The following is a 60948-nucleotide window of genomic DNA, read 5'->3' on the forward strand; positions in this document are numbered from 1 at the left end:
AGCTAGATTTACCTGCTTCTATGGAAAGGATCCATCTGGTTTTCCATGTTTCTATGCTACAGAAGTTTGTGTCAGATCCGGGTAAGGTTTTCAGTGAGCCTGATGTAGAGATCCTAGGAGATCTCACCTATGTAGAGCAGCCAGTGCGGATCATTGACACTCAGATCAGAAAGTTGAGAAACAAGGAGATTCCGATGGTGAAAGTCCTGTGGAACCACCACAATCTAGAGGAGTGCACCTGGGAGACACGGGAGTCTATGCTCCAGCAATACCCATATCTGTTTTAAGGTTAGTTTTCCCCTTTGCTATGTGTTTATGTGTTTTAGTTGTGTTGGGAACATTTGGGGACGAATGTTCTTAAGGGGGGAGAATGTAATACCCGGCTAGAGTCCGGCATCGGAATTCCTGTAGTCCGGTAGAATCTCGGGTGTCGGAACCTTCTGGAAGGGTAGTACATATGTTTTCTAAAAGTGTTTTAGCTTGTTTTAATGTTTTTAAGTGTTAAAAGGATTGAGTTTTGATACAAAAGCAACAAGGGAGAAATGCCAATGTTCGGCCGCCGAAGGTCACTTTCGGCCGCCGAACTTGCATGGCATTCGGGTTCGGATGCACGTTTGGCCGCAGAAGGCGGTCTGGCCAGCCACCTATAAAAGGCCCCAAGTCGGTGGAAGGATGGTATTTTGCTTCCATCTTCAGCCAGAGGTGACTCCAAACCTTCTCCAAGTTGACTTTCATGATTTCCATGTTTTTCACCAAATCCTTCAAAGTTTTTAAGAGTTTTGAAGCTGTTTTGAAGATTTGAGCAAGAATAGCAAGTTTGGAAACTTGGAGCTTAGAGAGCTAAGATCTTCATACCTCCACGTTAGGATCACTCATCCTCAAGATTTTCAAGAGGTAAGAGTAGATCCAAAGCTTCTAGCATGTTTTCTAAAGGTTTTATGGGAGTTTTATGGGTAGAATGCATGATTAGGTTTAGGAGAGGTTTTGGTGGATTTTTTAGTATAAGCATGTTTAAGTGTTGTTTGATATGGTTGTTTGAGGTTTTAGGAGAGTTTTGGACCTCTTTATGCATGCTATATGGTATATGCTAGTTGGGAGTAGTTGATATGCATGTTGGGTAAGTTTTGGGTGAGTTTTTCATGAAACAGAGGAGGTTCTGCCCAAGAGGGCAAAGCCAGGTTCGACCGCCGAAAGAGAGTTTCGGCCGCCGAACCCCTTGTGGAGGCAGTTTCGGCTGCCAAAGCTTGCCCCCGAAAGCTAGGCTTTCGGTTTAAGAAGTGACTTTCAGCCGCCGAAAGTAGAGGTTCGGCCGCCGAAAGTGCATGAGTTTCGTCTCTGGACGAGACTTTCGGCCGCCGAAGGTGCCGCCGAACATGCTTGAGTTTCGTCTCTGGAGGGGGGTTTCGGCCGCCGAACCAGCCGCCGAAAGTGCCCTGTCCAGCCTTCTTTTGCATGCTTTATGTGATTGTTTTAGGATCTTTTAGAGGGGTTTTGGGGAGTTTCTTAGAGATGTTCTTGTGTTAGTTTGGTCCCTCATTTGAGTCCACCAGTGTAGGTACGGACCAGAGGAATCAGGGAGGTCAGCAGTGAGCACAGTTTCAGAACCTGCAGAGTTAGTACAGAGTCAGCCAGAGGTGAGTGGAACTAAACTTAATGTTTTAATATGAGAAACTTAAATGTTTTAGCATGTGCCATGCATCATGATATGTGATAGGGTGTTTGCATTAGTACTCACAAAGATGTGCATTGCATAATTGATTGTATGTGCGGACGGACACAGAGTTGATTCATTAGCCCACGCTCTTAATAAAGACCTGAGGAGCCTCTTTGAAGGCCGGGCATTAATAAAGACCTGAGGAGCCCCTTGAGGGCCGGGCATTGCATGTTTATCAAGTCCTGAGGAGCCCGAAGGGCCGGGCAACTGCATGATTAATAAAGACCTGAGGAGCTCCTTTGCGGGCCGGGCACAGAGAAGGGTGTTTTGTTTCAGTCCGTCCGGAAGGTGATTACTTGTGATGTGATGCATTTCATGAGATCATGTTTTCTCACCTATTTTACATGTTATACTCACTGGGCTATAGAGCTCATCCCTCTCCCTTAACCCCAGTTTTGCAGGTTCAGAGTTCAGAGGGAAGTCAACAGGGTACAGAGAAAGAGAAGAGTTATGTAATAGTTAGTGTGGACATGTATTTGCAAAGAGATAGAGTGTATATGTATAGTGTATAGAATGGTGCTTGATTATAAGAGTTGTAATCCTTTTGTGTACATGATCTTTTTATGAAAATGATTTATATTTTATTGTATATGTTTGAAAAACCAGGCTTAACATAGTAAGAGTTTGACCCGCCTAGAGCAGATGTGAGAACTCTGGCAGGGGTTTTACAGTACAGAGTTAGCATATGCACAGGTTGAGCCTTGGAACAGAGGAAAGTTTTAAATTTTTACAGAAACTGTATGATCATGTATGGGATTGCACAGGTACACAGACAGTATAGCAGGCTTACTACGGGTCCCGGCGACCTTAAGTCGATCTGGATCCTAGTGCCGGTAGCAGTTCGATTTCCGGGCTGTTACAGCCTTGGTACAGAGAAAAGTTTCAAATTTTTACAGAAAATGTATGATCATGTATGGGATTTCACAGGTACACAGACAGTATAGCAGGCTTACTACGGGTCCCGGCGACCTTAAGTCGATCTGGATCCTAGTGCCGGTAGCAGTTCGGTTTCCGGGCTGTTACACCGCTGAACGCGAACCCCCTGACACGGGCACCAAAACCAGAGAAGGTTCAAGAGTAGGAGTAGAGCGATGAGCCGACGGTGAGGGAGTGACAACTTGAAAAATCTCCCTAGTCATATCAGCAACAGACTTGTAGGCCTTAAAAGCAGCCAGAGTCTCCTTCATGCTCTCCGTAAATAGAATGAAGTTCTTGGGAAGCTTGATGGAATTCATTGACACGTCAGAAACTGAAAAAGAAGTATCAATGCAATTAGAGCTTGAAATAACAAAAGGAGAATGTAAAGAAGAAGAATTCAAAAAAATACTAGCCTCCCGGTAGTCCTGTAGGTTAGACATGAACATTCACTTCTCGACATCATATTTCTTCCTTACAGAGGTTAGTCGGAGAAAGCAAATTTGGTCTACTAGGGTTAGCCTGGGGAGGTCATTACAACCCTGAGGGATCTTCCCCTAGGAGAGGTCAATGTCCTAGTTGATTCTTAAGCCCTCCTTCAGCTCGATAACAACAAACTATTCTGCCTAACCCTTTATGGAATCCTTATACTCAATGAATATTGACAATCCACCTCGGGAGCCAAAATAGTAGAACGCGTGGTTAGACCTAACTAGATAAAAGAAGGTGCAGAACAACCCAAGGGAGGGAGCAAAACCCCAGCACAAGCAGATTGACTCAAAACAACACATAAATAGGATAGAATTAAGTGATAGCATCCAAGGGGTCACTTTGAAGTGACGGAAGACCTCGATAAAGAAGGGGGGTAAATAGAAAAGTAAGACCGAACTCGTGTTGTTTCACGAAAAAGATCAAGTTACGCCTTTGCAGAGCATCCACCAAGCCTTTCAGCAAAGAGTTAGGAAGAATGATTCGCTCGTTAGGCAAAAGAGCTCTAATTTTAAAAATGGTGGTATCAGTGAGGTAACAGGAGAAATAGTGAGAGAAAGAAGAAGGGGTAATACCGTAATAGAAGATACTAGACCAACCACCTCCAGAATTCTAATAGAAGTCATGAGAGGATCAGGATGTACCTCGGATTGGAAAATCAAGAATTACAGAGGAGAGAAGGAGCAAGATAGCAGAAGCAGCACAAGAGGCAGAGCAATGAGCAACGTGCAAAAGCAAGAGCACAAGTTTAATGGGAGAAAACAGAGAAATGACGTTTTGACAAAACTCTCCTAGAGCTGCGCGGTAATAATTGGGTCTCGAAGTTTACCCTTTCATAAATCATGTAATAATTAATGAGGCGGGTAAATGGACACTTGATTATAGCTGGACTTCAGAAGTCCAGGCCTTGGTGAAGCCCATATTAGAATTAGTGGGCCTGAGTTCAATTAGGACTCAAGGTGCAGCTCTATGTCTTATGAAAGTATGGACTTGGTCCAGATAGGCCAAATTGGGCTGAAATACATTTGAGAGGGCTTTAGCTCCACATATCCGTCAGTGTACGTGGAACAACGACTCCATAACGCCCGAGATTATGTCTCAGAGACGCTGCATGGAATTAAATGACCGACTGACGAAAGAAAAGGACATAGTAACTCTATACGTACAGCTAGCGTGAATATAACAAAAAAGTACTAGCGTCAGACGACGATTACACATCACTAAAAAATAAAAGAATATGTGAGAAAAATAGAATCCAAACTTATCAAAATATACTCTAAGCCTGACTCTTGATCTCCGACATTATTAGCCATTCTTTGTAAAGTAGGCTTGATTAGTAATGTACGCCTGTTCAACTCTCTAATGCTTCATTGTTAAAAAATATATATATTTAATTATTTTAATATTTTTAAGAATATTTAAAAAAAATTAGTTAATAAAAATATTTTTTAAAAAATAATCTTTTCAAAATAAAAAACATTTAATTAATTTTGAGAATTTTATTAATAATATTGCATAAGAATTTATAACTAATTTTTTTTTTACAAATTATTTTCCAGAAATAAGCAAGCATTAATAATACCAAATATTCTAATCCTACCCAAATCAACAAAATAATACACCATTAGATTGAATAAAGCAAAAGGAAAACAGAAAATAAAATTCCATGAGGACTTTATAATGCATCCTCCCTCAAATTCTATCGAGGGTACAGCTCAGAGATTGAAGCATCATTCTTAGAAGATTGTTCCTGCTCCTGCCCATAGTACTCCGATGCAGCCTCTGCCAACACCGCACTTTGAACACAAAATGCAGGTTTTCGAGGCACTGGAAGACTCAGTGAGCTGCTACTCAGCATAATAACAACTGACGCCATGGTTGGTCTATCTGCTAAATTTTCTTGAACACATAGCAACCCAATGTGGATGCACCTAATCATCTGGTTTCTTGAGCCACCACTCAAACTGGTATCTATCAGATTTAAAGCTCTTCCCTGGTTCCAATTCTCCCAAGCCTGCAAAATTTTAACAAGGATCATAGTTCATTAACCAATAGAAAGACAAATAAAACGGCAGTTCCTAGCACAGTATTACACACTCACATAATTTATAAGGTCCTCGAAGCCCTCCCCATTCCGAAAACTTCTAGTCCGACCACTCACAATTTCCAATACTAGGACACCAAAGCTGAAGACATCTGATCTGATTGAAAACTTTCCATGCTTTATGTATATGCATGTATACAACCTTTGCCAATTAGATTTTAATGATAAAGACCAAATCTTTCCCAATGTTCCTAGTTATGATTCTAACACTTACAATGTTCCAACGACTCGTTTAGTATTGTCCTGAGTTTGATCTGCAGCAAACAACCTTGCCATGCCAAAGTCTGAAATTTTTGGATTCATATGTTCATCTAATAAAATGTTACTGGTTTTGAGATCGCGATGAATGATTCGAAAACGAGAATCTTCATGGAGATAAAGAAGTCCTCGAGCAATTCCTTCTATGATCATGTAACGTTTTTCCCAATCCAATTGCAAGCGCTGGACTGGATCTGCAAATTCAGTAATTTAACGCAGTTAAGCCAATTGTAAGGTTTATTTTCTTTTAATATAATACAGGGAAGGAAGTGCAGTCAACAGACATACCATGTAAGAGTTTGTCGAGGCTCGAATTAGGCACGAATTCATAGACAAGAAGCCTCTCCTGTTGTTCAAAGCAGAAACCTCGAAGCCTAACTAAATTCTTGTGCTGAAGCTTAGCTAATAACAGGATTTCATTAATGAATTCAAGTTCACCTTGTCCAGAGTCCTTAGATAATCTCTTCACTGCTATATCCTGTCCATTGGGAAATGTTCCCTGAAAATAAAATCAAGCTATATTAACTCCTTGGAACAGATTTTAGCAGGTGATTAGAATGCTTGTTTCATATGTCTCAGTATTGTTACCTTGTATACTTTACCAAAACCACCTTTTCCAAGCTCATTAGCTTCAGAGAAGTTATTCGTCGCAAGTCTAATGGTTTCCAGATCATATCTCAAGGATTCTACGTCTCTGATGCCATTGCCATCCACATCTTCTTTTAATCAAAAACAGAGAAAAAAGAAACGGGAATTACTGGAACAGCCCGAAATTATTGAACAACAAGAAATACAAAGAATTAAGTATAGGAAAAATAGTATTGATCTAATTAGCATAGAGTACAACACTTATATAGATAGGTTACAGCTAAGAATGCGTAAAATATAGAATACAAATTACAGCTATACAAATTACAGCTAAGCTAGATAGGTTAGAGATAAGTAGTTAGAGCTAGGCTTTATCCTTAATACGCCCCCGCAAGATGAAGGTTCCATCGGAAACGCTAATCTTGGATCGAAAATACTGAAACTGTAATCGTCCAAGAGACTTTGTTAACATATCAGCATACTGGTCCTTTGAGCTAATGTGTTGTACTCGAAGCTGTCCAGCTTGTATACGTTCCCTGACAAAGTGGTAGTCCAATGCAAGGTGTTTCATCTTGGTGTGATATATTGGATTGGCACAAAAGTATGTTGCTCCAATATTATCACAATGAAGAACTGGAGATTTATTAATAGGCAAATGCAAATCTTGTAACAAATTCTGAACCCAAATCATTTCGGCGGTAGCATTGGCCAAGGCCTTGTATTCGGCCTCAGTTGAAGATCGAGAAACAGTCTTCTGTTTGGTAGATTTCCATGAGATAACATTAGACCCAAGATACAAGACATATGCAGTAGTGGACCGACCTTGCTCAAGAGTACCACCCCAGTCAGAATCGGAAAACGCAGTTAATGTATGTGAAGAGTCCGAACGAAGATATAATCCATAATAAATTGTACCTTTCAAATATCGCAGGACACGCTTCAATGCTTGGAAATGCCTCTGTGTTGGGGCATGCATGAACTGCGAAAGTCTATTAACTGCAAAGGAAACATCAGGACGAGTGATGGCTAAATATTGCAAGGCACCAACTAGTTGCCGATAAACTGTAGAGTCTGCCGATGGTGATCCATCACATAGTTCAAGTTTCTCACTAGATAAAGGTGTACTAGCCTCCTTAGCACCAGCCATAGCAAACTTAATGAGTAAATCATGAATATGCCGATGTTGAGAAAGAAACAGCCCTGTAGAGGTCGGAATAACCTCAACACCTAAAAAATGATGTAAAGAGCCCAAGTCTTTAATAGAAAACCGAGCAGCCAACTTGGACACACATTCATCCAAAAACCTCGTGGTATTGCCAGTTAACACAATGTCATCAACATATATAAGAAAATAAGCAAGAACATCTTTGGAGTGATAAATAAAAAGAGAAGCATCTGCATGCGATTTTCGAAAGCCTTGAGAAAGCAGGAATGTGGTAAGTTCAATATACCAGGCTCGAGGAGCCTGTTTAAGACCATAGATCGACTTACGTAATCGACAAATATAATTTGGAAAATTAGAATCAATATAACCTGGAGGCTGTTGCATGTATACTTCTTCATGAAGAGTGCCTTGAAGGAAGGCATTATTAACATCAAGTTGCCGTAAAGGCCATCCTCTTGATACAGCAAGACTTAGAACCACACGAATTGTGACTGGTTTGGTCACTGGACTAAAAGTCTCAAAATAATCACGACCAGCCTGTTGAAGAAAACCTTTAGCAACTAAGCGGGCCTTGTATCTGTCGATAGTACCGTCTGGTTTTCTCTTTATACGAAATACCCACTTACAACCAATGGGTGTATGTTGAGCCTTTGGTACTAACTCCCAAGTGTTATTGTTCAATAAGGCATGGAATTCAGAATCCATAGCTTGACGCCAATGACCAATCTGTAGAGCTTGCTTAACACTTCGAGGCTCCAAAGACTCTTGCAAAGGATATTTAGTGGTCATATTAATAAAAGCATCATTATAATACCGAGAATTTAATTTCCGCTGATGCTGAAGACGCTGATCAGAGACACCAGTGGGCACAACAGAACTGCTAGAATCAGAACCAGGAACAGGTTGGATTGCTGAAGAAGATAATAAATCAGTGACTGGCAAAATGCTTTGTAAAGTAATTACTGAACCATCCTCAGGCGAAGCCACCGAAGTATGTCGCTGTCCAGAATTGAGAGGTACTACCGAGGCTGCCACAACAGTATCAGATAAGTCTACTGATTCTTGGAGAATAGAACCCACTGGCTGTGGCGAAATAAAAGAAGAAACCTCTTGAAACCCAGCAGAAGTACCTGTGCAGGGGGCAGCAGAAAATAATGTAGAAAATTGAGTAACATTAGTGCAATCTTTGGACGGAAAAACATGCTCAACGAATCGAACATGACGGGAAAGATATAGCTTCTTAGTGATGGGATCGTAACACCGATAAGCAGATTGAGTAGTAGAATATCCAAGAAAAATGCATGGCTGAGATCGAGACTGCATTTTAGAAGAAACATAAGGACACAACCAAGGGAAACAGAGACACCCAAAAGATTTTAGACGAGTGAAATTTGGAGATCGGCCAAACAATTTAAAATACGGTGTAGTAAATGAAATAGCAGAAGAAGGCAAACGATTTATCAAATAGACAGCTGTAAGAAAAGCATAGGACCAAAATTCAATTGGCAGAGAAGAAAAATGTAATAATGAAAGACCTGTTTGAACAATGAAACAATGTCTTCTTTCTGCTGTTCCATTATGTTCCGGGGTGTGTGGTGGAGAAGTATAATGAGATATTCCACAGGAAAGAAAATGAGGCTTTAATTTTTGATATTCCCCTCCATTGTCTGTAAAAACAGAGAGTATTTTTGTTTGGAAATAATTCTCAACAAGTTTCTGAAAATGAATAAAAAGATCATGAGCATCAGACTTTTTCTTCATTGGATATAGCCATGTGTATTTGGTATAATGATCAATGAATGTAATATAATAAATATAGCCATCAATGGATGATTTCGTTGGTCCCCATACATCAGAATATACTAGTTGTAAAGGCTTAGAACTAGTAAGAGAATTAACAGCAAATGGCAACTTATGACTTTTATTCATTAAACAAGAAACACAATGAAAATTTGACACAGACTTAGACAATGACTCATGACCCATATTGTGAAGAGCTAAGCGAAAAAACTTGTTGGAGGGATGGCCAAGCCTGTGATGCAAAGCCGAAAGAGAAGACACACTAGCAGTATTCAATTGTAACTTAGAACGACTTTGAGAAAAATTTGCACTGTAAATGTCATCAATGTTCTCGCCCCGTAGAAGAACCGCCCCCGTGCACAGATCCTTCACAAGAAAATACAGTGGAAAGAATTCCACAGAAACATGATTAGTCCGGCAAAGTTTAGCAATTGAAATTAAATTCTTGCGCAAATTCGGCACACAAAGCACATTTGAAAGAGACAAATAGTGATTTTTAGCTGACAGAGCAGTGTAACCAGTATGAGTAACAGGCAAGAGTTTACCATCACCAAGTTGAATTTCATCTGGCCCACCATAATCCGTATAACCCTGCAAGGAAGACGGATTAGAAACAATATGGTGAGAAGCTCCACTATCAAACAACCATTGTTGAGGTGATGTGGTAGACATAGCAGTCGTAGCATTCACCGACGGAACAGCATTGGAAGCTATGGAGGAATTTGTGGAATCTGTTCGCACCACAATATTGTTTTCCCGAAGAAAACGTGCTAGCTTACGGCATTCAGCAGCAACATGCCCAACATTCTCACAAAACTGACAAACAGTAGGAGATTGATAAGAACCTCGTGTATTGTTCTGAAATTGATAAGAACGACCTCCACGATTTCTGCGTGAGGACTGATTGGAACGACCTCCACCATTCTGTTGCAGTGAACGATTTCCAGTCCTAGCAGTATAATTAACAGTAGCAATAGAAGGAGATGAAACAGGTGGATCTTTGTCTTTTAAAGATCGTTCATGATCAGTAAGCTTTTCAAACAAATCAGAAAAGGAGATCGCCAATTCTCTAACCTTTAAGGCCGCAACAATGGAGCTATAATCATCACCAAGCTGTGTAATAATATGAACAATCAAGTCTTCATCACTAACAGGATTCTGAGTGAGAGCCAATTCATCAGCAATGGCACGCATCTCATTCATAAATACTGCAATAGATTTCGAACCCTTGGGATTTTGAGCAAGCTTTGTCTTGAGTGAAAGAATACGAGATCGTGAGACATTAGCAAAGCTCTGGTGAAGCCGATCCCATGCCTCTTTTGCTGTGTTCGCTGAGGAAATTAGAGGCCGAATAACCTCAGAACAGCTACCAAGAAGAGCACTAACAAGGATGTGATCTTGTCGAAACCAGAGAGAATATTCTGGGTTTATAGTTTTGTCTTTATCAGTAAGAAATTCAGATGGCGATGTTTTAGATCCATCAATAAAACCAAGCAAATCGAGCCCAATCAATGTTGATTGAACTTGTTTTCGCCAAACAGGAAAGTTTTCCTGAGTGAGTTTGATAGGGAAGTGTGTAGGAGCATTGAGTTGAATAACAGAAGAAAGAGATGAAGAAGCCATAGGAAAAGAGAAACAACTGGATCTAGAAAAACCTCGTTAGAGTATTGTTAATGGCTTTGATACCATATAGGAAAATTAGTATTGATCTAATTAGCATAGAGTACAACACTTATATAGATAGGTTATAGCTAAGAATGCGTAAAATATGGAATACAAATTACAGCTATACAAATTACAGCTAAGCTAGATAGGTTAGAGATAAGTAGTTAGAGCTAGGCTTTATCCTTAATATTAAGACACGAATTTATGACTCACCTTCAGCATCCTCTCTTGGTTTCTTCCGTTTCACAATAACGCTAATGCAGACAATAAGAATCACAGAAATAACAGCAGAAACAATTATAATGATGACCACCCTCTGTTTTCCTGCAAGGTCCAGAGGTTTCTCAGTTGTATCGGGCAGAAATTGTAAGAAACTGAGATGGGCTAATATTCAAGAGGAAAAAGTTATCAAGGGTACCTTTTGAAGATGGAACTTCACCAACAGGATCATCATAGAATTGGTTAATCTCGTATCTAAGGTTACAGCTCGGGAGAACAATTGTTCGAGCATTTTTTCAAATCATGCAAAAATAGATAATTATTTTCTAAAACATGCAGGATTCGAAAATATTTTCGGATCCTGTGTGTCAACGCAGCGTGTTCGCCAGTCATACTGGCGAACACGCTTGTTCGCCACAATGAGTGTCGAAGAAGGAAAAGTTCGCCACCCATGGTGGCGAAGTGTGCCTTGTCGAGCTTGTTCGCCACTATGAATGGCGAACAAGCTCGTCCGGGCCACGGGACCACGCCAGCATGGCGGAAAGAGGCATGTTCGCCACTCATGCATGCTCAAATATCACTTTTGATCAAAAGAAAAGTGTTCGCCACTTACAGTGGCGAACACTTTCATACCACATGCATGCAAATTCTTGTAGAGGTGAGGGGAGATCTACAAGCAAGAAATGATTGATATAATATAAAAAATATCAAATAATCTTTTTTTTTATTTTTTTAATATTTGATTTATAAAATAAAAGATTAAAAATAATTTAAATAAAAGAATAATATAATAAAATATTTTAATATATTAAAAATGAAATTTACTAAATAATAGATTAGATAATTTAAATTTAAATATTATAACAATAATATTATTAAAAATTAATTTTATAATAAAATTAGAAATAAGTTATTAATTGATTGATGATTAAAAAATATATAATTTTAAGTATAAAAATAAATTTAATATTAATATATTTTATTTAATATCAATAAATATATTTTAATTTAGTATAAAATTTTATTATATTTTATACTAAATTAAAATATATTTATTGATATTAATTAAAATATATTAATATTAAATTTATTTTTTATACTTAAAATTATATATTTTTTAATCATCAATCAATTAATAACTTATTTTTAATTTTATTATAAAATTAATTTTTAATAATATTATTGTTATAATATTTAAATTTAAATTATCTAATCTATTATTTAGTAAATTTCATTTTTAATATATTAAAATATTTTATTATATTATTCTTTTATTTAAATTATTTTTAATTTTTTATTTTATAAATCAAATATTAAAAAATAAAAAAAAAGATTATTTGATATTTTTTATATTATATCAATCCTTTCTTGCTTGTAGATCTCCCCTCACCTCTACAAGAATTTGCATGCATGCATGTGGTATCACATGCATGCAGTTGCATGCATGTGGTAGTATAAAAAGAAAAGTGTTCGCCACTGTAAGTGGCGAACACTTTTCTTTTGATCAAAAGTGATATTTGAGCATGCATGTTCGCCACCCAAAGTGGCGAACATGCCTCTTTCCGCCAGGTTGGCGTGCTCCCGTGGCCTGGACGAGCTTGTTCGCCACTATGAGTGGCGAACAAACTAGCCAAGGCAGAGTTTGCCACCCATGGTGTCGAACTCTCCCTTCTTCGATACCCATGATGGCGAACAAGCGTGTTCGCCAGTATGACTGGCGAACACGCTGCGTTGACACACAGGATCCGAAAATATTTTCAGATCCTGCATGTTTTAGAAAATAATTCTCCATTTTTGCATGATTTGAAAAAATGCTCCAATTGTTCCGCCTCGCCTGGCTCTGCAACACTGTGGAATAACTGCAGAAGCATTATAAAGGCAATAACTGCAGTCTGATTGGGACAAATCAGGAGTGCACTGTGTCAATGCATATATAGTCTGAGAATCTGGAGCACTTATTTCTCCAGTAGCATATTTGAGCCGAGAATCGCCTGCTGCTGCTTGGTCTCGCAGTTTATCCAATAAGGAGAACAGAGACTTATTAAACCCATCAACGTCTGAAACATTATTCAAGTTATAAACTGAAGAGGAAGGCTCAACTTCCACGAGGCCAAAGATGGATCGGCCAGAGTAGCGCAACATGCATTTTTCAAAACCTACAATAGCTCCCTTTTGATTGGGACAAAGCGTAGTTATAGCGGAGCTTGAATAGTTAATACAATCACGGCAGGCATCTGGCCTTGTATCTCCTCTGCAAAGTGCAATTGCATAAACCTTGTTAGTGTTTTCTCCATAGGAGAAATTGTAGAATCCATAATCAATTTGGGTGTTGCTGTAGATAGAGTTGAGCAGGTGATTGAGGTTAGCCTGGTAAGTGCTGTTTGCAGTGTAATTGCCCAGGTTGTCCAAACAATGGTGATAGAGAAGTTCCGGTTGAGAAGTAGAAAGAGCAATGAAATGCAGGAAAATGGGACAAAGGATGTAAACCATTTGAAAGGAGCCCATGTTCTTAATTTGTCTCATCTCCTTCCTTGTCCAAATTTAGAAAGAGAAAATTAAGGATATAAAATAAATGAAAATTTAAATGAGTTTCAAATCCTTGGGAGTGTTCATTGTACAATCACATGGCGGGACTATGAGAGATCTCATCTCCGTTTGCTTATTGTTGATGCGCCTGTCCCATAATTCCAACATTTAAATTTTATTAGTGGGATTAAAATTAAAATTTTAAAATCATAAAATTAATTAATCTTCAATACAATGCATGCACCCAAACCTTTTTCTTTTTCTTTTTCTTTGCACATTTTCTCGTTTTCAGACTGACCATCTCTATCACTTGACTCAATTGTAACATCTTTCCATTACATGAAATTAATCACCCTGCCGAATTTTTTTTTTCTTTTTTAAATGTTATTACTTTTCGAGCTGATTTAATTTATCTACGCAGTTGACTCAACTCGATTCCTTTATACCTATGAAGAATAGATTTGTTGATTAATGAACGATCAGTTTACAAGAGTTATATAACTAAGAGTCCTACAATAGAATGACTAAAGATAGGTATTAGCAGAATACAAATGGTAAAATATAGATAAGACAACTAATACAGTTACAGTTTAGTCTTATCCTCAATACGCCCCCGCAAGATGAAGGATCCATTTGAGACTCCAATCTTGGATCGAAACTTAACAAATGCAGGTCTGCCAAGAGGCTTAGTCAACATGTATGCAATCTGATCTTTGTGACTGATGTGTAACACACGTAGCTGACCAGCGGCTTGTCGCTCTCGTACAAAATGATAATCTAAAGCCAAGTGCTTCATTTTTGTATGATAGAGTGGATTCGAACAGAAATATGTAGCACCTATATTATCACAATATAGTGTTGGCACAGAAGAAATAGGCATACCAAGATCAGATAACAAATTTTGCACCCAAATTACTTCAGCTGCCGCGTTTGCCAAAGCTTTATATTCTGCTTCTGTCGACGATCGTGACACTGTTTTCTGTCGAGCAGACTTCCAAGAAATAATGTTCGAACCAAGATACAATACATAAGCTGTTGTGGATCGTCCCTTATCCAAAACTCCTCCCCAATCAGAATCAGAGAAAGCAGACAAAACATGCTTGGATTGCCGATTAAGATAAAGACCATAATGGATCCCATGCTTCTTTCGCTGAACCAACAGACGAGATTAATGGTTGAATAGCTTCTGAACAACTACTTAAAAGGGCACTAACAAGCATATGGTCTTGTCGAAACCAAGTTGCATAGGCCGGATTTGGAGTTTTCTCTTTGTCATTGAGAAATCGCAATGGATTGAGAATAAGACAACTAATACAGTTACAGTTTAGTCTTATCCTCAATAATACCTAATTCAAATCCCAATATTTATTCTATGCAGTAAATTAGGAACTATACATTATGATATATAAGTTTTATTAGTCCATCCATTCACTTTAATTTTTCGTTTAAAGTTTTTATGTGGTGATCAATAAATTAAGTAATTAAACGATTAAATTATATTAAATTACTCCTTAATTTAATTAAATTATTTTTTATTTTATTTAATTATTTTAATTTTATTGAAAAATATTCAAACATCTATTATAATTCACATCTATATCTAATACTTTAAAATTTTGAATAATAAAAGTAAAATTTTTTAAATTTATTATAATTATAATTAAAAGGACTAAATTAAATTTATATAAACTAATGATAAATAAATTACAATATAGTTTTTAAAATTCTATTTAAATAATAAAATAATCTTTAAATAAATATTTTTATTACAACAATATCATTTTTTATTAATCTCATTATTCACTCTTTATTTCTACTTTTAAATAATATTATAGATATTAATTAAAATTTAAAATATAAAAAAATAAAAATTCACAATTTAAAATATATAATATTTTATTTTATTTAAAATATTATTACTAAAAGTTTTCATGGCCTAGATTAATAAAATAAGGGTTCTATCTTTTTTTTTTAAAAAAAATATTATTACTAAAAATAAAGTTTTTTAAATATAAAAAATATATACATAATTTAAAATACGTTACGATTTTAGTTAATATATTAAATTAAAAGCAAATTACTATATATTTTTTTAAATTTTATTTGATTATTAAAATATTACTTTAAAATAAATACTTTTATTTTAACTATATTTATTAAATTCAACTATCTTTTATCAATTATATTATTTTCTCTTCTTAATAATTAAAAAATTTTAAAAATTAATTTTAAATTAAATTTCATATATTTTATTTTTTATTAACATATATTAAATAAAAAAATATTATTTTTAAATATTTAAAACTTTTTTAGCACTTAGAATTTATTAAATAATACTGAATATTATTGAGCATGGAATATTCAGTATAAATATTTAATGAAATTTTTTGCGAATTATCTTATTGATAATAACATTGAAAATCACTTATATAAATTTCAAGAGATAAGAAAGATTTTAAAATTAAAAATAAAAATATGTTTTTTTTTGTTATTTTAGTATTTGTTATTAAAAAAATTAAAATATGTGAAATTTAATTTAAATGATTATTTTATTAATGAAAAAACTTCAAATAACATATTATAATTTTTTCGATGATTTTTCAAAATTATTTTGATTTATTAGCTAAAATCATGGTTAATATAATAATTTTAGCTTTATTGTCAAGAAAAAAAAAAAAAAGAGTAAATCCGCAACATTTATACCAACCAATTTATACCTGGTAAATTAAATTTTATTTTTAATCATTTTAAGAAAGTATTTCAATTACATAAAGCAAAAAAATTCAATCTTCTTAATTATGTAATTTTCTAAGTAAATGGTAAAGAGCACAATTACATTTCCTCACTTTCTGGTAATGGAGAATATATTTAAAAATGGAATCACACAATCACATAGGTTCAGCCGTCCCCTCCTCTTAGCTTGCAGGGTCTTGTTCAAAAGCATATAATCCTAATCCTAATGGAGATGCCAAGCTACAGAGAGCATCACAAAAACAGCATGGGCATAGATCCCATGATGAGAGTTGCAGCTACATTGCTTGCCTTTCCTGCAAAAACCATGTGTAATTATAATTAGACTTTTCGTTGAATCTTTAATTTCAGACTAAAATGACACTTTCTAGTTACTTGTAACTTAGGATACATACCAATTCTTGCAGCATTGCTTGGTGGTGGAGACGGTATTGATGCTGGCGAAGTTGGCGACAGCTCAGGTTTCTTAGTTGCAGCATGGTCGTAGAAAAGGTCAATCTCATACCGAAAATTACAGCTGGGTGTAATGATTCTCCCTCCTTGCCTCTCATCGCAACACTTTGGAAGCAATTCAATGGCCTGAGTTAAGCATTTGCTACAATCCTGTGTAGACAAGTCAGGAGTACACTGTGCAAGTGCGTAGATTTTCTGAGAGTTAGGTGCAGCAATGTCCCCAACTGCATACTTGTAGCGAGAATCGCCAGCTGCAGCTTCATCTCTCAGCTTATCTAACAATGTCTTTCGAGAAATATTGAACCCATTTACATCTGAGACATTGTTCATGCTGTACACAAAAAAGTAAGGTCCTTCTTCCATCACACCAAATATGGAGCGATTTGTGTAGCGTAATATGCAATTATCAAGCCCTCCAATAGCTTCCTTAGAGTTTGGACAAAGTGTAGTGAGCGATTCACTAGCACTTTTTAGACAGTCACGGCAGGATTCAGGCGTAATGTCGGGCCTACAAAGACCGTTTGCATAAACTTTGTCAGGATCATTTCCGTAAGAGAAATTGTAGAATCCATAATCTATTTGGGTGTTAGTGTAGATGGAAGTGAGGAGGCGATTCAGGTTTTCATGGTAGGAACCATTGGTGGTGTTTTCAACAGTGCAGTCATGGTACGACATTTGAGGCTGGGCTAGAGTGATCAGAGGGAGAACTTGTAAGGAAAGGAGACAGCATAGAAAGAAGAGAAACCTTGAAGAGGTCATCTTTCTTTTGTTTTGTTGCAGTTGCTGCCTCTCAGGATCTTGTGGAATACTTTTATAGGCCAAAAGGAGTTTGTGAGTCTATGCCCTGCACAACACGCAGAGGAGAGGTTTGGAAAACAATGACGAAGACTCGTTGACGATTGACTTGAAGGATTGTTAGGAAGTTTCTCCGCTTTGCTGCTTTTTGATCGTTTCCAACATAAGAAAATGGGAATACTAAAGAAATATAATTTTGCTAGAATATTAATTAGAAATATAAAGAATAAGTTTAAATTGTATGATTGTTAAGTCTTTGCTGGGAAGGCCCATATCAAATAAAAAATGGCATAATTGAACTCAAATCACATTAATTTCTACGTATAAAGGCAATGAATTTATAATATCTCATTAGGCTGCCACGGACACAGTCCTCCACTCTTCCTTTCACTCTTCTTCACTTTCCTCATCGGTCTAGACACACGTGAAGTAACGTCCACCGCCGATGGACCGGACAATCGCATAATTCCCACGGTGGAAGGTGGGCCACCTGCGAGGTGACAATTAATGGCAGCAACTTGTCCGAATGAGAATTCAGCCACCACAAGCAAGCGCTGGTCTTTGCTCTTCGAGAAATAAAGCATTCAGTTTAGCAGAGTTTTTGGTTTGTGGGTTTTTGAATAATTTTTAATTACGAAACCACTCGATTTTATTCTGTTTTAGAAAAATAAATGAGATATTATCACATCCATGAAAGAAGTTATTTCGTTTTTTTTATAATTAAGATATTCAAATTTTAAATTGATAAAAAATATGTTTTAAATTGAATTTATAAATCGTACTAATTAAATGCAAATTAATGTTATCAAAGTTTGTTAAGAAAAGATATTATATGAAATTATATAAATTTTATTAAAATGATTAAATTAGTCGAATAAGATAAGAATAATTTGGTAAGTTTATAAAAATTAAAACTCAACTTTTTTTTATTACTTTCTTTACTCTTATTTGGATATAAGGAAAATAAATAAGAGAAAAATAAAATTAAAGTTATTTCAAATTGTAAAATAGAAATTAAAAAAAAAGAGTATATTATAGTTAATTTATTATTCTATTCTTATAATTTGGATATGGAAAAAACACTTTCTCCTCATAAATTTGAGAAAAATAGTTCATTATTTCTCTATTTTCCGCACATTAAAATAGAGGCTAATTGGTTAACGACTAGAAAGATGGTGGGAAAAAAAGTATTTAAGAAGTATAAACTTTGAGATGTTTGAATGATTTCTTAAAATACAGATCAATAATTTTTAAGGAATATCATTATCCAAGGACATTTTATAGTTCACCTTCAATTAATTTTTTTTTTTTTTTTACTTTTCTATAAATCTTCATGATATAATTATTTTATATTTAATTATTATAATTTTTTAACAAATTTAGATGTTTCAAATATTCTTATAGACTAATATTATTATTTGATCAAATTTATTTCATACTACAATAATGTTAATTTTTAGATACGAATTCCGTTATTAGTATCTAATAATTTAGAATAATTTTAAATTTCTGTTACATACTAAATTTCTCTAATTTTAAATATAAATCAAATTTTAACTCAACTCTACTAAAAAAAATTAACTTAATCAATTTGATTTTATTTATATATATATTTCATAAAATGTTAAAAAGTTTAAATTAAATTTATGGAAGATATATAAGTTAGCTTGGCCCAAAAACAAGATGTCCATTTTCTTTTATTATTTTTCTTTTTATCTGCACGTCTAATTAACTACTTCTCTCCAATGCGTATGAATGCGTCAGAATCTCTTTTTGTACCAGGTGACCATTTAATTTTTTTTGACTCGCGTGCGGATAGAGCTACAGAAATAGTCCGGCTCAAACTGGCCCAAATAACTTTTAAACTCACTTTTTACTTAGTCCAAAATAATTAACTCAAATTATTTAATAGTTTTATACTAACTATTATACAATTCGGAATTGTCATAATTTTTCAACGTGGAACGCGGTAAAAGCAAGCAGCTGATTCTTATACTCTTCCCTACTAATTTTGCGACGTTCTTGTAATACCCGGCTAGACTCCGGTATCGAAATTCCTACCGTCCGGTGGAATCTCGGGTGTCGGAGGCCTCTAGGAGGGTAAAACCATGTTTTCATAAAATGTTTAAATGTGTTTTATGTTTTTAATCTAGAAAGAAAATGAGCTTTTGCATGAAAATGACATTGGAGGAAAACTTAGGTTCGGCCGCCGAACCTCAAAGTTCGGCCGCCGAACATGCATACGCTTCGGGTGTGCCTTAGGCCCCCGAAAGCATAAGTGAGGGAAGTCCAGGTTCAGCCGCCGAACTTGCATGCGTTGCGGAGGCACGTTCGGCTCCCGAATGTGGCCTGGCCAGCCACTTATAAAGGGGTCCCTTAGCCGAAAACGGGTGAGTTTTTCTCCCCATTTTCGGCCAAGGTGAGCTCTCCGCCGTCCCTCACCGATCTTGAGTTTCTTCCTTCCATTCTTCATGATTTTTATGAGTTTTCACCTTTGTTTTGAAGATTTTTCGAGTATAAAGCAAGTTTTAAAGCTTTGAGGTTCAAGAAGCTCAATCTCTCCCATCTCCGAGCTAGGGTCGTTCTCCTCTCGATCTTTAAGAGGTAAGGGCTGATCTTGAGCTCACTATATGTTTTAAACAAGTTTTAAGTTGATTCATGGGGTAGACATGTAGGTTTATGTTAGTAGAGCATTGTTAGGTTTTATGTGTTTTATGGACAATGTATGATGTTTGTGGTTGCTTGATGTGTTGTAGTTGGGGTTTAAGATAGTTTGAAGCCCCTAGGAGCTTATGTATGTATTTATGCATGTTTTGGTTGAGTTATATGCATGATTGAAGGTTTTGGGAGGCAAATGTGCATGAGGAACCGAATTTCTGCCCTTTTGGCAGAAACCAGGTTCGGCAGCCGAAGGACTTTCGGCCGCCGAACCTGCCTGGGAGGCCAGCCTTTCGGCTGCCGAAGCCTGCCCCCGAAAGGAGACTTTCGTCTCTGGAGAGCACTTTCGACCGCCGAAAGTGCCGCCGAACATGCATGAGTTTCGTCTCTGTCTGAGAGTTTCGGCCGCCGAAGGTGCCGCCGAACCTGCCTGACTTTCGGCTCTGGAGGGACTTTCGGCCGCCGAACCTGCCGCCGAAAGTGCCCTGTTCAACCTTCCTTTGGATGTTTTGCATGATTATTTTGAGGTGTTTTAGGGGGTTTTTGGGGGATATTTTTAGAGTTATGTTCTAGTTGTTTGGTCCCTCATTTGAGTCCACCTGTGTAGGTTCGGACCAGAGGAACCGAGGACCCCAGCAGTGAGTCAGCTGCTTCAGTCATTGTCAGAGCTAGTTGAGGTGAGTAGAATTAAACTAAATCTTTATTTTATGAAATCAAATGCCTAAAGCATGTTCATGCATCATGATGATATGTAGTAGGTTGATTGCACTAGTTCCACGAATATGACGCATTGCATAATATGATGACTATGATGATGTGGATGGACCAAGGCGACCCCAATAGTCCTAGGGCTGTTGTAAGACCCGGCTGGGTCGCGCATACAGATGATGTAAGACCTGGCCGGGCCAGGCACCTAGAGGTTGTAAGACCTGGCCGGGCCAGGCATATGGAGGTTGTAAGACCTGGCCGGGCCAGGCATACTGACTCTGGAGGAATTTTTGGTGGTCATGTCCATCTTTGATGTGAAATGTTTGTGTTGTGTTGCATTCCATGATAGCATATATTTTAAATATTTTACTATTCTGCTCACTGGGCTCTTGTAGCTCACCCCTTTTCCCTAATCCCCCAGGTTTGCAAGTATGGGCTAGACAGTGAAGTCAAGATGATCGAAGTCTTGTGTATGTAATAGATAGAATGTGGACATGATAAATTGTAATATGATGTAAAGTTATGAATAGTCATATTATGTAAGATTGATATTGAGGATTAGAGGTTGTGCTTGACCCTATGTGTATGGTAATCCCTTTTGTATACATGATCTATACTTTATGGTGTTTATGTTCCTCCAAGCTTGTGTATGATGAGATGCCCCATTGGAGCATTTGATGAGAGCTCCAGTGTGGGGTTTACGTTTATGTTTATGTTTATGTATATGTTTATGTGCATGCACAGGTTGAGCTTGGTAAAGGAAAAGAAAAGTTCAAATTTTTATGTATATTCTTGATCATGTATGGGATTAAACAGGTTTACAGGTTGTATGTCAGGCTTGCTACGGGTCCCGGCGGCCTTAAGCCGACCTGGATCCTAGCGCCGATAGCGGTCCGATTTTCGGGTCGTTACAGAATGGTATCAGAGCCCTAGGTTTATATGGTCGGACCTAGAGTGTCGGGCTCATAGATGTTATAGAAGGTCAAGCACAATAGGAAAATCATGTCCACTAGGATAGGATAAAGAGTCCTGTCTTGAATGATGATGTTAAATGCCATGATTATATACATGTGCATTAATGATATGTTATGATATGTGATGTATGTGATGCGGGTTCATGTGTTTCCACATGAACCATATGATGCTAATGTTTATGTGCAATGTGTGCTGTTTTTCAGAAAACAGGATGAGAGGAACTCGTCGATCTGCACGATTGACTGGAGTACCACCTGAGGATGAGGGCACGAGCGCCCGTCCTCCAACATTGCCTAGGGCAATGTCTAGTAGGTCCAGCAGGGAAAGAGCAGTAAGAGACCCTAGAAGATCTTTGGATCTGGGTAGAAGCAGATCAGTGAGGGGAACAGTTCAGGGAGGAATGTCAGAGGATATGGGGGATGAGATGAATGTAGAGCAGAGGAGGGATGGCAGCCTGGGAGTTAGCATGTCAGAAGAAGGAATGGGAGAGTCCCAAAGAGGCACTCAGGTCTCGGGATTTGTTCAGCCACCTTACTACCCACCCTTCTCACAAAATCCCGGGTATTCGATGGGAGGCACATCGGATTACCATAGCTTTAACCCTTATCCCACACAGATACCATACCCACCTTACTATCCACCGTACCCACAGTACCCAATGTATCCACCTCCACTCTACTATCCAAATCTCGCAAACCCTACTCCAGGGGATGCTGCACCTCCTCCTCCACCAGTAGAACCCACAGTTCCAGAAACCCCAGTACCTAAGCCTAGCTCATCTGGTGGGAGCAAGGTCAAGATGACCGACTACATGAAGCTAGGTGCTCCTCAGTATGAAAAAAGGGATGACCCGTTTGTGTATCTTGAGAGGGTCAAGGTGATCACAGATGAGATTGGGGCTGATGACAGTAGAGCCATTCAAATGGCTGGGTTCACGCTTAAGTGCAAGAAGGCACGAGAGTGGTTTAAGAATTATGTGAACCCGAGGGTGGACATCATGTCTTGGGAAGAGTTTGCAAACGAGTTTGCAGGATGGGCTTTCCCTGATAGCTCAAGGGAATTGAAGATGATAGAGTTTGAACAGTTGAGGCAGATTGATGATATGAGTGTGGATGAGTTTACAGACAGATTCTTGGAGCTGTTGCCATTTGCAGGGCAAAATCTTGACTCAGACCAGAAGAAGTCAAGGAGGTATATCATGAAACTCCACTCCAGATATTCCTCCTTGATCCAGTCAGCAGATAGGGAGAGCTTCCATACCATAGTGGATATGGCCCAAAAAATGGAGGCTAGTGCCATCATTCAGGGGACAGTTAAGCAGTCAGTGGCACAGCCTTCTGGTTCTAAGACCCCAGGCTCTTCTTCTCTGAGTGCAGCAGCTTCAGGTAGCAAAAGGTGGGGTAATCCCACTAAGAAGCCCAAGAAGAACAAGTTCTGGAACAAGGTCAAGTCCAGTCTGGGACTAGGGAGTGGCTTAAGCTCTTGTGCGGATAATGCAGTTTGTGCAAGGTGTGGTAAGCCATACAAGGGAGTTTGCCGGGCTGGGACAGCAGCCTGTTTCAGATGCGGGCAAGAGGGACACATGGCTCGGGAGTGTCCTAGGACAGTACCTATGGCTCAGTCCCAGCAGACAGCTTCAGGTAGTGTAGCGCAGCCAGTAGCTCCAGCCATGACTCAGGCCAGTGGCAGAGGCAGAGGGAGAGGGTCAGCCTCTTCTTCAGCGGGTTTCAGAAGTGAAGGTCCATCAACTCCAGCTCGGATCTTCACGATGACTCAGCAGGAGGCAGATGTATCTAACACCGTGGTGGCAGGTAACTTAGTCATTGGTTATTCAGATGTGTATGCCTTGATGGACCCTGGTGCATCTCATTCTTTTATTGCTCCGAGAGCCGTAGAGAGGTTGGGTCTGATGATCTCTGGGTTAGAGTGTCCTCTCTGGGTCAGTGGACCCAAGTGTGATCCATCAGTGGCAGAGTTAGTCTGCCAATGCAGTCCAGTCTTTGTTGAGGGAAGATGCCTTTCCGCCGACCTTGTGGTTCTAGACTTGACAGATTTTGACGTCATTCTAGGGATGGACTGGTTATCTACCCATGGTGCTACCTTGGACTGCAGGGACAAGGTAGTCAGGTTTAGAGGTCAAGATGGGTCAGAGGTTGTCTTCAGGGGAGACAGGAGGGGTACGCCTAGAGGTCTGATATCAGCTCTTCAGGCTCGTAGGTTGCTTAGGAAGGGATGTCAGGGGTATTTGGCTCATGTGAGAGAGCTTAGCAGTCAGGTTAGAGAGCCCACCTCGGTGCCAGTGGTCAGAGAGTTCTTAGATGTGTTTCCAGACGAGCTGCCAGGTTTACCACCTGCTAGGGAGATAGAGTTCGAGATAGAATTGATGCCTGGAACCCGACCGATCTCTATCCCTCCCTACAGGATGGCTCCAGCTGAGTTGAAGGAATTGAAAGAACAGTTGCAAGAGCTGGTAGAAAAGGGCTTCATCCGACCGAGTACCTCACCTTAGGGTGCTCCAGTGCTGTTTGTGAAGAAAAAGGATGGATACCTTAGACTTTGTATCGACTACAGGCAGTTGAACAAAGTCACTACCAAGAATAGGTACCCATTGCCAAGGATCGACGATCTATTCGACCAGCTAGCAGGAGCGGGTTGTTTCTCCAAAATAGATCTGAGGTCCGGGTACCATCAGCTGAGGATAAGAGAGGAAGATGTGCCAAAGACAACCTTCAGGACCAGATATGGGCATTTTGAGTTCCTTGTGATGCCGTTCGGGTTAACCAATGCCCTTCAGCATTCATGGATCTCATGAACAGAGTGTTTAGCCAGTACCTGGATCACTTCGTTATTGTCTTCATAGATGATATCTTGGTGTATTCTAGGAATGCAGAGGAGCATGCCCATCATCTGAGGTTGGTTCTACAGACCTTGAGAGAACACGACTTATATGCCAAGTTCTCCAAGTGTGAGTTCTGGCTGAGGAGCATCTCGTTCTTGGGGCATGTTGTATCGGAAAATGGAATAGAGGTGGACCCCAAGAAGGTAGAAGCTGTGGCTAACTGGCCTAGACCCACTTCAGTGACAGAGATCAGGAGTTTCTTGGGTTTCGCAGGTTACTACAGGAGATTTATCCAGAATTTCTCCAAGATTGCAGCTCCTCTGACCAGGTTAACTAGAAAGAATCAGAAGTTTGTGTGGACTGACCAGTGCGAAGAGAGTTTTGAAGAGCTTAAGAAGAGGTTAACGTCAGCACCAGTGTTAGCTTTGCCGGCTAACAATGAGGATTTCACAGTTTTCTGTGATGCATCCCGAGTGGGATTGGGTTGTGTGTTAATGCAGCATGAAAGGGTGATTGCTTATGCTTCTAGACAGCTGAAGAGGCATGAGTTGAATTACCCCACCCATGACCTGGAAATGGCAGCAGTAATCTTTGCACTCAAGATGTGGAGGCACTACCTCTATGGGGTTAAATGTGAGATCTTCACAGATCATAAGAGCCTGCAGTACATCCTGAGTCAAAGAGATTTGAACTTGAGGCAGAGAAGATGGGTAGAGCTGCTGAGTGATTATGATTGCAAGATTCAGTACCATCCGGGTAAGGCGAATGTTGTGGCAGACACCTTAAGCCGGAAATCACTCGGCAGTTTATCCCATATATCGGCAGAGAGGAGACCAGTGGTGAAGGAGTTTTACAAGCTCGTTGATGAAGGTCTTCAGTTGGAGTTGTCTGGTACAGGTGCTTTAGTTGCCCAGATGAGAGTAGCACCCGTGTTTCTGGAGCAGGTGGCTCAGAAACAGCATGAGGACCCAGAGTTAGTGAAGATTGCCAGGACTGTTCAGTCAGGCAAGGATAGTGAGTTCAGATTTGACAGCAAGGGGATCCTCCGCTATGGGAGCAGACTTTGTGTACCAGACGACATAGGGCTAAAAGGAGACATTATGAGAGAGGCTCATAATGCAAGATACAGCGTTCACCCCGGAGCCACCAAAATGTACCAAGATTTAAAGAAAATTTATTGGTGGCCAGCTATGAAGAGAGAAGTGGCACAGTTTGTGTCAGCCTGCGAAGTGTGTCAGAGGGTGAAGCTGGAACATCAGAAGCCGGCTGGAATGCTTAACCCGCTACCTATTCTAGAGTGGAAATGGGAGAATATAGCTATGGACTTCGTAGTGGGGTTACCGGTGACGTCCAACAGATTGGACTCCATATGGGTGATTGTGGACAGACTCACCAAATCTGCTCACTTCATCCCTGTCAGGAGTGGCTATTCTGTGGACAAGTTGGCGCAGGTGTATGTCGATGAGATCGTCAGGCTGCATGGGGTTCCTGTTTCGATAGTATCCGATAGAGGGCCCCAGTTCACCTCCAGATTTTGGCGGAGTCTGCAGAATGCCATGGGTACCAGGTTGGATTTTAGCACTGCTTTCCATCCACAGACGGACGGACAATCAGAAAGGACCATCCATACAATAGAGGATATGCTTAGAATGTGTGTGCTGGATTTTGGCGGTTCTTGGAGGCAGCATCTACCTTTGGTGGAGTTTGCCTACAATAACAGCCATCATGCTAGCATCGGGATGGCTCCATATGAAGCTTTGTATGGGAGGAAGTGCAGATCACCTGTTTGCTGGGAAGAGGTTGGAGAAAAGGCCTTGGCAAGGCCTGAGCTTGTAGAGATCACCAGCAGGGTGGTACCCATAATCAGAGAGAGGATCAAGACTGCTGCAAGCAGACAGAAGAGTTATGCAAATATCCGCAGAAGGCAAGTAGAGTTTCAGGAGGGGGATCTGGTATTGCTCAAGGTGTCTCCAATGAAAGGGGTGATTCGGTTCGGGAAGAAAGGTAAGCTAGCTCCGCGGTACATCGGACCCTTTGAAGTCTTGCAAAAGATTGGGAATGTATCGTACAAGCTGGACTTGCCTGCTTCAATGGAGAGAATCCATCCGGTTTTCCATGTTTCTATGTTGAGGAAATTTGTGTCAGATCCGGGCAAGGTTCTTAGTGAACCTGATGTGGAGATCCAAGAAGATCTCACCTATGTTGAGCAGCCAGTAAGGATCCTAGACACCCAGATCAGAAAGCTAAGAAACAAGGAAATTCCGATGGTGAAAGTCCTTTGGAATCACCACAATATTGAGGAGTGTACCTGGGAGACACGGGAGTCCATGCTCCAGCAATATCCCCACCTTTTCTAAAGTAAGTTTTATGTGCTTTGTATGTATGTTATGTGTATGTCTTGTTGTATGCTTTGCATGTGCTAGTTGAGGAACATTCGGGGATGAATGTTCTTAAGGGGGAGAGAATGTAATACCCGGCTAGACTCCGGTATCGGAATTCCTACCGTCCGGTGGAATCTCGGGTGTCGGAGGCCTCTAGGAGGGTAAAACCATGTTTTCATAAAATGTTTAAATGTGTTTTATGTTTTTAATCTAGAAAGAAAATGAGCTTTTGCATGAAAATGACATTGGAGGAAAACTCAGGTTCGGCCGCCGAACCTCAAAGTTCGGCCACCGAACATGCATGCGCTTCGGGTGTGCCTTAGCCCCCGAAAGCATAAGTGAGGGAAGTCCAGGTTCGGCCGCCGAACCTCATGTTCGGCCGCCGAACTTGCATGCGTTGCGGAGGCACGTTCGGCTCCCAAATGTGGCCTGGCCAGCCACCTATAAAGGGGTCCCTTAGCCGAAAACAGGCGAGTTTTTCTCCCCATTTTCTGCCAAGGTGAGCTCTCCGCCGTCCCTCACCGATCTTGAGTTTCTTCCTTCCATTCTTCATGATTTTTATGAGTTTTCACCTTTGTTTTGAAGATTTTTCGAGTATAAAGCAAGTTTTGAAGCTTTGAGGTTCAAGAAGCTCAATCTCTCCCATCTCCGAGCTAGGGTCATTCTCCTCTCGATCTTCAAGAGGTAAGGGTCGATCTTGAGCTCACTATATGTTTTAAACAAGTTTTAAGTTGATTCATGGGGTAGAAATGTAGGTTTATGTTAGTAAAGCATTGTTAGGTTTTATGTGTTTTATGGACAATGTATGATGTTTGTGGTTGCTTGATGTGTTGTAGTTGGGGTTTAAGATAGTTTGAAGCCCCTAGGAGCTTATGTATGTATTTATGCATGTTTTGGTTGAGTTATATGCATGATTGAAGGTTTTGGGAGGCAAATGTGCATGAGGAACCGAGTTTCTGCCCTTTTGGCAGAAACCAGGTTCGGCAGCCGAAGGACTTTCGGCCGCTGAACCTGCCTGGGAGGCCAGCCTTTCGGCTGCCGAAGCCTGCCTCCGAAAGTGCCGCCGAACATGCATGAGTTTCGTCTCTGTCTGGGAGTTTCGTCTCTGTCTGTGAGTTTCGGCCGCCGAAGGTGCCGCCGAACCTGCCTGACTTTCGGCTCTGGAGGGACTTTCGGCCACCGAAAGTGCCCTGTTCAGCCTTCCTTTGCATGTTTTGCATGATTGTTTTGAGGTGTTTTAGGGGGTTTTTGGGGGATGTTTTTAGAGTTATGTTCTAGTTGTTTAGTCCCTCATTTGAGTCCACCTGTGTAGGTTCGGACCAGAGGAACCGAGGACCCCAGCAGTGAGTCAGCTGCTTCAGTCATTGTCAGAGCTAGTTGAGGTGAGTAGAATTAAACTAAATCTTTATTTTATGAAATCAAATGCCTAAAGCATGTTCATGCATCATGATGATATGTAGTAGGTTGATTGCACTAGTTCCACGAATATGACGCATTGCATAATATGATGACTATGATGATGTGGATGGACCAAGGCGACCCCAATAGTCCTAGGGCTGTTGTAAGACCCGGCCGGGTCGCGCATACAGATGATGTAAGACCTGGCCGGGCCAGGCACCCAGAGGTTGTAAGACCTGGCCGGGCCGGGCCAGGCATACGGAGGTTGTAAGACCTGGCCGGGCCAGGCATACTGACTCTGGAGGAATTTTTGGTAGTCATGTCCATCTTTGATGTGAAATGTTTGTGTTGTGTTGCATTCAATGATAGCATGTATTTTAAATGTTTTACTATTCTGCTCACTGGGCTCTTGTAGCTCACCCCTTTTCCCTAATCCCCCAGGTTTGCAGGTATGGGCTAGACAGTGAAGTCAAGATGATCGAAGTCTTGTGTATGTAATAGATAGAATGTGGACATGATAAATTGTAATATGATGTAAAGTTATGAATAGTCATGTTATGTAAGATTGATATTGAGGATTAGAGGTTGTGCTTGACCCTATGTGTATGGTAATCCCTTTTGTATACATGATCTATACTTTATGGTGTTTATGTTCCTCCAAGCTTGTGTATGATGAGATGCCCCATTGGAGCATTTGATGAGAGCTCCAGTGTGGGGTTTACGTTTATGTTTATGTTTATGTATATGTTTATGTGCATGCACAGGTTGAGCTTGGTAAAGGAAAAGAAAAGTTCAAATTTTTATGTATATTCTTGATCGTGTATGGGATTAAACAGGTTTACAGGTTGTATGTCAGGCTTGCTACGGGTCCCGGCGGCCTTAAGCCGACCTGGATCCTAACGCCGGTAGCGGTCCGATTTTCGGGTTGTTACAGTTCTCGTCGCAACTGAATCGAATACAATTGCTAACTAGAACCGAACCCTTGGGTATTGTGGTTTGTTAGTACCTCGGGCGGCTTTACTTCGACTCTCATGAATGGCCCTTTCCTCGCAGGTCCACTAACTCTACACAATTTGTCTGACTCACGATGACTCTGATACCAATTGAAACAGTCCGGCTCAAACTGGTCCAAATAACTTTTGAATCCACTTTTCACTTGATCCAAAATTATTAACTCAAATTATTTAATAGTTTTGTGCTAGATATTATATATAATTTGGATTTGCTGGAATTGCCGTAATTTTTCAATGTGAAACGCGGTACAAACAAGCAGTTCTAAGCAAACAATTAATTTTTATGATTTTTATAATTACAAATTGATTGGACCGACTATTTTTTCTCACGTCATATTATCGGGTTAGGCTATATCCCTACTTCACATATTCGAGTTTGTGCCTGCGATATTGGGTCAGTCCTCCGAATGATAATTTGATGGACTTTAAACCCGTATTTTTCGTTAAGATTAGGTCTCGCTTTTCTAATAAGAAAAATCGACTATCATCATATTTAAAGGAGTTTGCATAAAATATAATAAAAATATGAAAATTTATATTTTGTTAAAATTTATAAAGATATGTATAAGAGCTTTTGTAATGTTTTTTTATTAGAAGAAAAAATACAAATCCACTAGCCGACTTGCTACTAATCATAGTCGGTAAGAACCTTATCTCTAATTCAATAATAATAATAATATGTAATGATTTTCTTGTCGCTCTGCCAAAACAAAAACCCTTTTTTTATTCATTAGAATATTGTACGAAACCTTTTGCAGAGTTCAAAGTGTGCATGAATCTAGCCTCTTTCACGACCCTGTTCGCACCAACCAAACCCATTATGCTTGGTGATGCTGTCCCTCTTTCTCAGAACCTCCACAATTTGCTTTGCGTTGCATTTGCATGATTGAGTTATGAATTTACCTATATTATAATCATTAGCTGCAATTAATTTTATCATTTATTTTCCATTAATTAAAAAAATAAAAGAGAGAAAACTTGGAGCAGCTAAAAATTAAATGCACATATTAATTAGCATAAATCATTCTTCTAATGCAAGGAATGTGGAATCACAGGTATCAAGGCTTTTCCTGTAGTTTTTTCTTCTTTTTATATATTATATATACAAAAAACCTTTATCCCCCTTTAGCCTTATCCCTTTTCCTGTGTTTTGGCGTGAAGCAAGGATAATGAAACCCCACCACCAACCTACTCTATATTATACATGGAACACTGCACACAATCCATCCTCATTCAGATTTTACTCAAACTTCTGTGACCAATTTTGGAGAACATGCAGACACAGCATCTGCAACTGTGAGGAAGATTTTGTCCTCGCCGATTGTAGTTGCAAAATGGGAGGCATGTAGCTTGTCAATCACCACAGGTCCAGGATTTGCCAGAATAAGCTGCGCCAACAGACATTGGGTTACTTACTCCTGGTAAGCCATTTTTGGCTAATCTAAAAGCTTTCTTTTCTTTTTTTTTTTTTTGTTCTATTTTTATGATTCTGCATGTGATTATCTCTTGTGAAAGATTGGAAAACAGTTTTAAGAACAAAAAAAAAAGTGAGATGGTTACACTAGTGCAAAAGTTATTCTTTACCTGAACATCTCTCTTATGGAGACTCTTGTGTAACTCTTCCAAGGCATGGATTCCACTGGTGTCAATATCAGTAACAGCTGCAAAAACATTAGGAAAAATAATGAGATAGAAACAAACAACCCTAATGTGTGCTGTTCTCTTTCAACAATAAAATCAACTTACGTGACATCTCCACTATCAAAAACTGAATTTTTGGTTGAAATGATGATTTTAATTGTTCTTCCTCATCCATCAACCATCTTAGTATCCTGAAACAAAGAGTATGTTTTAGCCTTCCCAAATTATTGGAAATCTAGGACACCTAGACAAGCTCCAAAATCATAAAAATACATTTTAACGTATGCCCCTATAAAGGTTTTGAGTCCTAGCTATGATTGCTTAAACAGTATAGAGGAACCCATAAAAAAGAAAAAGATGTCTTTACCTTTCCTTAATGTAATTGGAGTTGGAAAAGTAAATTGCAGAATCAACTCTAACAATCAAAACACCCTGAACCTTGGTTGCTCCTGGATACTGTTGAATGTTTCTGTACACAGTTGTTCCAGGTAGCTTCCCAAGAATTGCAGTCCTGGGCCTGGTAACTTGTAGGAGAATTTTGGCAAAGGATATTGAGACCTGTCATGGCATGGTCAAAATATACTTATAACATATCCTGGCAACAACGTTTTATTAGGTAAAGAGATCTATATAAAGAAGACATCATAAGTCTTACTGCAATCAAGAGGCCTATCTCCACGGAAGAAAAAACTACACCAAAGAAGGCTCCCATGCAAGCAATGAAATCAAATTTGTCTATTTTCCATATCAAAATTGCTGCCTCAAAGTCAATTAGGCCAAGCACAGCAGATATAATAATAGCGGCAAGAATAGCGTTTGGGGTATACTTGAAAAGTGGTGTAATAAATTGCAAGGTCAGAAATACAATGAAAGACATAACAATGTTGGAAACTGCGGTTTGGCAGCCAGCCATGTAATTTACAGCTGATCGAGAAAATGAACCTGCAAGACAACAGACATAAAACAAAGTCAATTTGAAGTATTCCACACTGCTCATAGATATCTCCACATCTTAGGAGTATCAAGTTTTCAGTGGTAAACTCAAACCATAGAGAAAATCAAAGCAACCCTTAGCAAAACAATTGCCAGGAGCAATTAAATGCATTTATATTCTGGTTTATGCTTCAAACCATCCATATCATTTGTATGATTGGAATTTAAAATTTTTCATGGGATTTTCTTGGTATTCAATCAACTTTTTATGGCTGCTTACTATCATTTATACGTTGTCACCATTATTCAGAAGCAGGTAGGTTAATAAGATTCATATGCGCAGCTTTCTCACCTGTTGCCACATAGCAAGAAGTCATTGAACCAACAACGTTCATGGTTCCTAGTGCCACCATTTCTTTGTTTCCATCTAGTTGATAATCTTTCATGGAAGCAAATGTTCTTCCAATAGCGACAGCTTCCTGATAAACCCATTATTACGAAGGACAAGAAATAGCATAGTTATATATTTGATGATATAATTCTGTTGATACATTATAGAAGATGAGTTCCAAAGTTATCTCACCGTTAATGCTATCATTCCGGCCACAACACCAATCCTAAAACCTTTTAGGAGAAATTGACCACTGAAATATATTTCCTTCACAGAGGAGGGATTTATTCCTTTCTCTATGTGTCTCACCTTCAGACATCAATAAACTAGTTAGTATCTGTTGTTACTTGTGATTCCAAATCAAGATTACATCCTAAAAGAAATGCTTACAATCTGAACCCCATGCTTATCTGCACGGGTTATAAACACAAAGAAGGTGGACAGAACAACAGATATAAGTGGTGCAATTGCAGGGACCCAGAAGAATTTCTTGTTCTTTTTTCCCTGCACCACAGTTAATGAAAATTAGGCGATTATGTCAAAAATGATTATTCTAGGAGACCATGGCTAAATTTAGAGAATTACTATGTACTTGGCAACCAGGAGGAAAGCTAAAAAGCTTATGCCAATAACTATGGTCCGCCAGTTCCACTGCAAAATATTTGTTGTACAGAAGTCAGTGTCTCTGAATATGAACTTATTTGAGTTGGGAATATCTTGATTTAATAGAGTTTCAGTATTGTGGATCAAACTTTAGAAGTGAATATTAAGCATAATAAAAATTGAAAGGCAAATAAGAAATAACTTACTCCATGGTGTGCTGCGCCAAATACTGAGTGCAATACAGAAACTATATCAGTTTTCTTCGTAAAATTTTGTATTCCAAAAAGACCCTTAAGCTGCTGTAGAGCAATTGTAATCGCAGCTCCGCCCATGAAGCCAACCACAGCAGCATGTGACAAGAAGTCAATCAAAAAGCCCAGCCTGACCAGATGACCCAACGAGTATGATGTTAACAAACCAAATATGAACATGTCAAATGAAAATCCAGATAGAAAACTCATCTAAGCGTCAATTGTTTGTTGAAAAATTAAATTAAATAGGGTATTTATTTACCTGAAAAACCCAAGTGTCGCTTGGGTGATTCCTGCAAAAAAGGTAGCTGTGAATGCCAGCCTCCGATATGCTTCTGCATCTGCTTTGTAATCAACTTCATTCTGAAGCAGAGTCCCCAGCAAGAGAGAAACCACGGCTACTGGTCCTATTGCTATATCTCTAGAACTACCCATGAAAGCGTAGATCAATGGAGGAACAAAGCTGGAGTCTGCCAAACATTTCAAACAAAAACAACAGTAAGTCTAAATGTCAGACACAATAAAGCTAAGGCAACGCATGAGTACAAATTAAGGCAAACTTACACAATCCATACTGGGGATCCAAATTTGCAAGTTTTGCATACCCAATATCCTGTTTTGCCAATAAAAGGAAAGTTATGGGAAATAGTTGAAGAGTTCTAGAAGGAATAATATGTGAGTTTCTTCACTTAAGCAGCCAAAGCAAATTTACCTGAGGAATGCAAAGACTAGCAATGGTCAGTCCAGCAATGATGTCTCCTCGCAATTTAGTGAAATTGTAACTTCTACCCCATTCAAGAATAGGGAAGAGGGTTTGCATGCCCATGACGAACTTTTTGGATCCTGGTTGGTCCTTGAAAGGACGCAGGGGATCATCTGCAAATAATGTCTCTTTCACAGTAGCTTTGAATTCTTTGAAGAGGTTTTGCTTAGGCGGAACTCCAACCTTGTGTATATGTGGCGCGTTTTGAGGGTGACGGCGAGAGGATGACAGGCTTCTAATGTCCATCTCCTTTGTTTGGTGCTCCTCGTCAGTTGAATGTATTGTTGAAGACATTGTCTGCTGAATATACCTGTAATGCAGGATCATTGTTTACAAGGCAACCGTCGTCAGAAGGGAGACAATATTTCTGATTCTAAGAATGCAGGGAAACAAAAAGCAAAAGCCTTGTATACTGCACCAAACCACGGTAAAGATTGCTTTTTTAGTCTTTCTTTTGTTTCATATTTTATTAACATTCAAAAACAACCTACAAAGCTAGAAATCCTAAAACTTAAGATCAGAACCATATGCATCTTTAGCTATGTTTGCTGTAAATTCTACCAAACAAAAGTTCAATTTTCATGGAAGTTTGTAAAAGAAAAGGCAAACTAAAGTAATTGAAGTGGAACTGTATGGAGTAGTCATCGAAGGTAAGGGAGTTGAAGCTAACCACAAGAAAATGAAAGAAGCTACTGGAAAGAGGAGGCTGGGCACCAAGTATTGGAAGCTACAAAGCTTTCTTGATCATGAAATGGTGTATAGCAGCTCTTGCTTATATAAGTTATGAAAGGATTACTGGTCAAACCTTCCTAGTTGAATCTAGATCTCTTACATGGCACATACATGACAGAAAAAAAAAGGGACTTAATTTTTTTAAGATTGAGGCCGACTACATGGTGGGTTAGTCTACACATAAAGCTTGATGCAAGTAGGCGACCATCTCCTCCATTCTTGTGGTCCTTAGGAGATATAGGCTAAAAAAAATGCAGAAGAAGGTGTTGACTTGGGATCACAGGTGGCAACAGAATTATGAAACTGAAAGCATATTTATATATAATATAATATAATTTCTTTTTTCCATCTTCTTTTCCTTTCCTTTTCCTTTTTTCTCATATTATCAGTAGAACTGAATAGATGTTGAATTGATTGCTAGTTGCTTAAATATTCAGTCAGGAAAGTGACAAAGCTAAAAATGAAAGCCCAGTTCTTCACAACCAGCCATCAAAAGTAGCATCTTCTTTTTACTAGTTAATTTCTCTTTTTTTTTTTTGTCGAATTCTTTTTGCTTGTTCGAACTGGAGTTTTGGGTAAGACATTGATTAGCTGTAATCTCTTCATTAAAGATCCTGTAAATTGTTGGGTTGATGTTGCACAAACTAGAACTGATTAATTATATATGCTTTTGATCTTAATATCTATGATTTATTCGTACCAAAAAGTTAATTAATATGGAAAAGAACAACACAAACAAGAAAAAGGTCCAAGCATCACTTCTCTTCTTGTACAATATTCATATTCAGCCAAAGGAAAACAACTGATATTCATTTGCACACAGAGCAGCATCACAAGTTATTTTGCAGCAGTTAGTACTGAAATTCTAAATCATTATTTTAGCCATAAAGAAAATGACATCGAAGGATAAGCATCCTAATCCTTTCACGCTACATGTAAAGCCACAAAAAAAAAAAAAATGCTGTACTCGAACATGATACAAATAAATAGTAGATTAAAAATTTCAATTTATATAATGAGGGTTAAGAATCTAGCTATTATGTCCTTCTGAGAATCTTGAAGGCCAACTTGACTAAACCAAAGCAAGCACGTCGTAAACATCAAGTTGATTATTAGCTATTTAAATATTTCTAATTCACTGCTCTACATACACTTACTTTGAACCTACATTTTTACAGCAAGAAAACAGGATGAGCATGACCAAATTTTAACTCCCTTCCTTCCATTTACAGTTGAAAACGATATCATAACCAAAACCCATAATTTTAAGTCCTACTTTTCGGCTAAGCGTATAGTTACAAATCGCAAGTCATTGGAGAATAAAGTGCGTTTCAAATAAATCTCACCTCCACATTCATGTACTTCTCATGAAAGCCATTGATAGTGGACAACAGGATCAGCCTCTCACACCACAGAAGATCTTCCCTCGTCAAAACCTGGCACTCTATCTCCGTAGAAAGTTAAAATAATAAAAAAAATGCATAAGTGACAAGAAGAGGCAGATGGGTGTATTTTTAATATAAATGAAAACACAAAAACAGCTAGCAACCTTCCCATTACGCCACGCTTGATGGTCCTTCGCTTATGTTTCCATGTACACCATAAACATCACTGATGAATAGAAACCCCAATACCGTCCTTGTTCATTGAGATCATTTCCAACACATCGGAAATGGGAAACACGAGAAAAATAATAAAAAGCATTAGCTTTCCACCAAATGAAGAAACACCAGCATTAAAAATCAAAACTTTGATCTGTGCTTTATGGGGTGGATTCTCGCCTGTAAGTTTGGAGTTACAGCAAGAACGGTGGAGTATGTTGTTGTGTGCTGTGAAGAAATTAGTTTCATTAATTTACGAAAATGCCACGGATGCTGGGGAAAGGGAATCACGGTTAAAAGTCAAAGCGACTGAGGAGTTGGAATTTCCCGGCTTTCCCTAGGTTTTAGTGGACCCCACGTATAGTTACGTGGTCTCGCACGATCGTGTCAAAAATTGTACCTGGCCTTTATTTTGGGGTAGGTTCAAGGTTCCTCCGACATGATGGTTTTTAAATTTTGGATGGCTTACGTTAACGGAAAATTATTATATATCTCGTGTATTAAAATAATGTTTTACTTTTATATAAATTTAAAAAGAAGACGTACAATTTAAATAGTATATTATTATTATTATTTATTTATTAGTTTCACCATTTTAAGAAACTTGTTATAAAAAATTATATAATGTTTCTCTTAATTTTTTTTTTCATTTTCCTAATTTTCTCTATATTCAAGTCTTAGGCATTGACTATTAATGAACTTTTACTTTTGAAAAATAAAAAATAAAAAGAAATGGAAGAGTTGTCATCTACACCACATAGAGCAAAGGAGTCCTCTCTCCACGCTGGATTGTAATTCTCTGTTCATTTTCCAGAAGTTTGACATACCATTGGAAATTAATGAAGTGGTTTGCGTAAGTGCATATCGCTTGCCTAATTGCCCTCTCATGACGCCTATCATTTTCAATATTATCCAAACAAGCTTAGCCGACCAAGCATATATTTATTTTTCTTCTTTTCTGTATGAATTGTGCATAGTAATAAATTTTGCAGTGAGATCAAAATAATGAATTCCTTATAATCTAACTGTCTTTAATAAAATTTTATATAAAATCAGTGAGGTCAATTAATTATAATTAACTTTTAGAAAATTCTGAAAGGTCTGTTGATCTCATGGATTACGCAATAAGAATTGGTTGAAATAATTATAATATTAATAAAGTCGGTTGATTGGTGTTTCAATGATTGAGATTAAAAATAATAGAAGGTGAAATTAATTAATTAATTAAAAAAACAAATAATTAGATATGATACGCTATGAAGTAGAATATAAGATATAATTTGCCATTGCCACCTTACCTTATAATGGCAAAACGACAAACATTTACGTAAGGATTCTTTCGTTTTCTCCTCCTCTTCTCATCTCTGTTTGATTTATTAAGGTGCCGATTAATGAGCGTTCTTATCCGTTTTTATTTTATTTCTGTATTTTTTTAAAATAATTCTCAATTCTTATTATTTTTAAATAATATATATGATTACTTAATTATCTTATTATTTACTATTTATTTTATTTTATCTTGAAGTTATTTCTCTCAATTAATAAATATTTTTATCTAAAGTCTTTAATTTTTAAAATATATGATGATCTGAAATCCAGAAAAATATAGTTTACAAAGCGTTTTGTAAGTTTAATCTGAGAGGAGAGTGTTCCTCTCTTTTTATCATTTTTCATTGTCTATCAGTGACGTGTAACGGCTCTATCGCCATTAGGCCACCTGTCTCTGCCATTCTGATATGGTCGTACGAGAATATCATATATTCTGCTTCAGGCGTAACAGCCATTTAATTCTCCTCTGGCACGCATGCGGGTGATCCCACCAGATGGATGGGCTGGCCACCTTCCTTCTTTCGGGCTGGGCTGGAAGATGAGATTAAGGCTGAGCTTAGAGGAGGTCTGATCATTGGACCGGAAAAGGCAGGGCCGGCCTGATTGAGAAATCTACATAGGGCCCGATCTTAAAACTGAGCGGGTTGGACCTGACTCACGCGGGAGACTTAGAAGCCTTCAGATCATGGGCTGTCATTATGGATCTGGTCTTAGACCGAGATAATAAAATCCAGCGGTCATTAATATATAATGTATATTTTTTATCAGTTATATTAATATTTAAATAATCTAATATAAAGAGTTAATTAAATATTTAAATATTTAGACAATTAAGTAGTATAATAATCAGAGTATATAATATTTAAATATAAAACAAAAAATACTTAAAAATAACATTTGAATGGAGGAACCATTTTATTAATAAAACTAAATTTAAAAAGAATATAATTAATTATTTCAAATAGAAAATAGTAAAGATTGAACAGATGAAATATTCTCTTAATATAATAAAATTAATCCTTATGTACGAAATGTTATTTTTATAAGAAAAGAGATATTGATTTATAATTTTCGATATATCTCATAGATTAACTTGCAGTTTATTTTTGTCTCTTTTTTTATTAGAAAAAGAAATTGTAATGATCAAATTGAAGTGTTGATTTTGACACAATCCTGCTAACGCCTAACGCTACGGAGGAGAGATTAATCTCGACCTTGCCCATGCATTAGCTGAGTTGAAATCATGATTAGAATAATCATTTTGAACCCAAATTTAACCGGTTTGATGCCGCATAATGCAACTTGCAAGCTAGCTTCTGATAACAGTAAAAACTGAGAAGGCAGGAGGGGGAGAAAAAATTGTACCCTAGACAAAAATAAGCTTGAGCTATCAAATTGACAATGGCTAGAGCTACAAAGGAATAGATGAAGAAGAGGTTCAAAGAACGTAGAGAAACATTTTTGGAATCTAAAGAGTTAGTGGGTCGGCATTAAAAGTGATGGTCGTAGTGTATTCTTTTTATTTGTGACAACCCAGTAGATTTTGGTGAAACCAAACCCATTAATCCTCCTCCATACACTATATTCCCTTATCATAGACTTGTTAGCTTATTCTTCCACAGAACGAAATGCTTCCTCTTGACCCTGCCTTATCAATCAACTCACGTCCTTTCACTTTGGGGCGTATATTCAAACGCCTATCAACAACAAGTTATTTAATGTGTTTGTTATATCAGACTAAGCATGGGAAGCATCATTAAGTTCATATGTTATTGTTTAGCCTTTAGTGATGGAATTAGATCTCTAATCTTTGATGTGTTTAATTTATTTTTCGCATATTAATTAATGGATTAAGAGTCAAGACTACCTCAATATTTACTCATTAAACTATAATAGAATTAACAGTTACATTTTAATTTATTGGTACTACGATTATTTCTATGACTCTAATATTTTATGTTTAAATATCGATCACAACCAAAATACCAACATAATTGCCTCACTTAATTGACTTTACCTTAGTATTTATAGTAGTATTAAATGAATTTGTCTTAATAAATAAGAATATTAATGAAATTGAATGTATCTTTTGATGAGTTAAAGTTTTAGGTGCAAAAAAGGTTGAAAGATTAGAAAAAGATAAAGTGGAATTCCTTTTCGACAATAGAAAAGATATATATATTTTGGTCTGTACAAAATACGCATGTAACATCATTTTAGAGTGAATAATGATATTTTTGATAATCTTTTTAAATGATTTATTTTTAGTGGACAATTGATTTATTTAATACGGAATCGACTAATATCATATCATTCATGATATATATTACATCAAGATTGCTATTGCACGTGTATTTAAAGTGTTGTACGATTATTCGAGAAGATAGATCTGAGCAACCATGCTTCAGATACTTTTTAATCGGATCATTTAGGACGCTATCTGAATTCTAAATGTTGAAAGCCTAAAAGCATAATTTGTCACAATATTTTAATTATTCTTTTTTGAAATAATCGTACATGTGTTTTAATTTAAAAGAATTTATTGTATAAGTCATCGAGAGTCTTTTTATGTAAATTTACCACTTGATTGTATAGGCAGGAGAAAATGATCTCTCTTCTTTTGATATGAGATTAAGACGTCATGAGCTTCTTTTTTTTTTTTCGTTTTGGTTCGGAAGGTAATAATATTCATTGATTAAGAAACTTGAGACAGAAATAGGCACAAGGCCCAACTTCAACAGATTAGCAGCATCTAAGGCAGGAAACATATACAGCCAAACTGAGACCCAATCTAAAAACCTAAAAGTCCAAACCCGATAACTAACATGACCCGAAAATGATTCGGTGAAGACAAAATTTATACAAGTTGGGTCGACCGGTTATCTTATACGAGTTGGGTCGACCAGATCTTTCTCCAAATCACTAACGGAAAATCTGTGCATGCCTTTTTGAATGATGTTTTGGTTTCTGGGAAAAGCATGGTAGGTATAGGATTAGGAGCCACTCACGGCTACGAGATAATTGTTTGCAAGAAAGAAGACAAAACAACAAAACGTACTACTTTCAATAATTAATAATGAAATATAGCTAAAAAAATATAAAAATAAGATATAATAAAATTATGGGGAATCACTTATTAGTTATATGATTTTTTTTAATAATTTATATTTATTACTTTGAAATCTAAGAAGTATATACATGCAATTATAATTTATAAATATAGATGTATTTTAATTTTATGTAAATTGTTTCACTATACCAGCTTTGATGGATTTGGATCATATTAGATCAATTCCCATTATTAAAGTGAATGGAAGACGGCTGAAGAATTTTCATGATTATTAAAGTGATTAATTCAATAAGAATACTTTTTTACTTTTTAAACAAAAAAATATTCTCCAAATTTCACTTTTAATCCTTATATATTTGCAATTTTTTGCTAGAATTAGCCTTGAAGGACACATGATATAAGCCTTATCTAGCTGAAGGAGTTGCACCCAATTTCTTCAAACGATACCATGGGTTCAAAGGAAACAGAGAACTACACTGTAGAGGAGCTGCAGCAGCTGGACGCGGACGACACGGGACGGCGAGAGAGGGCACAGTGGATGCTGGATTCGCCTGATCCACCAGGTATATTGCAGGATCTCATCAGTTCAGTAAAGGAAGTTGTCTTCCTCCATGGACGCACCACAGCTGCAAAGCAAACTACAAGTGGACGTGCCATATCATTCTTGCAAGGCCTATTTCCAATCCTTAGATGGGGTAGGGTTTATGGAGTCTCTAAGTTTAAAAGCGATCTAATGGCAGGTTTAACACTTGCAAGCCTCAGCATTCCTCAGGTATATATGTATTTGTGTACTTATAGTTGATTAACTAGTTAATGAACTTGTATTTTCTAAAAGAAAAAAAAAGTTTATCTCCCAATTTTCTGCAGAGTATTGGATATGCTAATTTAGCAAAACTTGATCCTCAGTATGGCTTATGTAAGTTACTGCTATCAGTTCTTTCACTCTGTATACATACAGAAATCTAGAATATTAAATTTCTTTATATGACATTGGATTTCTTGAACTTAGACACCAGTGTAATTCCCCCTCTGATTTATGCTCTAATGGGGAGTTCAAGAGAGATTGCCATTGGACCTGTAGCTGTGGTATCAATGCTGCTCTCCTCCATGATTCAGAAGATAGAAAATCCTGCAACTGATCCTGCTGCATATAGAAAGATGGTTTTTACTGTTACCTTGTTTGCTGGTATCTTCCAAGCTGTATTTGGAATGCTTAGGTACTCTGAATATATTCTTGTAGATGAGTTTATTTTTATTGCGAAAACCAATAATTTTTGCTTGTTGCTACTCCTAATAGTTCAGAGTATCTTCAGGTTGGGATTTCTTGTGGACTTTCTTTCACATGCTGCCATTGTTGGATTTATGGGGGGTGCAGCCATTGTTATTGGCCTTCAGCAACTGAAAGGACTACTTGGGATCAGTCATTTCACCACTGAAACTGATGTAGTGTCTGTCCTGGAATCTGTTTTCACATCAATAGACCATCCGGTAAGTTCTGTTGCTCCTAGTAAACAGTCCAATCAATCCAGGGGATTTTCTTTAACATTCAGAGAAACATGAAGAATTCTTAATTATTAATCAGAGTCTTTAAACATGTGTTTAGCGTTCAAATTATGTAGATTTCACAGATTGCACAAATTTGACACTCCTCTTTCTCCCATTTGCTGTCTCCATGACAGTGGTGTCCTCTGAATTTCGTCCTGGGCTGTTCATTCCTTATCTTCCTTCTAATTGCCAGGTTTATCGTGAGTAATTCAGAACTGAATTTCCTATTTCCACATTTTGATAATCTTTTCTCTTTCATCGAGTAAGCCTCAGTTGTCTGCTCCATTTACAGGGCAGGAGGAAAAATAAGCTCTTCTGGTTTCCAGCCATTGCTCCTCTTATATCTGTAATATTATCAACTTTGATAGTATTCTTGTCAAAAGCTGATAAGCATGGAGTAAAGATTGTAAAACACATCAAAGGAGGCTTGAATCCAAGTTCATTGCATGAAATACAATTCAAAGGACCACATGTTGGACAAGCAGCCAAAATCGGCCTTATTTCTGCCATTATTGCTCTTACCGTGCGTATGCAAAACTTATCTCACTATCTCAAGCTTTTTATTGAACTTTGAGTTAGTAAATTTCTTAAAATAATTTGATCATTTTCCTCAGGAAGCTATTGCTGTTGGGCGGTCTTTTGCTTCCATCAAAGGCTATCACCTTGATGGTAACAAAGAGATGGTAGCTATGGGCTTCATGAACATGGCAGGATCTCTGACTTCCTGCTATGTCGCAACTGGTGAGCCCCTCTGATAATTTCCAAGAATAAACTGAGCTATCAACACAATGTTACAAATATCAATCCAATTGATTTTGGTGTATTAATTTCTGCAGGTTCATTCTCAAGAACTGCTGTGAATTTTAGTGCAGGATGCGAAACTGTAGTATCTAATATAGTGATGGCTATTACAGTGTTTTTGACACTAGAACTATTCACTAGGCTCCTTTACTACACTCCCATTGCCATCCTGGCTTCGATCATTCTGTCAGCTCTCCCTGGACTTATTGATCTTCATGAAGCTTACTACATCTGGAAGGTTGATAAGCTAGACTTCCTTGCCTGCATCGGCGCTTTCTTCGGCGTCTTGTTTGCATCAGTTGAAATCGGACTTCTAGCTGCGGTAAATCACATAATTAATGAATTAATTATCTTCTCAACTTTTGGCTGAGAACCACTTAGCATTATCTATAAGCCTTTAGAAGAACAGACAACTTGTACCAAACTTTATCAAAATCTAGTTTCATTTTCAATGGAACTATGTGTGGAGACGTCCAGATATGTCAAACTCAATTTGGAAGCACTCGAACTGGTGGGTTCCATGTCTATCCCAATAATTGAACTTGATAATTCAGCCAGGAAGTTAGACCTGCTTACTTCCAGATCAGCTAGTCAACAAGTCATTTTCACAGCTTTGCACCCACTTGCTTTGTGGGTGTGGTAGGACTTAGAAGTTGGATTTTCATATCTAGCATCTACTTCAGTTGGTTCAAAAGATCAATTAATAATTCATGTACATGTTTCTCATCAAGCATGCATGATTTTTTATGGATTAATGTAGGTAACCATCTCATTTGCCAAGATATTGCTAAACTCCATTCGACCAGGCATAGAAGATCTTGGAAGGCTTCCAAGAACTGAAACCTATTGTGACATCAAACAATATCCAATGGCCATTAAAACTCCAGGAATTTTAGTAGTCCGTGTCAACTCTGCCCTACTTTGTTTTGCTAATGCCAACTTTATAAGAGAAAGGTAGGTGTTATTAGGTATTATTTATACACAAAGGAGTCTACAGGAGTTGATTCTTTGATTTAACAATCCAATTAATGTTGTCTATTCCAGGATAATGAAATGGGTAACAGAAGAAGAGGATCATGTATTTGATGGAAACACCAAGGGAGGGATTCAAGTAGTAATTCTTGACATGTCCAGTAAGTTTTTACTGCTTCAAATGAAAAAAGAGATCAAATACCCACTTTATATTCTGCTCTGTTAATCTCAGTGACGCATCAATCTTTTGTCATTTCAGATGTGACGAACATAGACACTGCAGGAATTCTTGCACTGGAAGAGCTGAACAAGAAGTTGCTCTCAATTGAAACAGAGGTGAGAAAATGAGATATAGCATTTATAATCTGGTTTTTGGGTACAGACAAATATGACACAGCAAGGTTTTTCCTTTTTCTTATTGTTTTTTGCAGTTAGCTATAGCCAACCCAAAATGGCAAGTAGTTCAGAAGCTAAAGGTGGCGAAATTCGTGGATAGAATAGGAAGAGGAAGGATTTTCATGACAGTTGGTGAAGCCGTAGCTGCAAGCATTAATACTAAATTAACTAGTCTTAATAACTGTTAATGGATTTTTATGAGCTTATTGCTTAAATGGAGGAATGTAAAATTTTGTGAAGTCCTATTTCAGGATATGGTTTTGTATTAGCTTAATGAATTTACCTTTTTAAGGCATAAAAAAGGGCTCGGAATGATGTTGTTTAGGGTGAGCATCCATCAAAAATTAAAATTTTAGTATTTATAAAAATCGAATCGAATTGATTTTAATCAAAAGTTGAACTGAACTGAACCAGTCTGATTCGATTCAATTTGATTTGATCGGTTTAAATTTTCAATAATTTTTTATTTTTTATACTTTATTTTTAATATTTTAAATTTTAATTAAAATATTTTAATTTTAAATAATTTAATTTCTCTATATTCTTAAAAATAATATATAATCGATTTGATATAATTTTTTTATTTTTTATTTAATTAAAATCGAATCGAATCGAATTAAAATAATTAAAAATTTTAAAATTAAATTAAACTGAATTAAAATAAATAAAAAATTAAACTAAAATTTTAAATTAATTCAATTTAATTAAATTAAAATTTTAAGTAGATTTATTATAATTTTACATAATGTAACAAGTTTAGCTCGGCTATACTACATCCGATTGTAGATAAATTTTTCGTTTAAATGACGTCGTTTCTCTTTAGTTCTTAGTACTTGTTAGTGCTCAGAAGGCCGCCTTCCCACCCGCCGACATTTGTTTGGCAAATCAGAAAAGCTAAATCATGGGAGCGGAAGATGAGCAGAAGGGAAATCAAGCAAACGATCAGCCAAGGTCTCACCCCATAACAGAGGCACAGTTCCTCAACTGGAAACGCCGAAAGGTCTTTTCTTTTTCCCTAATATTTCTCGTTTTGTTTGATCCGTCAATTTGTCTGTTTTTCTTTCAGTTCACCAAATCTATTTCTAATTAAGTTCTTTTAGTTTATGGAAGGATGGATGTCATGCTATAGTGGATTCTGCAGAAATCACTCGAAGTGATTGCGAACAATTAGCCAATAATTAATTTTTCCTGCAATACCGATTTATATGACCAAGAGTCACTTGGTAAAACCTAATTTCGAATAATACACTTTAGGGGGAATTGATATTGGGAAGAGAAGTCGTGTATATTTCCGAGAGGATAGAGCAATTTGGCTTTGCAGAATAACACAACCTGGGCATCATTTACTTTCCTATGTATAAGTGTCTACATGTGTTGATATACAATTTGCACTTGCACTTGCAGGACGCAGATGCCTCAGCTAGAAATGCTGAAGCAGCTAGGAAACGTGCAGAAGATATAGCTTCTGGCACAGTGCAAATGAACGGGCGGGAGCTTTTCTTGCATGAGCCCTGGGTGTTTGATAACTCTCAATATTGAAGCTTACTATTTGTTCGAGCGCATAAGCTATTTTAGAGGCAAATTTTACAGGCTTATTCCTTCAACATTCTTGCATCTCCAATTTAACATTTGTTTTGGTGAATTTGTTGTTGCATTCGTAGAAGAATTCAATTGATTTGAATTCCAGTATTTATGGATTACCGTCATAGTGATGTGTTTTTATTCAGCAGGCCCTTGTGCTACACTATGGTTGTTGACACTAAAACAGAAGAATTGATCATTCAAGTAATTTCCTTCCTTCGCTCTATGCCACAAGGAAGTAAACATATGCTTGGAATTGCCCACAGTTATTGACCAATGACCATATTGTAGTTCTTCAAAAGTTTGAAGCAGACCCAACACCAACTCAGTAGTAAGAGAAGGTGAAAAAAGAAGAGCAAAGCAAAACTACGAGATACATTTATTGTCCTTGAAATTTCCCTTATTTCCATTTCCCTTCATGCTTCTTTGTTGGGCTTTGAGCTACATAACAAAACTTGATTAGCGATGGCATTTAGGCAATTGTCAAGATCGTCAAAATTTCTTTTCTTGTTTCATGTCTCTTTAAAATTTTTTGGTATAAGAAATGATATGTAGTCTCAGTAAAAAAGTTAGGATTAAACCTGAGTTTGCTTTCGACATGTTCCAGATTAAGTCGAAGTTCCTCAAGGTTCCTTTTGAGTTGCTGGAAACATGAAGATAACACAAGGTTATGCATATAGAAAGGCATAAAGGTTGTTGTGAATACCAAACGTACCTTAAGCCTATGATTGCAAGACCAATCAAGAATCCAGCATATGCAGAAGAAACATATGTATGAATCAGAAATAGGTACTTTTTATTATAGTTAATTAATTAGATGCATTCAAGGAAAGGGAGAGAGAGAACCGGTCCACGATAAATTGCAACTCTTCACCTGCTTGAGGTAGGATTAGTCAGGTTCCACTCTTCCTTATTTATACCAGAAAAAAAAAAAAAAAAAAAAAAAAGAAGGGAAGAGAAGAAAATGAAACTACTTTTATAATGTTGTACCGTTTAGAACACTCAGCCAACATACCAGAAGGAGATCTTCCTAATCGCCTCTGCAGATGTGTCAAAGAATTAAATTAGAAGGGTAAGGAACAATATCTGATTTAAATTTAAATGGGCATACCTATTTCTGGTGAGTTGAGCTGGCAGGGCAAGAACAAGAGGAAGTTGATACTCCTGCTGCAAGTGTTGAGCTCTAGCAGACGCCATGCTCCTCTTCTTCTTGGCAGAGACTTTAATCCTAGCCATTTACATAAAAGATGAAACAAAAGGATTGAATATTTTAGGCTGCAATGACTAGGTGTAATGCAGGACTGCGTTTTATTGGGAAAGTAGGCACTCGTACAGTGGGTAGTCTTGGCAGTTGATAGGTATTTTTTGCACCTCCACCTAAAAACTACTTTTATAATGTTGTACCGTTTAGAACACTCGGCCATCCTAAGAATTTACTTTTTTATATTGTGCCAAATACTTCTCTTTTTTTATTTTCTTATTATGTGTGTATATATTGTCTAAATGAATAATTCTAAATACTTAATTTACTAAGAGTTGGTGTATTTACAACGAAGAATATGCGAGTCTTGAGAAGGAGGAAAAATGAAAATTTCCTCAACAGCTGCAACCATATAGTACATTCCTCCAACCAACCTTCTTTCTCTCCTCTTTTTTTCAACTATAGGAAATGCCTTATCTTATTTATTTTTTATTTTGAAGGAGATACTGGGATATTCTTAAAAAATTAAAGAGCAGATGGATTAAAATCCAAATTTTCAAAAAAAATTCCAAAGGCCTACTGTTACAGAAATTGGCCGCAGATTATAAGTACAAGGAAGCCCCTGTAGTATTGGTCCAAATCAGAAGGTCCAGAAACAACAAACGATAACACTGGTTAAAGCTTTCAAGGAAAACTGCAGTATTTACGGCGCGGCCGCTAAAAGATGTAAATATACAGGGTATTCAATAAAATTAAATTTTATGAATAGATTCATATTAACAATATTTAAATTTATCTTAAATTTAATTAAAAATTAATATAAATTATTTAAATTTATTTTAAATTCAATTATTATTATTTAAATAAAATCAATATTTTATTTAGTTTTATATATTTTAATTAATAATTTATATAAAAAATATTTTTGATTAATAAGTTTCATTTAAAAATTTTAATACTTTTATAAATTTTTATAAATATTATTATAAAATATATTTTTTGATATTAAATTAATTATTTAAATAAATGAATTTAAATAGTCAATATCTTATAAATAAAATCTGAATTCGATTCAAATTTATTACGAATATTATTTATCAAATTTAAATTCGATTATAATCATGCAATTTCAATCAGATTAAATACTCAAAAGTACGCGAGCTATTACCATCCCTCACCAGCAACGGAACTCTCTTATATCATATAATGCTATGCTTGGGCTGGACAACTGGCACAAGGCGCGGAAGATAGTCTCACTCACCTTATTCACTGGGCTACTCATTTTACGATATGATATTCTAAAAATTCCCATGGCAATTCTATTCATGATATTAGATCACTCCATATCATAATATTCTAAAAAAATAAAAACAAAGCAATATAAGATTAGACCTTAATTATAAACTCAATATATAACCATGATAATCCACACCCATAAGCTATCACACTCGTCAAGGCCTTCATGGCACTATCCATTCATAATGCCCCTTCCCCTCTGTCCCAAGCAAAGCTCACAGTATTCAGAAATAAATTCAAATTTCATGAAATGAAATACAATTCAAAAAGGTACCATGAAAGCATTAGAATAAAAAATTCTCTCGGTGTCTAAACTGGCATAGCTTTATTGGTAAGCAGCTATTGTCACAAATTTTCATCAATATAGATGCATAACAACCTGCAAAACCTCCTCCAGAGCCTCTTGCAAGTGCACGTCTACATTGTAGATTTGTATGCAAGTAATTAGCCTTTGCAGTCAGTTCAAAGCAAACAGCCGCAAATGTGGGTCTACGGGCAGCCCCACACTCTCGTAGCCTTGATCATACAAGGCATTTCTGGCTGGCCTGCAATTAATATAAATCCTCACAATTACTTAAATATATAGATATTTTTATTTTCAATATAAAAGATGAGCAGAAAACAATCACCTTAAATTCAATTGAATAGGAAGCTTGTCTTGATGTCTCCATGCTGCTCCCTGGTTTTCTTGAGTGATTCCTGATTCCACCTATGTAATAGTAATAGTAATTCATTAGATGGGAAAAGAATTGAAACAGAAATAAATAAAAAGAAAACTATGCTCTTACCCTGGAAAATTTCTGGTTTGAAGGTGATGATTCCCCAATTTCCGATGGTCTCTTTCCAAGGTGTCCTCCCAGAAATCCATTCTGAATACAATGCAAAACAAGCACAATTCTTGGAGCCATTAGAGATTGGTCAAGAGAACAACTAGCAACATGTAATCAAGATTCATATATATATATGTATATGCCTGAAGAGTTTCAGAAATATTAAAGAGTTGACTCTGCTGCAATATATGAGGGTTATTGATTCTTCCTGCATTTTGATTAGCCAATCCTTCATGTCCACCTACATGGGCCCTATTATACATAACAATGGATTAATAATTTTGAAAAACTAGATGATCAATATGATTATTGATTCAGATGAAAAAATGTTACCCTGAAAGTGTGAGAGATTCTCGGTTCTTCCAGGAATTATAGCTTTGCACTTGCAGCTCAAACAGGTTAGCTGGATGAATAGGCTGCTGGAACCTGTTGGGTTCCAAAATAGAGGCAAAAGAACAAGTCTTTAAGTTAAATATATACATCGGCTAATGTGTATATTTACTTGTATTAATAGACAAAGAACCTTGATCTTGAAGGCATAGAGTTACAATATGGTGAAATATCCAATCCCTGATCAGATTTTCTATTATGGTGACCAAGTTGTGGAAGCCTAAATCCAATTCAGAAAAAAAAAAATCATTTCATTAGTCAAAGCTAAACAAGGAACAAAGTCTTAATCTTAATTAGTTTAAAGGTTAAATTAATACCTTGAATCCACAGAAGGCCTGGCCAGTATAGAGTAGTTTTGCTGGTATGGAGGATCAGACACATTTGTCATTCTAGGGGCTTGGCGATGTTGTAGTTGTGTTTGATTTATCAAGTAGTCTTGGGACCTAATTCAAAAATACTCTATTAATGTGCCATATACATATAGAGTTGGCCACCACTTACCTTCCAAATAAAGATATATAAAGGGGTTGTTGGGAAATTTAACGGGCCTGGTCCAAGACAATGGAGTGGTGGGGCTAAAATGAGCTTATGGGCGAATTTTTCCATTTTCTGGCTCCGTGTCACATGTATGCCCCTTTATTTTCCTCTCGTCTACCGATGTGGAGTTGTTTTTTACTTTTTTTTTCTTTCTGAAAATGTATGTTTGTTGACGTATTGGCAATGGTACCTCAACTTCTGTTTGGTTGCACCCTTGACTTCTTGATGTTATTGATTTATATGTTTCTTCTTTGCCACCTGCGAAGTGGGAGGATATGTGTGTTTGTGATCTTATTACTCCAGAATTAAGAACGTGGCATATGGAGGCTCTAGATAGTTTCTTTTCAAGGGAGGGATGTGCAACTTATTAAAAATATTCCTCTAGCTCATATTGTTACATTAGATTCTTGGAATGGTTGGAATCGCAAAATGGTATGTACAGTGTCAACTGGACTTTGACAGCAGTACAGTCTTCTCCTCATTCAACCACTATGGATGCATCTCTGTGGAAAAGGTTTTGAAAAATTCAGGTACCCAAGAAGTTTGAATATATTACCCACTTGTCCAGTATGTGTTAATCATGTGGAAAATATAGTGCATTAATATCTTTGCATGCCCAGTTGCTGTACAGATTTGGAATGCATTTGGTATGGATTTCTCAATTTTGACATTATTCAATACTAGTTGTTTGTCTAATCTTCTTCTAAACTATGATGTGAAAAAAGTTGAGAAATGTTTTATATTTTTGTGGGGTATCTGGTGGAACAGAAATGATATAGTTTGGGGATATCAAGCATAGACTTCGTGGCAAATTTCAGGTTTTGTTCTATCCTATTTCCATGAGTGGATATATGCGAAACAAGTTCATGATGCATGGGCCGGTACTCGAGTTCATTCTCATCATGTAAATTGCTCTAACTCTTCCTTCTTTTGAATTGTAATTGATATGTTTGAGATCAGTGAGGTAAGGAGACGTGAATACATAGGCAAGAACTTATTTATGGAAAAGTTAATGAATCTGATTGAACGGTTGAGAGTTAATAGAATTAAAGTTTTTAGCTCGTGAAGATTAAAGTTTGGAGGAGAGATTTGAGAGTTTTTTGAATCAGTAATAGTTAAAATCTCTCAACTAAGGGTTGATCCAAAAGTGTTTATACCATATAACTATATTTGGACATTCTGACAAATATCCTATCGGATAGGATAGCGCGTCGTAGCACAACATATGTATCAAGCAGTTCATTAATAATGGATAATTGACTAATAAATGTTGAGACCACTTGATTCATACCGTGATCATTATGTGCGTCACTTCTGTCGGCTCGATCACATATGCAATTATGACTTTAACGAAGTTCTGAATACTTTAAAAAGGTCGGTCTACTTCTTTGAGCGTTAGTGAGATGGTTTGCTCATTTCAGATTAATAAAATCAGAGGTATGGGAGGTCTTATATATACATTAGACAGGCCGGACCTTCTACTGTCCAGGTAGACTGGAGGGTCTGATGCATTGGTTTTTCTATTTTTCTTGTATATGAGTCACGATCTCAACAGAATCCGTATCAGTAATGTTGATATCTAGCTAAAATTATAGAGTTGGGTGGATTGTCTGCGATGCTGATGTTTTTTTTACATGAGGATATGACATTTGTAGATAATGTGGTTATTCCTCAAGTTGTAGAAGCATTAGCAGTGAAGGAGGCAATTCTATGGTTGATTACCTCTGGTTTGCATAGTGTCATTGTGGAAGGTGATGCTTTATCTTTGGTGCAAGCAGTTGATCAAAGTATAATAGATCAGATGCTTCCTACTATGGCCTTCAGGATATTAGAATGCTTTTAAATAAGGTTCAAAATTCCTTACTTGTTTATGTTCTTAGATCTGCAAATCAGTATACTCATACTTTTAAATAAAATTTAAAATTCCTTACTTGTTTCTATATCAGATTCAGGTAACAGAATGTTCAATCCTCTTCATATCTTTCTTACTATAACTTACAATAAATAAAAAATAATATATAGAGAAGTAGCTTTATTGCATGTACCTTAATGAAGTCCAAGGCATAATAGATTGGCGTTGGTTGTTGCAGGAAGAAGATATTCCAGGTAAAACTCCTATCCCATTCAATGGGGAATGGACTGAGAAGGAGCCTACAGCTACTCCCAAACTCCTATCCCTATTGCCACCTTCATTTGTAGATGCTGCTGCGATTGTGATCTTGTCTTCGGGATTCATTGGAGTCCGATTGCTTCCACATGATGAGCCTAGCTCGCCAAGCTCCTGTAATATTTACCATGCAGTATTTTTATATCCAAACTAAAGTTTATGACATATATTTCATGAATTGGATCATGTGTATGTGTAATATTGTTGACCTACGACGTCGTACTTACATTTGAAAGATTGTTAGGTATTTCAACTGGAGAGGCTTCAGAACTGTGACCATTGACGAAGTTATCAACGTTATACTCGAAAGAGCCTCCTTCTTCACCCTCCATAGCTAGATACATAATTCTGTTTAAATTGAAATTTATTAATTTAAATAAAATTAATATTATTTATTTATATATATGGAAAGTATGTACCATACCATATATTTTTGTAAAATTAAAGGAAATAAATCAAAATTCCATTCTAAACAAGCAAACTAAATCTTATCATGATTTTATAAAAATTGCTTTAGTTAAAGTAAAAATAATTAAATAACGGCGCCTTTCAGATTAGAACTCCTTATTTCAATTGAAATAAAGTTCGTTAACAATTAGTTTCATACCACTTATTGAACCACTCGTTAATTAAGACTTTATTCGACAATATTAATTATTGTAATAGTCGTTAACTGGTATAATAATAGACAATTGTTCAAGTAGATTGGTATATGTATGCTTACCTTAATATCTAATATGTGTGTGGTTTTGATTTAGAGAGACTGTAATAGTGTTGTTGATGCTGATGCTTACCTTAATATCTAATATGTGTGTGGTTTTGATAGAGAGACCGTAATAGTGATGTTGATGCTGATGATTCTTGCTCTGAGATGGATCTAATGAGTTGCAAAACAAACTCTCTCTCTCCTCTGGTGTGAAGCAAGATGTTTATGACAAATTCTTTATAAAGATGTCTTTTGGAGACTATTCAATAGTTTAAAAAATAAATTGCAATTTATCTAGTAACTCTATTGAATGGGGTAAAAATTTTCATGAAAAAAAAAAAGTAAAGTTGTAATTTATTCATTTGTTAAAAATTAAATTTTAAGTGTGAAAATTTAATTTACCCAACTTGATTTATTCAATGACAAAATCCTCCGCATCCCAATCTCCACTAAAATGAATGTGAAGATTTAATTATGGCATATTTTTTTTAAAGCAAAACTACTAATTCTATTATTAACATTGCATCAAACAAAGAGAGATATCATTCTAAATAGAGAGACAATTATGCCTAATAGATTTTCTAGCCAAAATATAAAAGGTTATAGTAGCATTATGATGAACTCATATAACAGAAATATTAGTTTTAGAGTCTAATAAAAATTTATAATCATTCAAAATTAAACCCCTATATAAAATAATTTGATAAAAATATTTTCTCAAATGCCTGTCGAAATCCTGTATAAAATAATTTGGTAAAAGTGTTCCTCCTTCTTTCTCATCTATCAAGTATAAATCATTAAAATTTCCCGAATAAAGTCACGGAAGAGAGTTTGTACGAGATAAATCTCGAATAAAATTTCAAGATTGACATTGTCGTTGTGATTCTGGAAACTCATAATAACTAGTAAACTTTCATTGAACATAACCTTCCGAAACAATCGAATGAATAAAATTTAAAAAAAAGCTAACTATAGAAACAGACACATGACTCTTTCACATTAAGAAAGGCTTCCTCCCAATCCTTATTTATTGACTGAGAAGCAACTATCAAAATGTAAATAATTACGAAAAAATTTCATACGAGAACTAAGAGCCTTTGTTTCCATTAAAAATAAAATGTTCGGCTTGTAACTAGTAACCAAATCCTTTAATATATTAACTGTCCGAGAATTGCCGAGTTTTCGACAGTTTCAAAATAGGACGATTATTGCTTTCGGCTATTCTGACTTTTAACAGAATGAGCCACAATTGACGCAGATCGTTTTCCATAGGAAAAAGAGAAAAAAAGAAATTAAATTTAAAAAAAATAAAAAAGATGAAAATGTCGAGACACTAAAGAACCACATAAGAAAATTTGACAAACTAACTATGACATATATGTATTTATATTATAGACCATTTATAAATGAATAAAAATTAAAGCATAATGAAGAAAAAATGGACAGTAGATTTTCTTGCTAATTTATAGAAACTGTTTATACCAATTTAAAAGAGAAGGTAATGGAATAATAACGTTGGAAGAAAATCCAATGTCAGAATATTAGGCAATTTAAATATTTGGCAACAAGTTAGATGTGTGCTTTGGTAACGATGAGGATTTCTTTTTCTTTTTTTTTAAAAAAAATTAAAAATAGTTTTTTATTTCTGTTATTTATTTTTAAAATTTATTTATATAAAAATAAATTTATAATTTTTTATATAAAAATAAATTTATAACTTTTTATATAAAAATAAGAATTAAAATGTTTTTTAAAGTATAATATTTAATAAGAAAATATAAATATAAATAATTTTATATATAATTATATATAAAATAAATAATAAATTATTTCTACAAAATATATTATATTATAATAAATAAAATTACTATTTTATCAATATAATATAGAAAAAATCATTAATTAATTTTTCAATTTTAAAAAAATTATTAAAATATTATTTAAATTTTAAAAATTTATTAATTAATTACTTTATTAATTTTAATAGTTAAATATTGTAAAAAATAAAAATTATTATTGTCTTTACAATATAAAAAAAATTATTAAATAATTTATTAATTTTAAAAAATATATTAAAACGTTTCTAAAATTTTAAAAAATCTATTAATTAATTCTTTTATCAATTTTATTCATTAAATATTTGCAAAAAATTTTAAAACTCTCGAACTAATTAATATAAAATTTTTATCCATTTTAGTCATTAAATGTTTGCAAAAAATTTTAAAACTCTCCAACTAATTAATATAAAATTTTTATAAATCTAGAAACGAACTAATAAATTTTTTTCTTTTTTTAAAACTAATAAAAAAACTAAAACTATTATAAATGTAATTTTAATACCTCAATAATATTTTAATATATTTTTTAAAATTAAAATTAACTAATAAATTTTTCTACATTATAGAAATTAAAGAGTAAATTTTTATTATAAAAAATTAAAAATGCTCTCAATATCATAAAAATTAATTAATTGGGATGTTTATAAAATTGAGAAATTAATTAATAAATTTTTTATATTATAAAATTAAATAATAAAATATTTAATCACTAAAATTAATAAAAAAAATTAATTAATATTTTTTAAATTTTAAGATATTTTAATTTATTTTTTAAAATTTAATAACTAATTAATAAATTTCTTCAATATCATAGAATTAAATAATAAATTTTTTATAATAATAAAATAAAAATATATTTTTATAAATTAATTGAATAAATATATATTTAATAATAAAAAATAAATTTAATTGATATAGATAAAATCTTAAAAATTTTAATGATAATATAATAAAAATTGTAAAGAAAAATAATCAATATTTATAATTTTTTATTTTTTAATTTAAAAAATATTTTTTTTATAAATAGAAAAAATAGAAATACAACACTAATAAATAAATAAATTATTCATTATTTATTAAATAAAAAAAAAGAAAACAGAAAATCACAACAGCAACAAACGCACTTGTAGTTATTAGTTCACCATATAATAAGAAATTGAATTTATATAATTCGAATCTCACATTTAAAATGATTAGTTTTATAAGAAAAAACTTTTAAATAAATTTTTATAAAATTATGTGAGATTTAATTTAAAAATAATTTTTTTAATTACAAATAAAAGAAATAATAAAAATAATTAATTAAATTGAATTTGTAAATATAAAGGGAATAATTATAATTAAAGGTTGAAATATAGAAATTGACTTCAGCAAAAGCAAAGTCTCAGTTGTAAACATATTAATTAGGAGATTTGCTGCCTATACGTACAATTACCCAAATTACCCTGCAATCCCTTGTCAGAATTTACGTGTCATCTGTCTTACAGTTCCAATCATGGTTAACCGTTTTAGCTAAAACCATGTACTCAGTAATTAAATAATTTAATTATTAAGAATAGTCTCATTTTCTTTATAATTTTGAATATTATATATATATAAATTAGACTATTAATTAAGCATTTCAAAATCAAACAAAAGAATTAAGTTAATCCATATGGTACAATTTAAAAAAAAAAAAAAAAAAAAAAAAAACAAAGGGAGATAAGCAAACTGGGATGATATTTGATCTATACCTATGCATTACATTAAAATTCAACTTTCAGCAACTCAGAAAGAAAAGGAAAATTTTTTACATGATTGATCTTCTGCTGAATCAGACTGATCAGTATTGATTTATTATATTTTCTTTTTTTTTTATTGCCCATTAAGTTGAGGGATTTGGTTGTCGTAATTTGCTGCTTCATTCTCCAGATGTGAGTGAGGCCCACTCATTGGAATCTCCATCTGCTCACGTGGCATCATCTCTGTAATGTTTGGGCCCACCATCCCATGCTGAAATTCCACACAAAAATCTTCATTAAATTAACATATATCTATATATATAATCATATTATTAAAATAAATAAATAAATAAAAAGTAAACCTGAATTTGAGGGTATAAGGAAGGTGCAGGCATGGGATTAGAATGGAGGGCAGTTGAGGAATACGGCTGAGGCCATGTAGAGAAGTTGTGGTCATTAGGGTTTGTGACGTGGCACTCTGCCATGCTGTGTGCCTCTCCATTTGAGCTACTTCCTTGCAACAATGGATCATACATTGTTGACGATAGATCTCTGTCTCCAAACTAATTTTATTAGTTTATTATTTTCCTTTTTTTTTTAAATAATCAAATGTATGTGAGAAATCATACTGTTTCGAAGAAATTAAAATTAATAATATTACATTGTAATGTTTTTAATGAAGAGAAACACAAACCTAAGATTATTCAAACTGGCAGAAGCATCGAAGATTTGTGTATGGTTTTGACCACCATCAGGCATCCAACCAATAACCTCATTCTCGAACGAGGTTGTCATCCCTTGCTGTATACATACATATTATTAATTTCCATCATCAGTTATAAATTTTCAATAATAATTATTATTATTTTGAAAAAAAATAGTAGATATTACCTGCATACTAGACGGATCATAAGCAATTTGGTTGCTCAATAAATATTCCTGCAATACAAGTAAAATAAAACAATGAGTTTTTGGAATTAATATGAAGAAAAAACAAGTGAGGTAACTAAGTTTTGGTGAACCTTTCTCTGCATAACACTTTGTAAAGTGTCAACGAGGTTTTTCTCACACGATTCTAGCTCTCCCATAGACGAGATTTTTAGTGGGTCGGGCTCATATAACCTATACATTTGATGAATTGCATCAAAAGATTAAAAAATAAATTATAAAACATTAATTAAGATAAGAAGTAATTAATTAATTAAGTAACCTCATCTGTTCTTCTGCAATCTGGAGTTGTTGTTGTAAACTGGCAACTTCATGTTGGAGTTCCTATAATGTAAGAGGAAAGAAGATTAACCAATTAATTAAGAGTGGGGTTTGAATGTTTTGTTAGAAATTAAAAGAATACTGTGGTTTTGTACCTCAACATCAGAGTTGATAGCTGAGGGACTTTTTGCAGCACCGATATATATATCCCAAATGAATTAATAATTAAAATTAAAATTAATATAAGGAATAAATTAATATATATGATGAGAGGGAGAGAGATGTAGACCAACTTGGCAAGTTGAAGAGCAATGTCGTTTTCGCTCTTAAGTTGTTGTAGTGTCCTTAGCAAATACTGCATCAACTCAATATATCAGCAAAAAAAAAATAAAAAGTTTTTTGAGGAGAGAGCTGCATCAAGGTATGGGGTTTACCTCTTTGTTTTGAAAATCACTGCAAGAAGAAAAATGAAAAAGAAAAATAAATAAAAACTAGAAAAAGAGTTCATGAAAGGGAATAATAAATAAAGCTTGGAGAACATACGGATGTCTGCTATGTTCAGGATACGTAGCACTGCAAACAGAAAATTTATGGTGTAAGATTATCAAATGATTAATTTCGAATAGAGCTAACGTTAATTTTAATAGCATATACATACTGTTCTCTTTCTTGGTCTGGGAGATTAACATATCGAGCAAACACATCTTCAATCCTGATTTTTCAACCATAAATTAAGATCAAATTCTTGTATAATAAGAATGAAATCGATAGAATTTTCTTTGGAAAAAATAAATTATGATGCATTAGTCAATAAACCACCCTTTAGTTTCTCAAGGCATTAGTCACACGTATTGTTATAGATCCTAATCCTTGGGCTTGGAGTTCACATCACCACCAAATTGACTCAAAAATGAAAAATGAAGAACACCCATCAAATGATTTTATCATTTCTAATTAGCAAGAAAAATACCAATTAATTATGGAGATGGAGGAAAAATGAAAGATTAATAATGTTTCAATAATTTTGTCAACAGCCATAAAGAGATGTAAGAATAGAAAACATGCAAAAAAATCGAAAATTTGCAAGTCACCTTTTTTTTCCAGAGAAATGGCTAAGGCGGCCAGAAGGAGAGAACATAATGAGCGCAATATCAATATCACAAAGAATTGAAAGTTCGTAAGCTTTCTTGATGAGTCCATTTCTGCGTTTTGAAAATGTAACTTGTCGATTTGTATTGTTTTCTATTTTTTTAATCTCTAATTTAACACGACCCATTTGAAAAGATCAATGTGTATCAGCTTTGTCTAAATTATGAACGATAATTTTATAATTTGAGTGAGAGAGTGGATTGTGTTATAAAAACTGAGCACAAGGAGGACGAGAGCCTTGAAAGAAGGTTTGTTTGTTAGATAAAGGTGAGAGAAAGAGATGGTTGTGAATGGAAAGAGATTGAAGGGTGCATAAAAGAAGAGGTCATAGGCTGTGAGGTGATTTAGCGGTTATGGACTAATGATTTTTATTTTCCTTATGCTCGTTTCTTACTTTTTTTTTTTTTTTTTTTTTAAGAAAACGCATATGAATCATTTGGATCTATGGGCAATTAGGCACGGGTTATTCATCAATACCCTAATTATATCATTCCATTTTGACTCTGTTCAGTAATTAGCTGTTCTGAATTGTTTATTAAAAAATTAAAAATTAAACTATAGTTGAAAGGTTTTATTTAAATTTAATTTATGGTAAATTCAATATATAAAATATTCCACCCTCTCCTTCCCTTTTCTTTTCTCTTAGAGTTCTAGCTAAGGTTTCTACCGCCACCTGCTGTCTTTCCCTGCTCCACCCGGATGTGGATTTTGCTCTTCTCTTCAATTTCTTTGCCAAACTCAGAGTAGGAACAGTTGTTCAAGGTTGAGGCTTGGCTGGATATGTTAATGTTTCTGTAAACTAGCCGTGTCACGGTGGTTCTTGAGCTTGTGGTGCGGCAGCGGATAGGGGTTAAGCAGGAGCGGAGAGAAGGTACGGCCAGAGGTACGTGCCGTACCGGCGACTGGAAAATACTTTGAAGGTGATGAAGTGCTACAACGGCGCAGCCGGTGCCTTACCCAATGGAAGCTCCTGACTCCGCCACTGGAGTTAAGGGACAGTAGAGATGTGTCCACCTTGTACTAGGATTATGTTCAAGTGGGCTCGGTTTATGAATCAAGCTAGTAGACTTTTTCTTTTCTTCTTGCTCTGTGTACTTGGACTTCTTGTTTTGGGTTTGTTTTAAAACCTTGGGTTGTTTAGTGCTCGGCTATTTGAAACCTTTTAATTAACTATTATCTTGGACAAAAAAAAAATTAAAGCATATAATTCATCCAATAAATTGAGGTTTAAATTTCAATTCTCCCAATTTCTTGCTAAAAAAGTTGTAAATTGGTCCGTTTTATTTCAACTCTAAATTAAGAAAATATTTTTTTAAATTAAATTATTTATTTGAAGAGGATTGAAATAAGTAAATTATAAGAAGAGAATAAATTATAATGTAAAAACAAATGATGTTAATAAGTAACTTTAATAACCAATGGTTTTAATTCGGTAGTATTAGAATTGCTGTTTTTTTTAGTATGAGCCCAATTCGAATAACCTTTAAATAATAATAAAAATAAATATACGTTAGGTATTATTTTTTAAGATAATTAAAAAATCAATTCTTATATTTTTAAAATTAAATATTTAAATCTCCTTTTAAATTAAAAATACTTTTATTTATTTGTGAAAATATTTTTATTATCATTTTTAAATAAATAAAATAAATTTAAATTTTTAAATTTTAACATAATTAAGAAATCGGTATCTATATTTTTAAAATTTTACACCTAAATTTCTCTCTAATCAATCAGTTCTCATCTATTATAATTTAAACATTTTAATTCTTTATTTTTTATTTAAAAAATATTTAATTCTCTATTAACTTTTATCAATAATATCTCATTTAACTAATTTTTAACACTTTATATTTTTTAATTTTTATTTATTAAAATACT

At 35.7% G+C, this 60948-nt stretch overlaps 8 protein-coding genes and 1 long non-coding RNA gene across 15 annotated transcripts; 3 read left to right on the forward strand and 6 right to left on the reverse strand.

Annotated features, from left to right (window-relative positions):
- Nucleotides 1-4660: 4660 nt before the first annotated feature.
- On the reverse strand, nt 4661-13581 carry LOC110608082 (putative receptor-like protein kinase At4g00960). The gene is made up of 8 exons (XM_021747294.2): nt 12744-13581; nt 11117-11203; nt 10912-11022; nt 6069-6199; nt 5769-5979; nt 5437-5674; nt 5220-5364; nt 4661-5132 (listed from the first exon to the last, which is right to left on the reverse strand). Exons 1-8 carry the CDS (start codon nt 13438-13440, stop codon nt 4818-4820), a joined length of 1935 nt encoding a protein of 644 aa, XP_021602986.1. The 5' UTR covers nt 13441-13581; the 3' UTR covers nt 4661-4817.
- A 2631-nt stretch (nt 13582-16212) lies between these two features.
- LOC110608074 (cysteine-rich repeat secretory protein 38) lies at nt 16213-17450 on the reverse strand. Its single transcript, XM_021747286.2, has 2 exons — nt 16590-17450; nt 16213-16490 (listed from the first exon to the last, which is right to left on the reverse strand). The coding sequence occupies exons 1-2, from the start codon at nt 17404-17406 to the stop codon at nt 16429-16431; spliced, it is 879 nt and encodes a 292-aa protein (XP_021602978.1). The 5' UTR covers nt 17407-17450; the 3' UTR covers nt 16213-16428.
- Nucleotides 17451-30392: 12942 nt separating this feature from the next.
- On the reverse strand, nt 30393-36838 carry LOC110609436 (sulfate transporter 1.3). Of its 4 annotated transcripts, none has more exons than XM_043954247.1 (14): nt 36278-36838; nt 36075-36164; nt 33946-34306; nt 33798-33846; nt 33496-33703; nt 33189-33363; nt 32965-33030; nt 32770-32883; nt 32572-32688; nt 32341-32467; nt 31711-31997; nt 31423-31613; nt 31161-31246; nt 30393-31075 (listed from the first exon to the last, which is right to left on the reverse strand). In XM_043954247.1, exons 2-14 carry the CDS (start codon nt 36080-36082, stop codon nt 30768-30770), a joined length of 2097 nt encoding a protein of 698 aa, XP_043810182.1. In that variant the 5' UTR covers nt 36083-36164; nt 36278-36838; the 3' UTR covers nt 30393-30767. The 4 variants fall into 4 exon arrangements, with proteins under 4 accessions (XP_043810182.1, XP_043810181.1, XP_021604697.2 ...); XM_043954246.1 differs by having other exon boundaries at nt 36075-36172; XM_021749005.2 differs by lacking the exons at nt 36075-36164; nt 36278-36838 and having other exon boundaries at nt 30393-30802; nt 30999-31075; nt 33946-34323.
- On the forward strand, nt 30701-32273 carry LOC110609437. The gene is made up of 2 exons (XR_002487043.2): nt 30701-30835; nt 31672-32273. It is a non-coding gene; the product is annotated as an uncharacterized LOC110609437 (long non-coding RNA).
- A 4263-nt stretch (nt 36839-41101) lies between the features above and the next one.
- Nucleotides 41102-44692, forward strand: LOC110604050 (low affinity sulfate transporter 3). Of its 2 annotated transcripts, XM_021742110.2 has the most exons (12): nt 41102-41500; nt 41596-41644; nt 41738-41945; nt 42042-42216; nt 42408-42473; nt 42566-42796; nt 42888-43014; nt 43110-43396; nt 43835-44028; nt 44119-44207; nt 44306-44382; nt 44478-44692. In XM_021742110.2, exons 1-12 carry the CDS (start codon nt 41177-41179, stop codon nt 44628-44630), a joined length of 1980 nt encoding a protein of 659 aa, XP_021597802.1. In that variant the 5' UTR covers nt 41102-41176; the 3' UTR covers nt 44631-44692. The 2 variants fall into 2 exon arrangements, with proteins under 2 accessions (XP_021597802.1, XP_021597810.1); XM_021742118.2 differs by lacking the exon at nt 41102-41500 and having other exon boundaries at nt 41590-41644; nt 41745-41945.
- Nucleotides 44693-45285: 593 nt separating this feature from the next.
- Nucleotides 45286-46531, forward strand: LOC110605353 (zinc finger CCCH domain-containing protein 15 homolog). 2 transcript variants are annotated; one of them, XM_043952127.1, is made up of 3 exons: nt 45286-45442; nt 45847-46019; nt 46173-46531. In XM_043952127.1, the coding sequence occupies exons 1-2, from the start codon at nt 45344-45346 to the stop codon at nt 45979-45981; spliced, it is 234 nt and encodes a 77-aa protein (XP_043808062.1). In that variant the 5' UTR covers nt 45286-45343; the 3' UTR covers nt 45982-46019; nt 46173-46531. The 2 variants fall into 2 exon arrangements, with proteins under 2 accessions (XP_043808062.1, XP_021599559.1); XM_021743867.2 differs by having other exon boundaries at nt 45847-46531.
- Nucleotides 46321-47312, reverse strand: LOC110605330. 2 transcript variants are annotated; one of them, XR_002486384.2, is made up of 3 exons: nt 47039-47312; nt 46605-46666; nt 46321-46464 (listed from the first exon to the last, which is right to left on the reverse strand). XR_002486384.2 is itself a non-coding variant. In XM_021743836.2 (3 exons), the coding sequence occupies exons 1-3, from the start codon at nt 47257-47259 to the stop codon at nt 46424-46426; spliced, it is 228 nt and encodes a 75-aa protein (XP_021599528.1). In that variant the 5' UTR covers nt 47260-47312; the 3' UTR covers nt 46321-46423. The 2 variants fall into 2 exon arrangements, 1 of the variants encoding a protein (XP_021599528.1); XM_021743836.2 differs by having other exon boundaries at nt 47135-47312.
- Nucleotides 47313-48609: 1297 nt separating this feature from the next.
- LOC110605069 lies at nt 48610-50173 on the reverse strand. Its single transcript, XM_043951053.1, has 7 exons — nt 50058-50173; nt 49874-49960; nt 49684-49776; nt 49494-49602; nt 49309-49389; nt 49150-49229; nt 48610-49065 (listed from the first exon to the last, which is right to left on the reverse strand). The coding sequence occupies exons 1-7, from the start codon at nt 50126-50128 to the stop codon at nt 48978-48980; spliced, it is 609 nt and encodes a 202-aa protein (XP_043806988.1). The 5' UTR covers nt 50129-50173; the 3' UTR covers nt 48610-48977.
- A 6669-nt stretch (nt 50174-56842) lies between these two features.
- On the reverse strand, nt 56843-59194 carry LOC110606129 (agamous-like MADS-box protein AGL104). Its single transcript, XM_043952846.1, has 12 exons — nt 59010-59194; nt 58577-58630; nt 58462-58491; nt 58353-58371; nt 58212-58273; nt 58074-58101; nt 57920-57981; nt 57732-57831; nt 57601-57648; nt 57404-57510; nt 57110-57261; nt 56843-56994 (listed from the first exon to the last, which is right to left on the reverse strand). Exons 1-12 carry the CDS (start codon nt 59192-59194, stop codon nt 56843-56845), a joined length of 999 nt encoding a protein of 332 aa, XP_043808781.1.
- Nucleotides 59195-60948: the final 1754 nt, after the last annotated feature.

The sequence above is a fragment of the Manihot esculenta genome, chromosome 2, assembly GCF_001659605.2.
Source record: "Manihot esculenta cultivar AM560-2 chromosome 2, M.esculenta_v8, whole genome shotgun sequence".
Taxonomy (NCBI): domain Eukaryota; kingdom Viridiplantae; phylum Streptophyta; class Magnoliopsida; order Malpighiales; family Euphorbiaceae; genus Manihot; species Manihot esculenta.

Excerpts from the sequence above, each read along its gene's own strand:
- LOC110605353 (XM_021743867.2), top strand. The coding sequence starts at position 45,344 with ATGGGAGCGGAAGATGAGCAGAAGGGAAATCAAGCAAACGATCAGCCA. Across the intron at positions 45,443-45,846 it reads TCAACTGGAAACGCCGAAAG|GACGCAGATGCCTCAGCTAG; the intron begins GTCTTTTCTTTT and ends TTGCACTTGCAG.
- LOC110604050 (XM_021742110.2), top strand. The coding sequence starts at position 41,177 with ATGGGTTCAAAGGAAACAGAGAACTACACTGTAGAGGAGCTGCAGCAG. Across the intron at positions 43,015-43,109 it reads TTCCTGCTATGTCGCAACTG|GTTCATTCTCAAGAACTGCT; the intron begins GTGAGCCCCTCT and ends TAATTTCTGCAG. Across the intron at positions 44,208-44,305 it reads AGTAATTCTTGACATGTCCA|ATGTGACGAACATAGACACT; the intron begins GTAAGTTTTTAC and ends TTGTCATTTCAG.
- LOC110606129 (XM_043952846.1), bottom strand. The coding sequence starts at position 59,194 with ATGGGTCGTGTTAAATTAGAGATTAAAAAAATAGAAAACAATACAAAT. Across the intron at positions 58,492-58,576 it reads CCAGACCAAGAAAGAGAACA|TGCTACGTATCCTGAACATA; the intron begins GTATGTATATGC and ends TTCTGTTTGCAG. Across the intron at positions 57,262-57,403 it reads GCCAGTTTGAATAATCTTAG|AGATCTATCGTCAACAATGT; the intron begins GTTTGTGTTTCT and ends GTTTGGAGACAG.
- LOC110605330 (XM_021743836.2), bottom strand. The coding sequence starts at position 47,259 with ATGGCTAGGATTAAAGTCTCTGCCAAGAAGAAGAGGAGCATGGCGTCT. Across the intron at positions 46,667-47,134 it reads GCTCAACTCACCAGAAATAG|CAACTCAAAAGGAACCTTGA; the intron begins GTATGCCCATTT and ends TCATGTTTCCAG. Across the intron at positions 46,465-46,604 it reads CATGTCGAAAGCAAACTCAG|CTCAAAGCCCAACAAAGAAG; the intron begins GTTTAATCCTAA and ends TTTGTTATGTAG.
- LOC110608082 (XM_021747294.2), bottom strand. The coding sequence starts at position 13,440 with ATGAGACAAATTAAGAACATGGGCTCCTTTCAAATGGTTTACATCCTT. Across the intron at positions 11,204-12,743 it reads TTGCAGAGCCAGGCGAGGCG|GAACAATTGTTCTCCCGAGC; the intron begins GAACAATTGGAG and ends GAAAAAATGCTC. Across the intron at positions 5,365-5,436 it reads AAACGAGTCGTTGGAACATT|GTTGTATACATGCATATACA; the intron begins GTAAGTGTTAGA and ends TAATTGGCAAAG.
- LOC110605069 (XM_043951053.1), bottom strand. The coding sequence starts at position 50,128 with ATGACAAATGTGTCTGATCCTCCATACCAGCAAAACTACTCTATACTG. Across the intron at positions 49,777-49,873 it reads TCTATGCCTTCAAGATCAAG|GTTCCAGCAGCCTATTCATC; the intron begins GTTCTTTGTCTA and ends GGAACCCAACAG. Across the intron at positions 49,066-49,149 it reads CCTATTCAATTGAATTTAAG|GCCAGCCAGAAATGCCTTGT; the intron begins GTGATTGTTTTC and ends TATTAATTGCAG.
- LOC110608074 (XM_021747286.2), bottom strand. The coding sequence starts at position 17,406 with ATGACCTCTTCAAGGTTTCTCTTCTTTCTATGCTGTCTCCTTTCCTTA. Across the intron at positions 16,491-16,589 it reads AAGCAATGCTGCAAGAATTG|GAAAGGCAAGCAATGTAGCT; the intron begins GTATGTATCCTA and ends TGGTTTTTGCAG.
- LOC110609436 (XM_043954245.1), bottom strand. The coding sequence starts at position 34,323 with ATGATCCTGCATTACAGGTATATTCAGCAGACAATGTCTTCAACAATA. Across the intron at positions 33,031-33,188 it reads TTGGCGCAGCACACCATGGA|TGGAACTGGCGGACCATAGT; the intron begins GTAAGTTATTTC and ends AATATTTTGCAG. Across the intron at positions 31,247-31,422 it reads TCCAATTACATTAAGGAAAG|GATACTAAGATGGTTGATGG; the intron begins GTAAAGACATCT and ends TCTTTGTTTCAG.